Below are 72,089 nucleotides of genomic sequence, written 5' to 3'. Positions count from 1 at the left end.
TAGTAATCATTAGTACTAATAGTAGTTCAATCTACAACTGTGGTCTAGACTTATCAATTTTTAAATATTATTTTATACTATAATATTTTGAGTTGTTTTAAATATTTAGAAGCATATTTCACTGAGTATTTTGGAATTAGTTAGGTATAATGTAAATTTCCATTTATTTTGGAACAAGACATATATATAAATTCAATGATTAGGCAATCCATGAGTTAAGTATAAATATAAATATAATTATTATTTGTTATTTAACCTTATTTCAAACCATAAAGCCCTTTTTTTAACATAATGTATTTTTTTTTACACTTAAAATAATTCTGAATAATCTACATTTCCTAATACATAGATTCTATTTCTAAAACTAATATAATCTTATTTCATATTTAAGTAAAATGTAACACTGTAATAATAGTTACAATTCCTGCCGGATACAAGTTCAATATGTTATAATGTTATAATGTTATGAACATTAAGGGGCCTCACTACGGTAATTATTTAAGGGACATCATTTAAGCAATTCATAATCTCGTCTTAGCCGCCCGAGATCTATGTGTAAGTTGTAAATGATTATTAGTGTGAGTGAAATGCGATGCGGGTACCGGCTGGAGTACGCGCATGCACATGTCAATTACTCGATAACAATAAAAATTCACTATGCGAATTTTACGACAACTTACTTATTGATTTGAAAAAATTAAAGTTAGTTAACGTTGTCTTAATTTTTAAAAAAATATTTAAACTCAGTAGAAAAATGTCTGTAGATCGTACGAAACTTACCGGTTTTAATTTAAATTTTAAATTTAGTAATATGATTTAAAAAAATCCATATTTTCAAGTTTTTATTACCACTTCATTAGAATTTAATATTTAATTTTTACAAAGTATTCCGTACGATCTATAGACAATTTTTTGCCGAGTTCAGAATTTTATTCAGAATCAAGATCGGACATCTTAAACTAACTTTAATTTTGTCAAAACATTACGTCTTTTGAGCTCAAACTGGCGGCAGCAGCGAGGCCCCTTAAATAAAATAGTTTTAACATAGCTCAGTTATACATATAATATACAAATAATAAAATTAAGTAAAGAATAAATAAATTAATTAATTAAATAATAAAATATTATTTATAATTCCTTGGTGTGTTGATGATATTTCAATTTGTTCATAATAAATACATCTTTAAATACTTAATATCATTTTAAAACTATTTATATTCATTATCATATTCATAGACAATATATAAATTGTTGGTGCATAAATATGTTCTATTCTACAATTATTTGATGCAATAAAACCGGGCCCTAGTCACAAATAAATCCCTACTTATTTTTATTTTATATTTTTAATGACCACTATAAAATGTTAATATCATATTAAAGTCCAAAATTATGAAAAATTTATTCTGACTCTAGTAATAATAAATATTAAATTGGCTATGTAAATTTAATAGTAACAACGTATTCATAATTAGCAATAAATAGGCAACAATATCAATTATTTACAAACAAAAATGTCAATATTTTGCATACCTATTACTAAGTTGGATGTTTTTACAATATTTAAAAGTTATTAATGCTAGACTTGGGAACTTAAAAGCTTTAAACACAGACAAATACAAATAAAAATATGAGCAAATACAAAAATATATGACATATGTATACTAGAACAAGACAATTTTGACTGTTTATTATTATTTATTTGTATTATCAATTTTTTCTTTTTTTAAATAATTGTACCTATTGCTCTAATATCAATGACATTGATTAAACAAAAAGCTGATAGGTCAAAAAAAATTACTCTAATAAGTATATAAATTAAAGCTAAAATTATAGGGCCACATAAACTGTGGCCCACATAAGATGTTTAAGCTTAAACAGCTTACCTCTCCGCTGAAGCCACTCTATTGCTTATTAGTGCGACCCCTGCTTGAATATTGTTCAAAAAATCATTTTTTTGCTTATTTACAATTAATTTGTAAAATACTTGTACAGTTTTTGAATCGGTTAGATCATGTTGCTTCTCGGAAATGTATGAATTATGTTTTTATTTTTATCGATTTAAAATGTATTATATTAATTTATGCCTGTCTGATTACAGATAAAACAAGATTATCGTTTAAACGTGACTGTGCCTATATTTTACTACCTTTTTAAATGTAAATATTTTTTTTTATTTTACCAACTTAAAGGGCGTGGAAACATTTTTAATATTGTAACTTTCGCTACTGCCGCCAGTTTGAGCTCAAAAGACGTAAAGTTTTGACAAAATTAAAGTTAGTTTAAGATGTTTGATTTTGATTCTGAAAAAAATTCTGAACTCGGCAGAAAATTGTCTATAGATCGTACGGAATACTTTGTAAAAATTAAATCTTATATTCCAATGAAATGGTAATAAAAACTTGAAAATATGGATTTTTTCAAAACATATTATTAAATTTAAAATTTAAATTAAAACTGGAATGTTTCGTACGATCTACAGACATTTTTCTACTGAATTTAAACATTTTTTGCAGAATTAAGATCAGACAACTTTAACTAACTTTAATTTTGTCAAATCAATAAGTAAGTTGTCGTAAAATTCGTATAGTGAATTTTTATTGTTATCGAATTATTGACATATGCATGCGCGTACTCCAGCCGGTACCCGCATTGCATTTCACTTTCACTTATAAATTATAATCATTTACAACTAAAAAATAGATGTTGGGCGGCTAAGACGAGATTATGAATTGCTTAAATATGTCCAATAATTGCGTCAGTAAAAATGATCATAATATATTCTGAGTGGTGAATTATTGTTGTAATTTAGTTAATTTTAGTATATTAAAATAAGTTAGCCAATAAGATATGTATGGTAAACTAAATTTAAAAGCAAATTCATTATTGTAGGCGCCCAATAATAGGGACTACACGGAGTGTTGATGTGTGATACCCGAACAACAAATTACTTTTACCTGGTCAATGCCTACACTATCGCCGACTGTCTATAGACTCTAGAGGTAAATCACTAATTATGTTTACTCCTTATATCTGTTGGGTATGCAATTTAAAATACACGACGACACCAAGGAACGGGAAAGATCTATTTTGGGAATTAGGATGGTACAAGTTAATTATGGGGAGGGAGTCTTTATGGTCGATCCGATCTGATGCAATGATCACAGAGCTCACAGAAGGGACAATAATTAAAATTAACTTAAAACTACTGAAGGTCGGTGATGGTGATGGTGAAGACGATAAAGACCTGGACGACCTGGCTCTCTCACACAACGTAAGTTGCTGGTGGACTTACGCGGCAACACCCTTTTGGTGACGCTGTGGATTTCGAGGACAGCGACACACAGTAGTTAGGAGACGATAGCCATGTTTATTGGACGTAATGAGGTGATATGGTATAGTAATAACTTACGGCGAGACGGGTATGGATTATAGATGTATTTATTATACCCTCACAATAAAGAGGTACTAAGTATAATATTATATGTGTATGAGTGGTAAGAATCACTGATTTATAATAATAATAATTTCACAACGATATGCGCACAATGCGACTTCAATAAAAAGTATAAAAAACAAACCGCTGCAATAGCGCGAACAAAGATTTTCGAACGTATGACAATAATAATAAATAAAGGCGTTGACCGCAGAACAACAACAAAAACATAAGGATAATATAAAAATGAGGCAAAAGGCCGATCAATAATTGATTATACAAAATAAGAACAAAGAGAATAAATATACATAGCTATATTATAATAATTAAACAATTAAACAAAAAGGACTGAGTGATGTACGGTGGAGACGGGTGAGGAGATTAGGAAAGGTGCCGTCATTAGATGACAACGATAGTGCATCATTGACGCTGCGCCAACAATTATTTTTGAAAGACTATCGATTTTAAAACTCATAATTTAATTTTAATGATTGTGAAAATATTTTAAATATGTAAAATTTTGATATCAAGACAAATTATTGTTGTCATTTAGTATGTTTTAGTAAAAAATAAGCGACCCATCAAGATTTGAGTGGTTAAATGAATTTACTAAAGTAAACTACTAGTTTGCTATATTTATTACACTATTAAATGTGACCAGTATTTGAACAGATTACATGTTTAAGTATTGCAGAAATTTAAGAAATCACGTTTAAGTATTCATATGAATAAAATAGTTAAAAATAGTTGCTTTTGTGTGAATAACCTTATAAAATTTAAGTGCTACCTAGTCTTTAAAAAGTTATATCATTATAAGTACTAATTGTTTACAAAACTCGGAATATTTAAATTTATTAGCTACAAGTAATATTACCTATATTATATTTATGTTTAACATGATTGACTAATTTTAGTTCACGCCAGCGGTTAATAATTTAATATCTAGTGAAATCGAATAATAAATCATAATATACGTATTTACTATTTTGCTATATTTATTGCATTATTAAATACGACAATGTTTAAACAAATTTATAGAAAATAACTATACCTAACTTACTATTGATAAGCTTAATATGGTAGCTTTTTTATGAATAATTTTATAAAATATAACTGCAAGATTTTAAAAGTTATAAATTCTATAATTTTATTTAAAAAAACCAACAAAAAACTATATTAATATTTATTAAGTAAATTTTTGAATTCTATAAAATATTATTACTCGTGAGTTAAGAATTTCAGTAAAATAATGTTAAATACATTAGAAAATCTAAATATTTAGGTGCTGAAATTTGCTGAATTGTATCAATTTTCATTAAAATAAAAAAGTATCATCAAATATAACAATATCAATAAGAAGAATATAATTTAATGAACAAAATTATGTCACATTTGCAGTCTTATGCACCTAAAATGACTTTTAGAGTAATTAAACATTTGCTTTATTCTAATTAGTTTCCATACATTTCAATAAGCTTTTGACTTAAACTGATTAAAAATGAAACTGGATCATATCCAATAACAGTTTTAATTTGAATCAATAGGCTAAAATAATTAAATAAATTAAGAATACACATTAAATTATGACGGAAAAGATAATTTCATATTTGAAGTCTTAGATAGGTACAAATGTACAATCAATTTTATACACATAAATATTAATTAATGATGATGATGAACAAAAATATAATTTTTCTATGATCCGAAAAAGAAATGTAAAGTACCTTCTAAGTATAAATAGTTAAACGTACTACATTATAGAAATTACGTCTTCTGCAAAAATCATGATGTCTGATAAAACAAATAATGATAAACAAATTGGGTCCTCGAATTTATAGAAGTCTTAAATGTAAATTGAGAGTAGGCTGTAAACAATAAATGCTGTAATGTAAATAAAACTATTGATTATTTTGCTAATCAAAAGGCAAGAAAAAAATATTTTGTAAGTAAATGTTATTTTGTAGAACACATTTTAAATTTTAACTACAAAGGTATAATGTATAATAATTTTATTACTTTATGAATATTATTTAATTTATATTTTACTTATATGTTCATATATTTTATAGTGATGTGAGTTAAATTTACAAAAAAAAATTTAGGATTTACATTTTTTTTACCGTTTAAAAAGTTGAATGACTATTTGTATTTTTTTTTTTTTAAAGATATATTCGGATTATAATAAAAAGGATTTTAATAAAATGATAATGACCGATAAGATGTTTTTTTATTTATAATACTTTATTAATTATTTCTACTTATACAAAGAATAGAAAACTATAATATTATTAATTGTTATTTTGATTAAACAATAATACTTTATTTTATAATTTTATTTCCTTTTTTATATAATATTGTGAACAAATTCAATAGGTAAACTATAAATTCAATTTTAATTTATCGTAAATTTTTTTTAAAATCCACATCAATAATATTTTATAATAAAAAATAAAATAATATAAGATATTATTATTATTATTATATTATGTTTGAATTCAATTTTTGAATTACTTGACTGGGTCTAATAGTGTACCTAATGAATTAGGACCATATGAATAATGTAAATAAACTAATTGTACATATACTCGTTTATAGTATTCAAATCACAAGGTAACAAAAACAAGTTCAGTTATAAAGACTGATTCCTAGGAGGCAGAAGTCATATAGTATGTAGAAACAATTTACAATAGTGTAAACAAAGCTTTTATATATGAATATATATATTATACATTATATTATAATATTATATATTATACAGTACAGCAGGGGCCCCATAACAATTTTCGCACCAGGGCACTACAAAACCCAGTTGCGGCACTGGTCTTGCTGTGTTATATAGATTTAAATTTTATATTTCTTCATTGACCATCAGGTTACCGTTACAATGCATGTATAAAATGTAGTGATTAATCATCGCGCACAAAAAACGTATCAGTATACGGTATGGCAACATTTATTCACCATCTTACTATTAGTAGTGACACGGTAGTTGAACTATTTTTTTTCAAATACAACAAATATAAAATATATTATATACAATTTATCATTATTATTATTAAGTTAATAATGATATACTTTATAACATGTAAGTAATTACCGATGGATCTTATAGACAGGCACGGATACAGGATATATAATTGATGTATAGGTGGCATCAAATATCAATACCGATCATCATTTGGCATTATACCTATACACAAATGTACTAATGTACAGAAAAGTACATTTATCTATTCTGTGAAAGTACTAGAGCACTGGCTCAGATTACTTCTCCAATATTATAATATAGGTGAAGTGCGAAATCAGAGATGCGTATACGCACGCAACTCGGAAATTTTGTCAACCAGCAAATGCCTCACGCCTGAAGAATTGCTGGCTACTGCAATCATTACTCATCACTTAAATAATTTTAGATTTCGCTTATGTTTCAACTGTCTGCAATACTTATATAGAGGTAAATAAATCATTTTTCCGGTAAGTTAGGTTAGGTAACCTAACGACTTTAATATAAATAAATACTTAACACATAAATTTAGATTTATATTCTGCAAGCATTTCTAAGTATAAGTTCATAAATAAAGCACATATTAATGTACTCATTTAATAGTTAATATAATATATAAATATAGAACATAAACGTCGTACCATTAAGACAACAGACGACAGTTGAAAAAAATAGGCTACGTACGCTGAAGTTCGACCATATTATTATCGTATTAAATGTGTCCATTATAATTACACTGTTGTTACAATATGGGTAGGTAGTGGTAAGTGCCCACCGAACCATATACTTAATGTATAATAAATGAAGGCATTTCCGCTTCACATAAAATGGAAATCTAATGTACATTTTATTTTTCACCATTTAAGGGCATGCGATTTTAAGATACTACTATTCCTTGGTGTTTCTCGCAAGACGTGATTTTTAATAATTGTATAAAATGTCTGTCCTAACTGTGATTTCGTTTCTATGGCTGTGGTAGTGTCGCCAATAGGTATGTAATTCAATTATCACAGTGGCCATTTATTGTCTAAACGCATTACAAATAATCAAAACGTATCAATTGATAGTATTATATTATTATAAATCCATTATTGATTATATATTTGACCGGAAAATACATTAGAACATACCTTTCTACTTATTATTTTTATATAAATTGTAATAATAATAATAATATGTCTATTGGTGTCTATATAGAATGTTAACAAAAACGTCGTCTCTGCGACGCCATTGCAGACAATACCTACATCGATCCGGCCGTTAGCTTGACATTTTTTCTTAAAAATATATGTTTTTTTCACGTGTAGAAAAAATACACTGTTTTATTATACGGAATCAATACAGATATATGCTGGACGTATATTAAACATTTAAACACGCTATCGGTTTTTCGTTTAATTTAAAATCATATAAACTGTTAATCACAGAATAGAAAAAAAAATAAAAAGTATATTATATTTTGTATGTTCCAAAGGTCTGCAAAAATGGTTATTAATGTTATTATATAAAATACATGTATAACTGTATAAGTTTTAAAGTATATAGCCTATAGTACAATTGGGTATAATTCAATACATATCAATATTCAATATGTGTATATTATAGTACATGTTTGAATGTTTTGTGAGCACGATAGTCGATAATAAGTAACACCAGACTTGTTTTCCAAATCCTTAAAATTGTTTTGATATTAACCGGGCTAAAGGCGAGAGTGATGAGCTTAATTCTCTACGAGATCTGAACAATTTCAAACATATGTAGGTTAAACGTGCACCATCATACAAAAAGCTTGCACATATTATTTTATTCTACAATCTGATGTATACAACAATAACCATCATATATTTATTTCGAAAATTGTCTGTTTTGATAGTATTACACTATTGAATTTATGCAGGTTAGGTTGGGTTAGTGACTTATCTAAGTGTCAGAAACTGCTCAAAGTTTTCTCTATACCTATTATTAATATTACGTAAATATATTTTATATAGGTACCTAGTTTTTATCAAACCAAGCGGAGTAGTGGACAAATATTTTGCGGGGTAACCCCGTACCACTCCACTCCACGAATCTAAACTTTAAATACTTATAACTCATAAACTACTCAGCACTCGCCCTAAATTCGATTTTTATGTATCAAAATACTCAAAACATTATTCTGCTTTGGAATATGAAATTAAAAATATGTTTTCATTCAAAAAAGTAAAAAACTTAAAAAAATATTTAAAAATATAATTTTTTCATAAAAACGTAGTTTTTTTAACAACTTGAAACAATTTAAAAAATATTTTCAAAAACATGAATACTCTTTGAAATAATGAGTGTTTTATAGTAAAAGAATCACCTTGTATATATATTATATTATAAATAATATTATTAAAAATAAGCTGTATAGATAAATTTATTTTTTATGAGCGTTTGAAGATTAAATTATGACGAAATTAGATACACGAACGAAAACAACGATTTATCATCATACAATTATTGTTATTTTCTCGTAATTCAAAAAATATTTCTGAGGAAACTTAAAGTATTCTATTAAATATTACTTATTATACGTACTTAAATTTTTATTTTATATGAACAATGGCATTTCTTCATTTCAAACTTATAAGTGTTGATAAAAATATGTATGCTAAATTAAAAATTTTGTAAATATAACCTAACCTCGGTAGTAGATCTTATAATACTTCAATAATATTAAAAATGTATTTGCATAAATTTTATTGAATAGACATTGCAATATATATTTGAAATTTAAAAAAAAATAAATGATTTAAATGAAATAACTTAAATTGTTATACTTCAAAATAAAATATCATTCATAGGAACTCGAACCTTTTCGCCAATATGCACTTACATTTATCATTATTTTTATAATACTATACCTATATAAATAATATTTTTAAAAAAATATTTAAATTAGTTTTTAGCGTTCTATATCACGAATCTATTCACACTGTACGTTTCGCTATACTCGTATAACACGCCGGTTTTGACTAAAAGTTAATAATAGTGGCAGTTTACCGTGTTATCGAAGAGCTGACTGTTTTTTTATCAACGTTATTCTGAATAGGTACCATTGGTACCAATGAATATATGTTATAAATTATAATATTATGTATATATATTATATTAATATCTTTTAATGTACTTTATTGGGTGAAAAACAACTTATAATGGTTTTAATAATATAATATATATTTTATCATCCTCGTGTCTAATCGATATGTTTATAATTTGTAACGTGTCTAGATGAAAGATGGTTATTGTAAAATGAATGCATACCTATAGAGTATAGGAAGGTATAAATAAATTTTAAACTAGTAAGCTATCACATCATAGGTTTAACACTTTTTTTGTTGTTTATATATTCTTAAATTAACAGCTTGCAATAATAATAGGATTTTTAACGTTGTACTTGTGCACGAATAATATTGTAGATATACATGCCAAATAGAAAAAATTGTGTTTTTCAATTTTATGTTAAATACACAAAAAGGACAGATAAGGTTAGTATGATTTTAATTATTAATAATTGTAGGTATATTACCTGCAATTTATTCTGTTCATTTTAAAATAATAACACTTGTATTTTATGTACATATTTTTAACCCATAATATAACAAGATTTGCTTACATTAACGTTTATTGGTATACATTAATTGTTTTAAAGTACTTATTACCTTAGATGTTTAAAAAATATATTTTTCATACGTGTAATGTTTTAGGTACTTTTTACTGTGATTAAATTCCAAAATGTATATGCGTATATTATATTTTAAAATATTAAAACAAAATACTCAAATCAAAAGTGGGTACGATAGCCGTTATAAAATAACACATAAGACATAAATGCATGTTATTATATTATATCAAACCTTATCAGTTATCATTTACCTGTTTAAACGTTTTTATCACTCGAAACGATCAATTCGTTTTTTGATTCAATACCGGAATGTCTGTACCTAAACTTATTAGGTATAATAATTAAAAATACTAAATTGAAATAGGTACTCGAAAAAAGGTAGACACCTGCTATAGAACGACGTGTACCAAAAATGCGTGTTATCATATGGCATGTCGTATTCATATACCTTTTAAAACGTGGTTAAGTGGTGATTCCAAAACGATCAATTCGTTTTAACGGCTTCTCTATATAATAAATACGGATTGCGAGCAGTATACGTACTTACACAGACCGGCCGTGTTTGCCTGTTGAAAAAAAAGCCAGTTATCATTCAGTACAAAATGCATTATTATATAATTTATAATATTTAAATAATATATTGTTTAGACATTAGAGGTTTAAACGTCGCCGTCAATAGCACTTCCACCACTACCGCCACCATCACCACCACCGACCACCTCCGCATAGTAGTGACCAATCGGCAGATGATTGCACAATACATTTAAAGATGATAATAATATTATATAGATTATCATTACAATAATAATATAAATAATTTAATGTATGTATTAGATAGGAATCGTTCGTTGCGAGTTGGGGGAGGAAGACAGCAGTCAGTTGCTTATTGTTCACACTCATATTAACAATCCCGGACGCCCGACGCATTTGCATAACTATAATACGGGGACCCGACCAGACGACGATGGTACAACAACAACGACACAATATTCTTTAGTTCATTACGGTCCTCGTATGAAGACGTCGTTGATGTTGTGAGTTTCGTTTGTTGGTAAACATAAACGTTTTATAAAATATAATAATATGGACATAGAATTACAAATACTACCGAGACACGGTGATTCACCGGCGTCGGAACGCGACTCATCGACTGGATCGGAACGAGGTGGTGCACCGCAATCGTCGGAATTCGGAAGCTCGTCTTCGCGACCGAAAAATGGAAGTTCGCAACGATCGGAATCCAACGCATCCGAACGGGATGATATGCAGAAACCGCAACTCAAATACGGTTCTCGGCTGCCCGAGTGCCCGTCTTCGGACGCGAAAGTGTCGCAGTGGATCCCGGAGGCCGAACGGGAGGTCAGACGTCTGACCGTCACCGAACGGTCGAAGACATGCGAGGCGGAACAGTTGAAATGCGACACGCAATCTCTACGGCCGGCCATCGTCGTCGGGCGGTCTGCGCGCCGACATCGCGGCTGCAGCTTCCGGTTGCCGACGTCTGAACTGATTACAATACCGACGATTCCATACGACCCGTTGGACCTGCGGTGGATGCACCAAGAGCATAGGCGCCAATGCAGCCGCGTCAAGAAGAAGGAAGAGAAAACGATGCGTGCGTTAGCCAAGACAGGCTTCGACGTGCAAATGTCGGATGACGCGGACGACTACGATTCCGACGACGACGTGTACAACCAGAATGGCCAGGTGCAGTGTTCCATTTTCAGCAGACCACCGGAAACAGAAGATGAAGAGCTCGAGGTCGCGATGGATGTGACTCCGCACGGCGAGTCGGCGACGATGCGGTCGCCACCATCATCGCTACGGATACGACGAGCATAATCACCAGCTCTACCACCGCTGGGGGGGAGGGCGAAAACAGATAATCAAAAGACCGACATCAACTTCTTTTACGAGGTACGTACTATGTTCTCTGTTCGGACTCCGGACTCACATATTAATATATACATTTAACATCGAACAATTCAACAAATTTTTTTAATTTTTGATTATTATTATTCTTTTCTTTTTATGATAACTTAATACCATAGAACATAATAGATGCAACAGTCAAACAGCTGATCGATTTATTTTCATTTTGCCGGAGGCTTGCATGATGTTGGCAGCGCAGATTCGGCATCATCATAGAACATGTTTTAATACGGGTTTATCATGTCGAGACTGCGCGCGCGGCCTATATGCCGAGTATATAGCAAAATGAAATGAAATATATTTATCACTGAATAATGGGATTTTGATAGCTGTTGCTTCTATTGTGTTCTATGTTAAAACTAGATGATTTAAAAAAGAGCTCTACTTAGATCAACCTAATTGAAATCATCAATCGTGTACATGGTATATTTATATGTATACTAATATAGAAATATAGTTAATCTCCTACATAAAGACATAAAATTAACTCCTACATTTAATTGTGTTAATAACTAAAAGAAATAATGCTAACTCATAAACAATACACATCTTTGATAATAAATTCATTTTTAAAAAAAAATAGTCAAAGTACATAAATGATAGCAATATATATAAATAGTAAAACCACTAAAGCATAAAAAAAATTTAAGTCAATAGTATAAACTTTAAACAATAAATTAATTATTTTGAGCATTAACTTTTTTTTTTACTTTTTACTTTATCAAGTTCAACAGACATTAAATTAACTTATAACTGTTTATTCATTAACTTAACTAAGTTAAAAACATTAACTTTCTCAAGCTTGATTAAAGTTTATTTTTTCCACTAAAAGCATAATCTTTTGAGATATTTAAAACCTGTTTCATTGGATAAAGAGTCATCAAAGGAGATTATACTATTATTTTTTTATTTCTAAGTACGAGATTACAATATTTTTTATTTTCAGGTAAAAAGATCATTGACTAGAAATTAACAATAACTGAACCATGAAGAATTGGACCACTACAACTAATTCCACGTCCCATCAATTTATTTGATTATTATTTACCATGGATATTTTTTGCAATTTTATTGACCGTGTTTTGAACATAACTATTTTGTAACGTTTTTTATTTTATTGTCAATATTATTTAGTTTCAAAGTATAATGTATACAGAGACGTATTTTTCTTACCTTTGACTACAAAATACTTAAATATGTTTCTTAAGATATACATTGGTACTTATCAATCTATTTCAATTACATCGAAATATTATCTATAACCGTTTATGTTTTACTAAAATGTATTTAATATTATATTGATAGTATTTTTTTTATTATTATTATTATATCCACAATACCTGTAAATACGGTATTCTTGATTTAAAACAGTCAACCAACATTCTTTTGTCGTATACGTCACGCGATGGTTTACGTATAAAATAGGTATTTCGGTATCCGATTCCCAAACCGTCAAACAAGTAGTATCGACACCTGTGGTGAGCGCTTACTCAACAATCCTTTGGTGACCACGATAACGAGTACTACGCAAAGGACAATTTAATAAGACCTCGCAGGGTTTATACGTTACAACTCTAAGGTTGCTTTACTCTCAAACAACTGACCACGATAACGAGTACTGGATGTTTGAGAGTGAGATCTCTTTAACCTGGACAAAATCGTACTATTTCTCAACTGACCACGATAACGAGTACTGGAAGAGAAATAAGGTATTATAGTGTCTTGCTATTTTCTACTAAAGTGTTTCCTCGCCACAAACGCTTGGGTGCGTACCTCGATATGAGAAAAAAAAAACAAAGTTATATTAATTGAAATAAAATAAACATATAATAACACAACGAAATAATTTAAAGATATTAGAAAAATTAATAAAACAGTTGTCAGCCGTAACACACCACGACTGCCCGATCGCTCCGTTTCCGTCATCGCCGTTGACAATTTAATAATTAATTTTTGTCGAATCGGTATTTGTTGACTCCCGCATCGTATATTCCGTTATATACACAACATTACAACACTTTTAAACAGAGAACTATCGTATTTTCTATTGCACACAACTGGCCACCAATGGACATTGTGCACATTGTGGCCATTGTGCAGACCTCGTATCCTTTTTAATTTTACGAGACGTGACCTCTGTACATTCAATAACAATATCATATTTTACACTGGTCAGGCTGACATTCAAGATTATTGTATCGGTATATTTTGTATGGTATGGTATATATATTGAGAAAAAAAATGAATTTACTTAATATTATTTTCAATAATCTTATATTATAATATGTTCTGATAATAATATCTTATAATAAGTTTAGTCGTTAACTCGTATAATACACGCATTACCTATGTGACTATGTGCAATGGGATCTTTATGGCCTTTGCTATATCGTTTTTCATTTTAAATTGAAATAAGATCTGGTTGTGTGATTGTAAGTTACAATGTACCTATTATTATAATACATTTCTACATTATAATACGCATTCACCAGTTACTTATTGTGCACTTATCGATAATAAACGTGTTGCGGGACTGTGCGGGTTATAGGTACACCCGTCTGGAACGCACTTGGTTAAAATGTATTTTCAATACAGAGGGGAAACTACACACATTGTTATATGTATAATAAATAATAAAATATCAATGCGTATTGTACTGTTACAAGTATACGTGTACAGATAATGGTGACTTATTATTTGGATATTTGCATGTGTATGGGTGTGTGTGTGTGTGTGTGTGTGTGTGTGTGTGTGTGTGTATTTGTGTGTGTGTGGCATGAATTAAAAAATATGAATAAAAATCAACAAAAATTTTGAGCAATGAAAAATGAAATACGACACGTATTAGACCTGCGTGTACTAGTTGGGTCCGCAAGACCCTTATTTAGTCTAGTTAGATTCCGGCGTTTTTCAAGTAGTATACTAGTTAGTTCTCACAATTTTTTCAGGTACTACTCTAGTTAGGTCAGGCGATACCCGTTTGCGTACATGTAACGTTTTTTGCGACTCGTTTGCGTACAAATGTACAACTCAATTGCGCACACAATTGTTTATTATCTGCGATAAATGACCCAACCGTAGGACCACGTTTGCGTACATAAACTATATCTAAAGTCTACTAAAACTCAAAAGAATTTACAAAAATAATGTTTTCTTGCTGTGTAAAATTGTTTTCAAACATTTTCCTTTTCACTTTTACAGGCTTAGACTATATTATACATGTACTATGTACATGGATATTTGATCATCTACGGTACTACACGAAATAAAATGACTAAAGCACTGTTAACTCGTGTCTCGATATCATCACACGTTTAACTAAACAATAGGCATATAGTAATATGATGACACAAAACGTAGCCGAAACATCCGGTGGTCGACAATAACGCACACATTCTACCTAAATTTCCATTAACCGTTTAAAACCACACACTAGTAAACTAAAAACTTTTGGAATTACGTGTATGCCGTATGGTGTATCTTATCGAAATTTTTAAGATAAATTGTATCATTATTAGGCACTGCGAGTTGCAATATAAGTCTATATTGGGAATGAAATTTAATAGTTGTTCGCAAACGAGTCGTCATTTTTCGGATCAAAATTTGTATTAATTGGTTTTCACGTTGTTCGATGTACCATGTACGTAAACGAGCTGTCAGTTTCTAGGTAAATTTTTTTTTTTACTGTGCGCAAACGAGTATCACCGATAGTGACCAGAGTACCATCTCTTCTAAACAGCATAGCGATACCCACTTGCCCACCCTTTTTTTACTCTTTATTTTCCTTGCAAATCATAAAATTAATAATCATATGAATAATTTTAAAAGTAAAAAGTGTTTTTCTAATAAATCTAAACACAACATTACAACAATATTATTATTATGTTATATAAAAAACACGTATTTCTAATTATTATTTTAACACAATAAATGACACAATATTCCATGTAATATGCAATAAAAATCGTGAAAATATTTAAAATATTTACAAAAAGTAAAATTTTAAAATAAGTTACAAGCTCATAATATTTATGTAGAATAACTTGCTTATGAGCAATATGAATATAATATAATCTATATCTATACTATTATATGGAGACAAGTTGTTTTTTGACGTTGTTAGGGGTAATCTTTGGATCTACTGAACCGATTTTGAAAATTCGTTTACAAATAGAAAACCACATTCTTTGTGAGTATCGTTGGTATAAATTTAGACCAATAAAGTTAATTATTAATAATTACAAAATTAATAATTTAAATAAACGTGTAAATTGTATACATGAATACGGCACGGTGGCCTGTGGGTTTCCGTAATAATCTGACCCTTTTTTTATTTAAAAAAAAAAACGACTTCTCTTTATATAATAGTATAGATGATATTTTTATAAATATTCATATGTATAGAATATAGAGAGAATGAATTACTTAAATGTACAATTTAAAAATATTTAGTATATCTCTGTATAAATATTTGGTGTGCGAAATCATACGTTCGATGCATTCCAAAACTACTTAACTGACTTTGATAAAATTATGATCAATGTGTGTAATTTTGTCTCCGTAATAAGAGTTTTTATCCGGATTTAATGACCTCAATATATTACCTCTTTATGGCTATGTTTATAGGGCTATGCGATTAATCGATTATTTTTAACGAATGATACATAATCGATTGATAAAATGCAATGCTGGGCGGGACAGTCATGTAAAGTTGATATGTCGGAAATATCATCTATGCACCAAATCAGAAAACCAAAAATAGTTTTTATCCTCACGCTAATTGTTAGCATTAGGCAAGCAAACTTAACACGAACGCACTTTGTACGGGCAACGTAGTGCACAGCTAATAATATAATATGAATCGGTCAGTCGCGAAACGGTGTACTCTGTAACGTTGTATTCTGGAGACGTTTCGAATACGCGTTTTGACCGTTTAAGACGCGAAATATTGAAATATATGTAACAGGGTCGTATATGCAGTGTAGTCATGTTCATGACTGTTGAGCTACGAGTATTGCTACTACGCGCCGACAAAACTGAAGTAGTGAGTAGTGACTAATACATGCGACCCTGGTACTGCGGACACTAATATTGTCTTCCACTACACACAACAGTAGTTTTCCAGTATTTTTTCAATGACACATTAACAGTGCATATACAGTGTACTACTCTGAAATTGATCGGTTTTAGCAAGGGGCTACTATTATTAAGGGGTTATTATTAATTATTATTAAATATTATTATAAGGCGAAAATTCATATTTTCCAGTTATCACTTATATTTTTTTTTTCATTTATAGCCACTATTATTGATTTTCGGTCAAAAAAAATATTGTTTGTGTGTATACGAAATCGTTATTGTGTGATTTGTGAAAAGGCCAAAAATATGGGTAAAAGTTCCAAAAACATAAATGCTTTATGAACTGGCCGAAAGGCGCAATAGTATTGAGGCTGATACTATTTCTGAAGGTTTTTTAAGTAACGTAAGCTTACATGAATTAAAATACAATAAACTGATTGGTAAGAAAATAAGTAATAAGAATAATATATTAAATTTGCAAAAAAAATTTCAATTTGTTTCAATGTATAGGCGATGGTGATAGTAGTGTTACTAAACGTCTACACGTATTACTTCCGTATGGTCCACGTCTACTAGTAGAAAAAATTGAATGTAGAAACCATATTCTACAAAATTATTTTCAACAATTAATGGCACTTACAAGAAATACAACATTATCCTATCCATGTTATATTCGTAAATTTATAATAATTTGAAATACAATTCGATTTCGTACAGTCATTACCAAATCTATCAAATACAGGAAAAATTTAGATCAGTCACTTTATGAAAACATCGAAGGTGAAAATAAATAAAAATATTTAAAATACATTCCTTTTATACAATTCTAAGAAGTATAGTCAAAAATTAAAATATAAAAAAAATCCGAATCTAAAAGTAAAATAAATATAATAACTAGGTCGTATCTATAATGGCCAATGGGTAGAATCATTTCAATTACATTTTAGGATTACGTAAGGACATACTGAATGCACCATCATATTTTTGGTCAACATGCAAAGTGTGAACAATGTTTTTGTCTTGGACCTAAACAATGTGAAACAAATTTAGTCCCGGAGGTAATAAAGTGTGGTTTGATTCATCAAATTGACCATATTCTTCGTCGTGTAGTGGACAACGCCAAGAGTTTACTATTCAATATTGATAATAATTACTGTGAACAATTCCACAGTATAAACACTATAAACAACAAATATATAGCCGGTATAAGGTTTATTTTCAGCCAGAAACAATCATACAACACTAGAGTTCAAGCAGCTGTAGTATCATTCTATTCCGGTGGTGAATGAATTCGTATGATTCACAAAAATATAACAAAACAAAGCCCAGGTAATTATGAAAATTATAATCAATATTTATAAAAATAAATATATTGAATTCATAGCTCATACAAATTACATACAAGTTATTAAGTACCTGTGTACTTAACTATACAATTTACTTATTATTAGAGTATAATGAGAGTTCCAACACATAGTTTAAAATTATCCGTAATTATACGGATTTATATTTTAAAAATACAAAAAATTGTTCTTAAATGTTTAAATTGTAATTAATCAATAGAAAAAACATAAATGATTTAAAATTTAGATACATTATTATATTATAAACAGAATAATTATTCTGTGTTATAAATAAAAATTTTAAATATAAATAAAATTTAAATTTGACTACTTATTTGGTAACTTTTACTACGTGTTATGGACAACTACTAATTTTGACAAATATTCATATTTTTTCTTATTTAATAGAACTAGTTGCCAAACATTTTATCAAATATTCAACTGACAAAAAAAAAAGTTTAAGAAAAATACGAGCCTTTTTCTTATCAAAAGGAAAGTATAAAAACGGGAGATGGTATTTTGCGCCAATTTTATTACCTGTAATTTGCGCCACGAATAGGTAAATTTAAATACATATGTAATTTGCACCAAAATATAAAAATATAACATGTATTTTGCGTCACATATATAAATTAATTTAGGTATTTTGCGCCACGACAGAAAACGAATTGGAATATGTAATTTGCGCCACACTTTCAACTTCAATTGCAGTTGGAATTTACCAGCAGATAAATTTACTGATATCGCATAGGATATTATACAATAATACGTACCGACGCGTGTCCAATATAATATTTTTGTGTTCTACTAATAATAGACTATAGAGATATATCGTCGCTATTACTTATTGGACGTAATCGATCTCCGATTACGTCTAATCTATTGAAAATTATCAATTTATTGTTAAGTAAGACATCAAACAATATTGGACAGCAATGTCGTGAAGCAATATTTACAGTTAGTCCGATATAAATCGCGTGTGCGTTCATGTTATTTTCACATTTCAAAATAATATAAAAGTATAAACAATGGATACAAATACTGGTGAAATTATTAAAAGTGTCAGAGATAAAGACTTATTATTATACATACCCAAATTTTACCTATCGAAAAGTTCATGAATCGCAAAATTGTTCAATACGATGGCGTTTATTATCATATACATTTATTTATAATTATTATAATATGACTGATTTTTATATGTTTATTACTAAACGAAAATTTAGTTATTTAATATACATGGAGTTTGTTTTAATTATATACATTTATTTATAATTATAATATTAGTGGCACTTATTACAATTTTAATAAGGTGTACACTGTACAATGGCGCAAATTACAATTTTAGTAGGTACACGATGGCTCAGATTACATAATGCCTTTTTATTTAGTTTTATTTGACGCAAATTACAAACTTAAAAGTGGTGCAAATTACCAAAATAAATTTTTAGACATGATGCAAATGGCATATATTTTTTTGGGGGGAGTTGTTTTTGGCACAAATTACATACAAAAATTCAACATCAAAAGGCTTGGATAAAAATTATGGACTTGCAGTACCACTCGATGATTGTATGACAGATGAAGAATTCGAAGTTAAAAAAGCACAACATATTTTATCAATTACACTTTATGAGTCACCTAGAAAATCATTGAAAATTTATACTCATAATCAAGCCAATAATCAAAAGTGATTTGAAGAAAGACATAAGCGTTTGACAGCCTCTAATTTTGGAAAAATATGTAAGATGCGACCTTACACATCATGTAAAACAGTGGTGCATAATATAATTTATGGAAATGTGACTACCAACGCAACCAAATATGGTAAAATTACTGAACAAACAGCATTAAAAACCCTCACAGAAATTATTAAAAACCAATAACAAAATGTGGATTGTTTGTCGACAGAGTGGTTCCTTACCTAGCAGTGACTCCAAGTAACAATTTTTATATTTTATTTGATTATTGATTGTCATTATTTGTTCATACTATCAAAAAATTAATAAATTCAACAAAAACTTTTATTTTAGATGGGTTAATCGAAATGAATGCGATTTGTAAAATTCTGTTAAAAATTACGAAAGTTTAAAAAAGGCGGTTTTTGATAAAAAGGTTGTAAAGTATTTAACATGTTGTTGTGTATTCATAGACCTTATACTAATATACTAGTATAAGGTCTATGTCTGTATTATATAATATACTAATAGATATATATTTTTATAATGTCATAATGATTTAGCTACCTTATATGAAACTTGTAAACAATATATACACTTTAAAAGAAGAAAGTCATTATTTTTATCAAATACAAGGGCAATAACATATTACTAGTCGTTAAATATGTATTTTTTTTATTTACACATCAAAATGGACTCATCTTTAAGTTAAAAGGTATGACGATATATTTTTGGATTCAAAAATGAAAGCGCATCTCAAATTGTAAGTATTGCAGTACCTATAATAGTATAATATACAGTATTAACTCTTATTTTATAAGTCTGTCTTACCTGGGATTTTTTTAATTACATAACTAAATTTCAATATTGAGCCAAAATTCTAATAATATATCATTTTATATTCAAGCATTTTTAAGAAAGTACCTAAAATTGCACTAAACTGTGAAATATGTAATTAAACTAGTAAAATAAATTATCAACTCATCAAAAGGTCAAAATATGCACCCTAGGGCACAGCGAGGGGGGGTGCAAGGGATGCACTTGTAAGCCCCTGCTTATTATATATATTATAATATACGATATATAATTTTATGTTGGTTTACTATCAATTTCATTTTTTTTTTTTAGGAAATTTTTCATTCAAATTCCAATTGCTTTTAGTAGTATAAAATATGTTTAGTTCAAATGCAACAAGCTAATGCAAATTTTTACTTTTGGTTACACACAGTCACATAATAAACCTGATAACTTTGTAAGTTACACTGAATGAAATATATTTCTGTATTTTACTTTTATATTTATATAGACAACAGAATCACCACTCGCGCGGTTTCTGAACTAATAATCACGCACGCGGGGTAAAAATTTGCTGAATTATTTTTTTTTTTTTTACTTACATATTGTTTTGTGTCAATAAATAGCAAAAATGTATTGTAGGATATTTTATTATATTATTATACATAATAATTAATACATTTAAGTAGTTTTAGACAAGTTTACTGTAATATAATATATAAAAAAAAACAAAAAAAATGCCTGGAAACACTCAGAAAATGTGTTAAAACTATATTTAGGAAGCTATACAAGATAGCAGTATTCAGTGAATAAAGATAAAAATAATACGACGATAAATATAAGACGTGGGTAATGCGTGGTTACGAAGGTTAAGTATATATTGTATTGATATTTTTTTTGTATAATAAATCAATGTTATAAATAATTTTATGTTTATTATCAATTTTATATATTTTATTAGAAAATTTTTCATTCAAATTTCAATAGCTTTTAGTAGTATCGACTTTTAGTTCAAATGCAATGAAAAAATGCAAATTTTAGTACATTGTTTAAAAAAATTACTATTATGAGTGCATTAAATCGTATTTTTTTAAGACATTTTTCTTGTTTTTTAGAGTATTTTAATCCATTCTCTTATAATTATTATAAATATATAATTATTAATTATAAATGAGAAGTTCCCCTTTAACTAATTCATAAGACAGGACTAAGTTCCCCAGATTGCTTCTTTAAAAAAATTTGTCATACCAGTCGTCTAATGTAGGTGATGTTCTGTTACTTTGAGACTTTGAGAGTTGTCCAATAATTTTATTCCAGTTATTTAACTATGTAATTAAAATAAATTTCTTATTCTACAATTTTTTTTAGTATTAATAGATTGATTTGTAATTATTTATTTATAATGAAAAAAAAACCTTAAGGTGAAAAGCCATCATTAAAATTTATGACAATAAAAATGAAATATTCGTATAGACCTTTTATTATTTCAAGAAGTATGTAAGCTTATATTTTTAAGTAGCTTTAGTCTTAGCTTTAATCCTGAAACCTAGTTACATAAAATATGTGTCTGAATATTTATGAATTTTTTTAAATGCGTAGAGATTGTTAATTTATTTTGTTTTAAAATGCATAAATGTAAAAATGTTATGTGGTTAATTTAATAGTTTATTATAGTCATAATTCTATGTATTATATACTTGTTTTATAATTAATAAGTTATATCACTTCAATCTGATATAGGTACCAATATAAATTATATTAAATAAATTAACAAATTTTACAACACATCTTAAATATATAGATAATATAAAGCATAATAAGTACAAAGTTGTAAGTATAAAGTAATGGTTTTTCCTAATTGATATAATTATTTATGTCCACTTTATACATATTATCTATCGTAACGGAGAAGTGATCATGGGGTGATTTCATATACAAAAGATAAAGACATGGGTGGGCTACACGGGAGCAAGTGTAAGCAATTTATCTTTGTATAATTTACTTTATTATATAGGTACTAATTAGTGTTAATTTAATATATTAACAATCGACACCTTAAAATAAAATACATAATATATATTATATTATAATGTAAAATATATTTACCAAATAATGATTTTTTAGACTTTGAACTTAGGTAGGTAATAAATACATGTATAAAATCATTTTAGGTAATAAAAATGAATCATAGTTATTGTTATAAAAAAAGCAGTTTATTAGGCAATAAAAACTTAGTAGGTAAAACAAAAAGATAAACATAAATATTTTTATTACTAATAGTAACAATGCCAAATATAATGATGTGATAAAAAATAATTACAATTATAATGATACTAATATTTTAATTTAAAATTAATTATAAAATTATAAAAATACAAATTTTATTAAACTAAAAGGAGATAAAAAATATGTATTTATAAAATTATAAAAATTATGATCATAAAACTTATTACTAAAAAAAATCAAAAAATAATTAAAACTAATATTATAATTTATGACAATATTTAAAAAGCTGATAAAAGTTTATGTAATATGCCAACAATGGCTATTTACATTTATGTTAACTTAACCTAACTTAAAAAAAATAAGAGTTTTTTTTAAGTTCTTTTACGATGGTGGCTTTATAAAGCTATTATTTCATAATGTATGAGTTTAATGAGTATATTATTAATATATTGATTGAATGAGTTTGAATTGAGCCGGGCCTGGATAGTGTATTAATCGTGTTTGAGATTTTACTATTACCTATTACTATGTATATTGTTCTTAACTATTGTAAATATAATTTGTAAATGTTTGATCAGATGATCTAATTGAAAAAGTGACGCCCTATATTATTTAAATGCTCAGAAAACAGAATGAATGCTAAAAGCATGATGATTTTCTTATCGGACACGGTTCGGATGCTATTGTTGGTTTTAGGAGGTGGACGACGTTCGTTCTGGCGTGATGTGAATGAAGCTCCTGCAAAAATAAAACAACGTTTATAGTAAAAGGAAACAATTAGTATTTAAAATTGTTGTAAATAATGTTTCTTGTTGAATGAAAATTAAAAATGATGAACCTAAAATGTATGTAAAACAATATGTAAATTGACCACAATGATTCAAGAAACTAAGAAATTGTTGCCAGTTATCGTTAATTATAGTGCAAATACGCCAAATAGTGCCAATTTTCTGTTAACTGTATTGTTAAAATATTATAACCTACAATATTAGTATAATACCTAAATGATTTCCAGTCAACATTTTTTAAAATTAAGGCTGTTGAAAGCGGTTTTTTCGTCGTTTTTCGTGCATTTAGACCAATAAGCGGAAGAAAAATTTACCCAGTAACAAAAGTCCGATATTAATTTTGAAAACATATTTGAATTCCTTTTTCTCTTTTCTAGGTTATGTAGGTTTCTTTCTCTTTTTGGGATTTTCGTGTAAAAACTTTTTTATCGCAAAATTTAGTGACATGCGACTGCGCGTATGTACGTACTGATTTCCAAGAATCTTAGCCGTAGTTTATCATTAATTACATAAAGCCTTCGGGGAACTCACGCACACTAATGATCAGTCACAACACACACAGTTACACATAACTCACGATGGATATCGAATATTGTCTAAACAAAACCCCTTAAAAATGGTTCGCTTTCAACAGCCTTAATACTAACCATTACCACCGGTATGCCTGCCTGTGAGGATAGGCTTCATAGTGGTCGGACTTTGTGCGATCACAGGAACAGGGGGCGCAGCGTACCATGTGCCTCCACTGCTTTCTGCAGCGGGAACAGACGGAGAAATTGGCTGTGGTTTAAGAGGATACCACGAACCGCCAGCGGTATCTTGTGCTGGTTGATCAAATCCCTTGCAAGCACCTGATTTTTATCCCAAACAATTTTAAATGGAGTATTATTGCAATACTGTAATACGCAGAAGTGGATTGAGCACAACAGAACGGAAGGAACAATGTATAATTATTTCCCGAGCGGGAAATTAGGAAATTGTATAAGGAGCCTCGCTACTGCGGTTAATTTGAGCTCAAAAGACGTAAAGTTTTGACAAAATTAAAGTTAGTTTAAGATGTCCGATCTTGATTCTGAATAAAATTCTGAACTCGGCAGAAAATTGTCTATAGATCGTACGGAATACTTTGTAAAAATTAAATATTAAATTCAAATGAAGTGGTAATAAAAACTTGAAAATATGGATTTTTTCAAATCATAATATTAAATTTAAAATTTAAATTAAAACTGGAAAGTTTCGTACGATCTACAGTCATTTTTCTGCTGAATTTAAATATTTTTTCAGAATTTAGATCAGACAACGTTAACTAACTTTAATATTGCCAAATCAATAAATAAGTTTCGTAAAATGTATGTAGTGAATTTTTATTGTTATCGAGTTATTGACATGTGCATGCGCCAACGAGAGTGGCGACCGTCGGTGACTCCAACTGGTACCTGCATTGAATTTCACTTACACTAATAATCATTTACAACTAACACATAGATCTCGGGTGGCTAAGACATGTTAATGAATCGCCTAAATGTTGTCCCTTAAATAATAATCGTAGCGAGGCCCCTTAAGAAAGAATAACGATAGAACCTACACAAATATACAATTTTTAAATCGACAATTAAAATTGCTATGTTTTTGTTGTATTACCTTCTTTGTTAATTTTGGTTCCAACCAACTTCATGCCAGATTGGAATGGGTCCGATCGGCGACTACATAAGGTTCTACTACCAGCTTCCGTCAACAAGAGTGTGGTAGTGGTTTTAGGATTTGCACCTTCGTCGTTAGGTATTATTGTTCCAACAAAACATTCAAACTGGTCTGCTCCGTTGTTGGTCGGATTCATTCGCTTTACGTACATGTATGTCAACATTATTGGTTTCTGAGGAGGGTCCTGGTTGATATGTTGCTGTGGTTCAGTCCATTGGCCGAGGCATTTGTATTCACGTTCTGCACAGAAAACACACAATCGATTAACACAAAATACTAATTTACTATATTCTGTAATTAGGTGATTACAAAATTACGCATTCAAATATTTTCTATTATTTAAATAAAGTATTATTCAAAACACTATTAATTTAATTATGTTGCATAAGTAATCTAAGTGAAACAATAACACGTATTTCTAATGATTAGAATCTAATCCAATAGTATGATTTTCAATTGTACACGTAAGCTCAAATTATGATGATCTTAAATAATTCATAAATTACCATTAAAAATTGTTATTTGGGTTTTAAAACCAACCATCGTTTTATTTAAAAACATTTCATTGAATTAATAGGTTTATGGTGTAATAAACAGTAACGATGTCTGTGTTGGTAAATACATTGTGTATAAAAAAAACACATTTAATGGTGATGGTGTGGACTTGTAGTGCAAGGAGGTGATTTAAAGTTAGATTTACAATCAAACATAAATGCAAAAACCATGCTATGATTGTGAAAATGTGGTGTTGGTAGTGGTGCTTCATGTGATGATTATGGCCGAAACGAGTGGTTCGTCGACAATATTATAGTCCAGCAATTGCAGTATACCTTCATAATATCGGCTTTCAGACTTAGGGCGCAAACGGTACGGATGATTAATAGTGGTCTTGGTAGTCAGCGTTGGCAGGAAGTAGTGATCTGGTGGTTTTTGTGGTCGACGTAAATGGAGTGGCGGTGATGTAGGCATCGAAACAGTGACAGGACCCTGTTCTACATGCAGTGGCGGCAGTGGTACAGGCGGCAGCGACAAGATTCCACCCAGACCTCTATTGTTTTGCGGCTGCCGTTGCTGATACTGCTTTTGTTGTTCTTGCTGTCGTTGTTGCTGTTGTTGATACCACCAGTGCTGTTGTTCCGGTGTCGCCCAACCACCATTATTACTACTACTGACACTGGCAGAGCTGTTCCGATCAACTGGTATTTCTCGGTTGTTATCACCACCACCACCACTGCTTATGTACAGCGGTCGATCACCGTGCACGTTCCAACCACCACCGCTTGGATGTTGTACCATAAATGACGTATTATGAGGCTGTGGCGTTTGTTGCTGGCGATCGTTGTCGTACTGATGGTTGTAGTAATTTTGTTGTTGCTGCCGATAGTAATAATCGCCCGTCCTGTGCGCGCCGCCGTTCGATGTCTGCTGCTGATAACTGTTACCATAGTCTTTAGCGCCATTATCATGTTGTTGAGACGACCAATACAGTTGCGTCTGCGGGTGTTGATGCTGCCACTGTTGTTGCTGTCGCTGGAGATAATAGTAATTATAATCCGTACCGGTGCTGCCGGGCGGTGAGGGGGGATAATGTTGTTGTCGTCCCTGGTTATAGTAATCATTATTGTTGTGATTCGGTTGTGGTTGTGGTTGCTGCCACTGTCGCTGCTGACGGTAATTATAATCAGTAACTGGGTAGTGAGTTGTTGTCGTAGTAACAGTGGACGTCGAAGTAAAAGCATTAGAAGGAGGAAGAGGAGAAGGAGTAGTAGTAGTAGTAGTAGTAGTAGAAGTAGTGGAAATAGACGACGTCAAAAATAATGGTAATTGTCGTTCGGGAGAAGTTGTCTGTTGCGCCGAAGATAGTGGTAAAGTAGACGACGTATCTGTCGAGAAGGCGGTAGCAGTGGTAGTAGTAGTATTAAAATTCGTAGGATCTACAGTAGTGATGTCTACGAAATTTTGGCTGTCTTTACTGCTACTGGGGGTAATAGAGGATGAAGTCGTTGCAGTCGAGGAGGTGGCTGTGGATCCAGTCGAAATGCTGTGACCTGGCAACATTGGCATATTGGACAATGTAGATGTAGTGGCCACAGTTGAGGCAGTAGTCAACGTATCTGCAGGAGCTGAGTGGCGTTTATTCCTCCGCCAGCTTCCACCGACAGCATAAACTCTGGACGCTGTTAATAGTTATCACCATAAATGCGTGTAAATAATACACACATCCAAGTATAACATACACGAAATTTAAAAAAAATATTATTACATCAATACATATATACTCCTAGAAATGCGATAAACTGGTTTAACATGTTATGACAATGAGCTAATACGGAACGATATCGATATGTATGCATGTATGTTTTTTTTATGTGTGTTCAGTGTTTGACGTGACGGCGGCAGTATCTACGACGACCTTCGGTACCAGATACACCCAGAATACCGATGAGCAGTTTTTTAATCGTACACGATCGGAACGACAGAGAGGAATTGAGGAGAATGTATGCTCTGTTATTTGGGTAGATATTTGAAATTACATAGGTACACCTTTAGACGCAGATCCCAATCGCCATGCGTATAAACACATCGGCGACCGAAAGCGCGGCGTGAGGCTTGTTAACTGCCACTTTTGGGGGTTGTAAAAGATGTAGCGAGATGTTGTATCGACGATGCTGGGTGGCTTCGGATTGACGGTGGCGTATGGATTGGCTGACGGACAGAGGCAGGCAGTCGGTAACGTGCAACCAACGCCACTGGCGTCTAACGTCACCTACAGTAATTCGTGAGTCAGTAGATTTTTTTTTTTATAGAATTGATGTTTTGTTTTTGTGTGTATATATTTTGTTTGTTTTTTTCTAATCACACGAATATACATCGGCCTCCGTCGTCCAAAATGTAATGGACACATTTTTGTACGCTCTGTGAGCGGTGGTTCAAATTTTTTTCCAAGTGCGCGTGCGTGCCAATTTCCTGCTACAACTCTACAAATACAGTCAGACAAGATGCATGCTCTTGACCACACCACGTTTGTAAAAAACGCCGTAGTTGGTCACCGCGCTTAGTAATTTTCACGCATCTCGCAAAAAGGCAAGTGCCTAGTCGAAATTTTGTTATTTGTCTTTCGAAATACTCGTATTGGATTAATCAAATTTTAAAAATGATTAAAATATTCTAAATTTAATTTTTTAGCGATCACATTTAATGCCTTATCTTTGTGATCTATTTCGGAAGATTGTGTGAAATGATTGGATTTTCGTTGAAAATAAAATATTTTGGAAAATGATACTTCAAATTATGTTTGAAACGTACTTTCAGGAAAAATGTACACAAGTTTTAATTGATAATTTCATGTATGGAATTCATTATACACTGGGCGCAATACAAAATACTATAGGTAGATACGAATGCATATTAATTGTTAACTAATCTTTTTAAATATGCCAGTCACATAACTAATTACTTCAATCAGATTTTTTTTTTTAAAATTGCACGCGAGTAGTAAACTATACATTTGGGTTACTTAAGAATTGAGTATAAAATCAAATCATATATTTCATTTTCATATGATAATTGCGAGTTTAATTTTTTTGTGAAATGTTCCTAGTTTTTCCGTTATATTTCATATTTATATACCAAAATCAATTTTCAATATGATAAAAATAGTACATATTGTTATTTCATTTATATTATACAAAATAAATAATAATAATAATAAGCTAACCTTCAAAAATTGTTTTTTCTGTAGCCACTATTTGTGGGGAAGTCCCAGTTGAGGAGTCTCGCTCGACGCATTCTGATACAGTATATTTCATCTGGTCAATTGGTCCTGCTTGTCCATTCGTACAGTCATCGGCAGAAGATATTAACCTGACACAAAGTCGCGGTGGTGCGGGCTGTGAGTTATTTTTAATCGTAGAAGGTGGTGGCGGAGCTGGGATTTCACCATAGAACACTGTACCAAGAGGTATGGGACACCCAACAGCCACACGTCTCCCTTCATCGGCTCCTATGGATTTTTAATCATTTAAGAAACAATATTCTTCGGTAAGATTCGTATTATATTAAGTTTATTAACCTTTATTAATAGTAAGTACCTCTAATATTATACTTCAAATTATAATGCATAAAAATTTTAGATTTTTTAAGGTTAGTTAAAAATTAAATAGAATCATGTGACAAACAGAACGAATTTTAAATCTCAGTAAGAATTACATGTAACAATACAATTAGGTACTTATTGCAGTATTTGTAAAGTAAAAGTACATTTAATAACAATTAATGAATCTAATATGATTAAATTTATTAAATTTCTAGTATTCTAACCCAAACCCTTTATCAACATACATATGTCTTTTTAATTCTCCCACTAAATATTAATTAGAGACTTAGAAACTAGCTACTGGTAAGCCCGTTTCTATGACTTGCATTGTCAACAAGTATACTCACGTGTTTCGGTAATCCACGAATGGCGGCGTTGATGAAGCTTTTTCATATTCCTCACATTACTATTTTTGTCAACTGGCCTTTTTTCCGTACAAAGCTGTCGTGCAAAACTCTTTATGTCCTGATTTTTATCAGGCAATCCAGTTCCTGAACAATTTAAAATAACATTTTTATTATTTTTTTTTCAATGATTATTTTATTTGTTTCAATAAAATCTTACCTATAATAGAAAATTCTATAATATTTGGTCCTCTAGGCACTAACCACAAGCACCCATACGACATTTTCGAATCCTCTTTAATGTCAAATAACGCATCTGACTTTGGTTCGTTGCTATAAAACAATATAATAGGCTCCTTTATTATATAATCGTTATAGTTTATAAATTCTTCAGTTTTATAATAGTTTACAATTTTAACTCACTGTTGATGATTGTCATTCTCTGCAGTTTTTTCCATGATACGGCCACCATAAGTAAGAAATTTGGCTCCAACTTCAAGACTATTAAGTTGTTTTTCATCATTATCAACAGGCATGATACAGCGCCATGTGAATTTTGTCGTTGCGCGCTGTTGTTGACTATGCTGTGTAGAACTGCGTCTCATGCGTTTATTTAATTTCAAAGTATTTCTCTGATCATTTATAGAGTTCGACTGAATATTTTGAAATTGACTATCCACCGTAGCTGACTCTAAGGCAGGGCCTAACTGTTTTTCTTCAAACGTAGTACGGCGGGATTGTTGGGATTCTATTCGGTTACCAACTGGCAGATTAAGAGCTCGGTAAAATTTCTGATCGTCAACAGTGCCTTCGGGGTATATAAGATCTCTTTTATATCGAAAACGATTAAGATCTAAGGGAATTTTTAAAGATTGATCTTTTACATTCATGGTTGTACTTTCCGGAGTCTTTTTAGTAGTGGAGTATCCAAACCCAAAAAGATCAGGGGGGGATTCAACTAAGACTGGCAGAAATTCAGCAAAAAGATTTAAAAAAGATTTTTGTTTTTCAGGTAATGCACTACGGCGGTTTCGTCGAAAATTAAATAAATCCAAGTATTTATTCGTAGACATTCTTTTCCTAATACTTCGGTTGTCAGGGCTACGCGTTGTTCCAAAGTATTTTTTAGTTTTGTCAAATAATTCAACCGGATCTCCCGCTGTGGGTGGATTTTCAAAATCCAGGTCCCTATACGGAGCTGTTGTAGTTGTTGCAGAGTTTCCAAAACATCTTTTCTTCCGCGATTTCGTTTCTTCGTTGGCTGGTTCGGATTCGTTCATAATATCTCTTTTATTTCGAACACGATTAAGGTCTAAGGGAATTTTTAAAGGGTTATCGTTCATATCCACGGTTGTATTTACCGGAATCTTTTTAGTAGTGTAGTCTCCATACTTAAATAGATCCGAGGGGGATTCAATTGTCATTGTCAAAAGTTTTGTAAGGATTTCTAAAAAAGATTTTTGTGTTTCAGATAACGCACTACTGTTTTCTCGTAGAAAATTAAATAAATAGTTCTGCATATCGTTTAATAATTGATCTTTTAACCAAAGTGCGTCTTGTGCGTTGTTTTGAATAGCGGTGATCAAGGTTTTTAACATTTTTACACCATTCATATCTGCAATGGATCGTCGGTTTCTGCCACTAATTCCAACAGGATTATATCGTTGTGACCTTTGCATGTATAGTTCACCACCAGAAATGTCTACGTCCTCGTCTTTTCCATAGTCAGTATCTTGTTCGTAATCGATATCGTCTTTCTCATGGAAGGCAGTATCATAGCGTATCAGGCTTCCATCTACTTGTAAGTCTAACCATGACCCTTGTGACCATTCTGGAAACCTAAATAATACAAGGACTTTCACTTTTTTGCATAACTTACTTATAGATTTTACAATATTTAAGTTAATTAACGTTGTCTGATCTTAATTCTGAAAAAATATTTAAATTCAGCAGAAAATGGCTGTAGATTGTACGAAACATTCCGGTTTTAATTTTAATTTTAAAATTAATATTATGATTTGAAAAATTCATATTTTCAAGTTTTTATTACCACTTCCTTAGGATATAAGATTTAATTGTTACAAACTATTCCGTACGATCTATAGACAATTTTCTGCTGAGTTCAGAATTTTTTTCAGAATCAAAATCGTACATCTTAAACTAACTTTAATTTTGTCAAAACTTATCGTTTTTTGAGCTCAAATTGACGGCAGTACCGAAAGTTACAATGTTAATAAAAGTTCCAAATTTAGCGTCATCATCGGTAAATTACCCGATTAAGAAACAATTAATAATAATATGCACTCAAAAAAATTGAAATGATTAAATATTGAACTGCCAAACTGCAGTCTAGAGGGCAGCCAATATTTAAATAGAGCCACAAAATCGGTAATCACCAAACAAGGATTTTAAATGGATAATAATATGATAATAACAATAAAATAATATAGTTTAAAATAAGTTGTTATTGTGAATATAATGTTTGGGAATGTCTAAATTAATAAATACAAAATAGGATACCGCAGCGGAATGTGTCTTTTCATTATTATTATTATTATATATATATAGGCACAGTCACGTTTAAATGATAAATTTGTTTTATCTGTAATCACACAGGCGTAAAATGAATATAATACATTTTAAGTCGATAAAAATAATAATAATATATGAATTCATATCCAAGAAGCAACATGATACAACCGATTCAAAAACTGTACAAATATTTTACAAATTAATTGTAAATAAGTAAAAAAAATTGATTTTTTGAACAATATTCAAGCAGGGGTCGCACTAATAAGTAATAGAGTGTTTTCAGCGGAGAGGTAAGCTTAAACTGTGGCCCTATAATTTTAGCTTTAATTTATATGCATGTAATAGCTTAATAACACGGCTTCACTAGTGTGTTAAACAATCGATTCGTATATAAATTGTTTTATTTTAATTTAATTATTTAAATACTAACCATGTAATATGTAATATTTTTTATAATTTAGCTTAATTTTTGATATTTATAACTGAAATTACAAGCTCATTTGGTAAAACCTTGTGAAAAAAATTGGAAAAATCAAAAAAGTTAAATAGTGTCGTCACAAAATTGGAACATAAAAAGGCCCTAGAATTGTAAAACAATTATCCGTCGTTATCTGTCTATGTTTGGAACACAGAATGTTCAAGTTATCTATAGTTTTTCTTTTGTTTTATTGAGGTTTTTGATAGGGAACCATATTTATTTCGACTTATCTAGGTTCTACTATACATAATTGCTTATATTATTAATTCAATGCATAATTACTAAAACGTTATACAAAACTTAATAGGTAAGTCACGTTCAATAATATAAATGCATCAAGCAACATGTAAATAAACAATTATGCATTTAACACAATTAAAGTAACTATGTATCTGTGAAGTGTTTAGATTATTGGGTTATTATTTTGGTATATGTAAAATATTCAAATGGAATTTATAAAGGGTTTTAATAGGATATAAGTAAAACCGTAATATGGATAATAGTATAGACTATTGCTTATCTGTACATAGTTACGAAAAAAATCTGATACAACTAGAGGTAGGTAGATTCATCTCAATACATAAAATACCCTTCTGTTAAAAATTTGATTACTATTTAAAGAATAAATTAGTAAAAATTGAATAAAAACTAGAAAAGATTACTCTTTTACGGACCACAAACTCTAAATGGAAGGAATTATTAGTGCTATAGACCTAATGAAGTGACAGAAGCACTATCAATATAAAGTAACTATAATAAAATTAATTAGCATATTTTTTTTTTTTAAGGAGTCAGAAAGTGGTTCAATACTGGTGCTAATTTTTGGAATCTCCACTAGAAACAAACAATAAGGGTCCTAGAAAAATCCAAAAACATCCTAGCAAATTCCGAAAACGTTCTAGCAAAATTGGCTGAATTGTACATATTTTTTATTAAATCGGGCATTGTGCACTGTGCAGATGCTAACGCCAAATTTGGAACCTAATATGACATAATATGTTAGCTATGAAGTAGCTATAGATTTATAATATATGAAAATACTAGATAAAAAAATAATTATTGATTATTGGGAGCATAAAACCGCTTTACTAATTACTAGATTCATAACTGAATTCGATGTTTTAATATATTTTTGCGTGGTTACAACGACACAAACCTGTATAAATCGTCTTTTAACGCTGACCGCTTTTTTCTCCAGACATCTGACGAAGAAAAAGGATGTGGCCAATCTTTAGTTAAAAGAAGAGCTACAGATCCATCATGAAAATGTCGCAATCCCTCTGACACTGTATGAACGTCATTTGCCATTATCTCTGACAGACCCTCACACGTACGGTTCGAACTTATTACCAGTTTGATTGTCGGTGGGTCTTCGAGGATCATTGAGTACAACTGTAGTAAGTGAAGAAAAATATATAAATAGATTAACCACCGTAACGTACAATATATATACATATTATATACAAGCACACTGATACCCAATCCCTATCCCCAATCATTAACTTCATTATGTTTAGGACTACAAGTTACAACAATTTGCATTGTAGTATAAGCTTTGGCATTAGTTAAATGGTGAGTGATATAAGTATAATGACAAAGACAAATAATGATCAATTATATGATTTATAGTAATTGGAGTATTTTCATTTTTCACGTTAAATATTTCTTTTTTAAAAGGCTAAATTAATAAGCGAATAATGTTCCCTAAAGATTAGTTGATTATTAGACATCATATATTTAACTTAACGCATACATTTATTAACTATAAAAAAATATATATATTGTGTAATGCAAGCGTTTACTCTCAAATAATATAGTTTGGGTTTGTTTGTTTTATACATCACGAGGGTCTTAATAATTTAATTAGGTGTCTAAATTTATTATAAGTTGAGTAAAATTTAAGGAGGAACATTTTAGGTAGAGTTATTGAAGACTAGTAGTATTTAATTTTACGAATTTACAATGAGAAACAGACGAGCCCATTAGACCTATTTATGGTTTTTAATTTATTTTTTAACGTGAACATTTTGATCTCTGAAAGTGCGAAATGTTTTAGAATTATCAATGTAAACATATATTGTGTATTATCACCAACCATACGCGTACAAATAACGGCGCATGTATAAGAAATCGCGTTGTCGTTTGTATGCATCATTCTACTGACCTAATTTATTAATCGAATCTGTAAGGTATACGTAAACATAATATACTCACACCACATTTGTAGTCTTTCTGCCCGGTCCATTTCGCAGTTCGGTCGTATAATGTAACAAACCACCCTTTAATATGGTTGTCCTCAATGAATGCATGTTTTGATAAACACTCAAACATGTAGTGGTCCATATCTGAAAGTATGAGAACAAAACAAATACATGAGTACAATGAATTTAATAGTACCTATGACTAATATACTTTATTTTCATTGGACTCTTTTTGTAATATTATAGTATTTGGGTATTTCTACTATTATACCAGCATGATTGTATATTGTTATATTATAAAAATGCGCTTGAGAATTGTATATATGTATTATTTGAGGATTTATAAGTCAATTGGTGGTAAAAATGTACCTCGTTACACTAATAATGAGAACGTTTACCTAAACACACACGTGGACATTTTACATACGATATCTATATGTCAAATTTGTATTTTGTGTAGGAACTACATGGAACCCATTAATCCATTCCATTTTGAGAACAAAGAACCAAATAGAGAAAAAATTCCTGAACTAATGTAGAGGAAATTTCGAACCACATAAAAGCCCTAAAATACCACAAGTCACCCGGTAAAGATGGGATTACCGGAGAACTACTCAAAACGGGAGCAGCTAGTCTATCTAAATATGTACACCGTCTAGTAAGTTTAAAATGGCCAAAAGAGATATCAAGAGCATGAACGACAACCTTAAACCCCATCCCCAAGAAAAGGGGAAAACAAATAAACAACAATTAAAGAGAGATTACGCTGCTTGATGTAACGTATAAGATATTATCTTATTATATACTAGATAGAATCAAACTTTGGACGGAAGGGATTTCAGGAGATTTTTAGGCAGGATTCAGGCAAAACCGTTCTACGATAGATCAAATCTTCATCATAAACAAAGTGTTACAAAAAACTTGGATATATAATAAAATCATAAGTATATTATTCATCGATTACAAAAAATCGTATGATTCAATACACAGTGTCTCTAATTAAGACTTTAGAATAGTTCGGAATGCCACGAAAGCTAATAAACCTCATAGAATGTAGCATAGATCACACTGACATTAAAGGAAAAGTAGGTGACACCCTATCAGAGACAGTACAAGTGAAAACTGTACTAAGGCAGGGTGATACTATGTATCCTATTTTATTCAACAAAGCCTTGGAAAAAGTAGTAAGAGAAGCAACTCTAGATAAGGAAGGTATAAAACTAAGATAAAATAACATCGGAATCTTAACATATGCGGGCGAAATATTCTTGAGGGCAGAAAGTAACGATAAACTCAAACAAATATAAAAAAAAACTTATGAATGTTGCATAATGTATAGATCTTTAGATTAACTCCGAGAGAACTGAATATATGATAGTTCAAAGACACTACCGAATATATCGCCATAATTACTACCTAGAAGTCGAAAACTACAATTTCAGAAGTGTACAACAGTTCAAATATCTTGGCGCACCAATAACACAGAAGAATGAAATAGACATGGAAATAAAAGCGAGAATACAAGCTGGAAATAAATGATGGCCTGACAAAGTTACTAAGATCCAGATTAATTTCCAGAAACCTAAAGTCCCAAATACATCAGACAGTTATCAAGCCTGTTGTAAAACTTGGAACTTAAGCAAAATAGATGAAAATGCTCTATTAGTATTTGAAAGAAAAGTACTGAGGACAATCTATGGGGCATGTAAAGACCAATCTATAAGTTAATGGATAATACATAAATACAACAAAATTCAGGAATTGTATAAAAGCCAAACATTAAAGAAAATATCATCAAAAGAAGATTTAAATGGGCTGGTCTTGGCGAAAAATAGGATCATTGGTAGAAACAGTACAGGTGAACGTACCCCAAGGAAAACGACCACTTAAAAGATCGTGACTACGCTGGAAAGATAGGATCAAAGTCGACATAGAGAAAGTGAGACCAGGGATGGATTGGAAGGATTTAACAATTAATAGAGAAATTTAGAGGCAAATCTGTTAGACCATATGATCTGTAAGTCCGAAATCACGAAAAAAAAAAAACGAAAGTAGGTAAGTGCTTATTTGTATTTTCGGAAACTACTGTCATAACGGACGTGATCATCTATACAAGTTGCGGTGATATTAATAGGTAATTGCGCGTGTATTTCAGTATATAAGAGAGATGCCGACTATATATTTAATAAACACACGTTTTTAGACGGGAAGAGCTTTCTGGAGTCGCGAACGCAGCGCTGGATCCGCCCCTCGCCATTGTACTGTAACAATAAAATAATTCATTATACATACCCGTTTCGTCGCAACTTCCACCACCATTTTGGACATTGCCGAGCCACAAATTAAACGCTGGTATAACATCGTGATGGATTGTTTGCGTGGAGGCACATCCTCCTACCGGCGGCGAATGACTGCCCATCACCTGCACATTAAATCGTTCAGTCGGCAATCCTAACGGTGGACAGAGTTCATCGAATCCATTCATGATATCTATACACACAAGAAGACGAATACCACATTAAATTTAAGAATAATATTATACCGTTTGTATTTACAATATTGTTATTGCACTTGCATACATAGACGTCTAAGCGAGACGATAGTTAGGCTATAGGTATTTATAATGTACTTATAGAGATTATTATGACAGCGGTGAATCGTTGTCATACGGGCGTCGGTCTAATTACGCTAGATTATTTTAATCGAGACTTCCGAAAGGAACCTGGTACAGTGAAGGTTAGATCACGCATTACTTTTCGTCAACATTTTTATTCGACGATTCTGGCGAGTGGCCTCGTCATCGCAGCACTGTTAAAAATATTACCGCGTTACAATACCTGTAGGTTAGGTACTCGATCATACCTACCTTTTTAAACAACAAATTATACTATAATTTTTCTATAACCATTTATACTATAGTTATTGTATTTCACTCCCTATTTTGATTACCGGTAGTTACAATCATATTTCAACCACCGCGGCCGTGATGTTCCCGCCACCGACAAAGATGCTTACGGTTAGACGCAAAGGTTCCGCGAGTGTTCAGGGCTAGTGTTCCCGGACCCGGGCCAGCACTCCTCGCTTCGTAGTTGTAATCAATGCACACCCATTATTTGCACATCTCAGCTGAACCGACAGCCCTAAATCATCATATTGTTACCGGACGTCGGTGCTTGCATGTCAACTGTACAGTATATCGTATTTTGCTATACATAGCGGTATCGTTTAGTACAGACAACAGGTTTGGAGTATCTATATTTATTTTATTTTAAATGACCATTTATAAATTACTAAGTACTAAGTACTCTGACATAACGATTTTTACTCCTCAGACACACTGCCCAGCTGCGTACAACGATTTACTACTTCGTGATATTAATAAATTTACGATGTACATTTAAATTAATAATTCAATCAACTCGTTCCACACACTTAAGAATAATTGGGCAACAAAAATAGCCATTCAAATCTAGTCAAGTTTTTAGTCGCAAATATCTTGATTGAGTATCATGTTTTTATTCACACTGCACTACACAAAACATTGGCTATCGCAATAAATAATAATATCATATTTATCTACCTGCTGCGTAATTTAACGTAAATAAAGTTCGTGAAAACGAGTGAAAGCAAAAACATTGAAATTACAACACAACTATAATTAATTCGCCGAGATCCTCCGTCAAAATTCACCTGTCCGCGACTTAAACTATTTTATATTCGTAGTGAATGGTAGTGCGACACGAAATGTAGCCGAACACAAGATTTTTGATCGCAATCACTACAATAAAATGCGACACTGTATAAATTGACCTCAAGTCCTCAATGCCTCATAATAAATCAACAGGTTGTAAGTATTAAGTAGGTGGGTCGCAGCCGGTCAGTGATTGAGGTGGTAGAAAACGGTGAGTGTTCGTCCGTCGTGCAGTCCTAGTCTCTCGGCCAATTTACTATATATGCTGATGTACTGCTGTACACGGAAACATAGCTTGAGCCAAAAAGATAAATTTTTCTAATGTGCTAGTGCAAAATATTATATTTTTTTTTTAATAATTAATATAATGATACCATAATGTAAATACATTTTCATTATCGTTTACATATTCTAGAAAATTGAATTTGAGGCTCTTACTTCAACTTTTTCATGAGAGTCAATATTTTCGGAAATAGATTTCATCAAAACTACTTAAGAAACCGACTAACGGATGAATGCAGTTCCGCATGTACATCTTTAAAATTAACGAATTATAAACCAAATATAAAAGAATTAAATGAATACTTAAGTGTAATTTTAAATACTAGTATTACTTATATTAAATATCTTATTTGTTTACTAATAAAATAGAATAAACACATTTAAATTAACACAATTTTTAAAATGTTTTCTTATTTATATATTTATATAATATTTTTATAATTTAATATGGCACGCAAGAATCAAAAATATTTTTTTTGTCATACTATTATGTTAGAAAAATTTACCACCCCTGTTTTAGTATAATTTGTGTTTTCTCCTAATATTTAGACTATAGAGCAGTGTTTCCCTACTAGTGTTTCCTGGAACCTAAGGGCTCCGTCAGCTGGTGCCAAGATAAGAAATTTGGTAAAATATAAATTAATTAATAATATTTTTGTTTTGAATTATGATTCTAACATAGACTAGCTCCAAAAATTATATGGAGGTTCCGCAAAACGTTCAAGCTCCTGCAAAGGTTCCGCGAGTAAAATAAGTTGGAAAACACTGCTATAAAGTATAGAGTATACAATAACTTAAGAATTTATAAATACTTAAACTAGAAATCAATGCGAATGTCCTAAAGGCTATACGTTTATGTAATACAATAAAAAAATAGTTAAATATTTACATGCACCTGATTAAAAATGGTCATATAAAAATATAAAATATTTATAAAACATTTTATATTTTTTGAAATTATAATATTTCTATAACATAAACTAGTTCGTAATTTACTTAACAAAAATATTGACATTTAAAAAAATTGTAAAAATCAACCACTTGATTGTCTTGATTTAAATAAATGTTTTTACCATCTAAATTTTTCTAAATTGGCTATTTTGAATATTTTAGAATTTGTTTTTATCAATTTTTAAGTTTTTTATTTTTGGTGTTAAAAAATAAAAAATGTAGCGCAAGTTTCTATGAATTATATTTAAAAGAAATTTTTAAAAATATTGATTAGAACAAAAGTTATTTAATTATTTCATTTGACAGATCTCCGCGGGACATCCTATATATCCGTATTGTTTAGTCCTTGCTCTGTTTGTGTGCAAGGTAATATCAATCTTATATAAATTAATTAATTCGTAGTAATATATTCATAGGGTAGGTATTTTTATTAATGTGCTGAGAGTAGACAGTTGTCTGGAAATAGTTAATATTACGAATGTAAAACGAATATAATAATATTAAAAATAAGTCGTTTATTAGAATCGACGTATTAACTATAAGTACATCTATCTATATAATAATATAAAATATATTCATTTAACAGTAAAATTAACAATAATAGGCACTTCGCCAGTGCCGGATTTAGCAGTGGTGCATCGGGTCCTAGCTCGAAGAATGAGTTTTTATGAGTGGCCTCATATGATAATAATTATTAAGAATTTTCAATGATATAGTGAGAGAAAAAAATCATTTAAAGAAATTACTTTAATACTTTTCTGTTAAATTTGTCAAGAGTTGTGACATGCAATCTTCCGAGACCTAGATATCCGGCACTGGCCTTCACAAATATTAGATAATAAATTCGTGTGTAACTATAGGTGTAAGTGCTATACAATCGTTGACAAAAGAAAAACTCACTCGAGAAACGAACGAAAAAAAAAATAATAATATTTTTAAAATACGAAATAGACTTAATTCCTATAAGTAAATATACGCGTATATACGACTTAAACTAGTGTAAGACAATAGACAATATTTAAATAATAATAATAATTAAAATACGTAAATAGAAAATACAATCATTATAAATAATATAAACGGCGTTTGTACGATCGACATCACAGCTGCAGCTGACGATCGGCCATAAAAAGCAAAAATACGACGTAAATGAATTGGGCGAATCTACTCACGCGCGGACGTCTCCGCTCTTGGCGCACCGCGCCGGGCGCACGTGAGTGCTCTGACCGCGTGGTGCTAATCGGCTGCTGTTCTTCCGCCCGGAACGTCACGTTACCGAGCAGCCGGCGCGTCGGCTTGACGCCAAGTCTCTGAAGTCTGGACATGTCGTCTAAAATTGAACACTATAGTAATACGGCCGCACAGACATCGCAATGCAGTACGGTGAACGGCGAGGGTTAGTGTTAGATAGACGGCTGTGAAACCCATGATGGGGTGGTGGGTAGGAGAGAATACACGCAGCAAACTGTTCGACCGCCAAAGACATTAACCGCTCGCGACGATATTATACAAAGTACGTCACGTCATCACCTCGATACGAATAAATTATTACTTTGGATAATACCTATTACATTATCATACAACAACGTGTTTGATTAAAATATCTGGAAAGTCGACCTACTGATCGCGTATATATGTATTTTATAAAAGGTATCTCATCGCAGGCGAGTACAACTGTACAAGGTTACCGTAATAAATGTGTAAGATTTGAATTCAAGTCAGAAGTCAGTGTATTACGGCCCAAAAGTCAATTTGCGGTATAATTCAGTTCTGATGTAGGTATTGGTAAAGTTAATGACGAGTCTGGATTAATTTTATAGAAAAAAAGCACATAATAATTAATACAGACGTCGTCATTACCTTGACCCCGACCGCGTTGGACTTTGAGCGTTTTTTAATGTATGTATTATATGAGATTCTTAAATAATCATTGGGGTTTATGAACTATAGTTCAGTTAGTTTAGTTTGGTATAGCGAAAAAAAACACAAACAATTGTAAAATATTAATGAAAAAATGTTAAATTTGAAAAAAATTATTCAAAATTACGAAAAAATAAAAAAAATAAATGTCAATATAGTGTACAACAAATTTACTAAAATCAATAAATAGATTTCGGAATATTAGTGCGATTAGATTAAATAATGCGTATCGCACCGTTGTCGACTGCAATGACAATAAATACCTACATAAAATAATATTGAGTTTTATATTCATTATTTCAAATGCATAGATTAAGAGGGGAAAAAAAAATTTTTAGAAAATATTAAATATGCTTATTATATTATGTGTACAAAAATCAGTGAAATATACATTTTTTCCATACAATTGACAAAATATGAATTTTAAATTTTCGATTTTTAAACTTATACCATCGTATAGTTCAAATTGTAAAAAAAGCTTGGTCTGCTATAAATCAAGAGTATATAGACTATAGAGCAATATGTGCATTGTATTTTGTATAACTCCTACAACTACCGAGTCCTAGTGACAATTTATAAGTTTTAATAGCAGAAAAATAATGTTACAGTTAGGTCTATATGAGTTGTTCATCAAAACATTCGAATGTCCGTGACGCACAATATAGCTTGATATACAAATAAGCCTGAGCTTTTTCGGACACGGTACACACAATTGATTATAAAAGTAAAAGTATTGTACTTGTTGTATTGTAGGTATATGTTTCAACTATTCAAGTTTAATTTGGATTTCTGCAATGAAGTACCGACGTCCAACATATTACTATTATGACGGCGAAGAGCGCGCGCGCACACACGACGCGTCATAGTAATACGACAGCGGTGAAATGGTTAAAATGAATAATACGATAATAATAAAACCAATATTTGACTGTTAGAATATTATTATGTTCGCTTTTCACGCAATGATATTGACAATAATGCAATAATAGTATAAAAATATAATTTAGTTAGGTATGATATGTAATACACGTACCTATGCGCTTTCGTACGCATGCGCACGAATTCAGATGACTATGGTACGGACTCGGCGGCGGCGTTAATTACATTATCTACACGGCCGATATTAATCCGCGATAACAACACTAGGCAACGCGGCAAAACCGGAACCGTATTTCCGGCGTCGGCGCTTTGTTTTTTATTCACGAATACACACATTTCGTAAATCCTATATACGAATTGTATATGACATATAGATATTAATGTACGAAATTAATAAAATATAGTACGCACGTATGCAAAACTCATATTATTATATTATTACGAAAACCGAAACCGTCAACAGCGGCGATGGGTCTAGGTCAGCTACCTCATCTGCGGCTGTGTGTGCGCGTCCGTAGTGATACGCGTATCTACTATTCTACCACGCTACGTATATTGTCAGAACGTATTAACGTATAGGTAATACCTATCTACACGTTTTTCGTTTGCTAGTCACTGCCGGCCGGAAAAAGAACTTGGAAATTACATTTTTAACAACGTAAAATCGTGTGTCTACGGGTCTATGGGGTTTTGTGGGACTATAAATACGTAGGTCGCTATTTTAACGAACCGAGAACAATTATAGGCCTTTATAATACGAAATAGATGAGCAAATCAATAAAGTAATAGCACAGAATTTATTTTGTGGTAATACAATGAATTATCCAAAATAATGATTCGGCACTCTCTTTGAAATAAAGAATCGAAATTAAATTTCGAGTTTACCTATCTTAATTCTCAGGTGTCAATGGTGGAACACATCAATTGATTGCATAGAATAATTATTTGCAGTACATAGACAGTCGCGATGATTTATGTTTTTATAAGTTCAGTGATCTCAAAAAACTAAAATTATTATTAGATTTTGATCATGCAATATGCGAGGAAATGTCGCGTAAAACGTTTAGTTCGACGAAATTAAATTTATAAACTTATGTGGAAAATTTATAAAAATATATTTAATAGCCAATAGGTAAACGAACTTCGTACGCAAATCATATCGAACAAAAATATGAGATTAAAATAAAATCCATTTATTGTTATTGGATGGCGTGTACCGTGGTGATAGTCGTAACCTTTATTTTGTATAAATAGAAAGATGTAGAAAGCCAGTGTAAGGCTGTGAATTCAATGTATTTAACTATTAAAAACCTAAAATTTCACTAAAAATTCCAAAAAACTTAATCAATTCCCTAAAAAGTAAGAAAAAATTCACTATACCGGAGTATAGTAAAGAATAATATAATTCAAAAAAATATACAAGTCTATCGAGCGTAAAATATTTTAAATTGTTTATCTTAACACTAGCAATTCACAGCCCTAGTAATTAGTAATATATAAATATACACTTCAGTTATAAGTGTTATAAGTTTATAACATTTGTAAATTGTAATAAGTAATAATAATAAAACAACTGCAGATGATATACCTAATTTACTATAGCGCACCTACGTATACACGTTGTTACAACGTTACACAAACAGCGGCGTCATATTATTATTGTTGTACTGAAAATAATATGTACCGGAAACGGCGGAAACACTACCGTCGGTGGACCTTAACGCCGTTGTCTCCGACCCGTCTACCCCTTTGACCGTGTTACACGGCGATTATTACTATGTACTGTATTATAATAGTATGTATATGTACGACCTAGGGAGATTTTTTTTTTTTATTAAATTTTTCTAAATACCATCACGCACTGCAGACGAACAACACGAGCAAACCATGAGAACGTACATTATTTGTGTGCACACGCATACACACGCACAGAAACTCATGCACGCGCGTGCGCGTACGTGATTACCTATACATGTGTGTGTGTAATTATTATTGTTATGTGTATACAATAATAATAATAATAATAATAATATGATGTACGGTATAGCGAGCGTACAGCGTTCGTTCGAATCATTCGCCCGCCGCCGCAGTGGCAGTCACCCGAAACGAGAGAGTCTGAATGTGTAAAAGAGAGTAAGAGATGTAAAAAAAAAAAACACCGCCCTCCGTCGAGACTCGTCATCGTCCGGTGTTGCTGGACAACAACAATAATCATTGTTATTTATGTCAGTTCTGAAAATCGGACACGAAAGAACGAGAGAGAACGACGTCTGTCGTCTGCAAACAGCTGAAGGAAATTCTGTAGGTAGGTACATATAAGGCGCATACGATCACACGAAAACGGCATCGCGACAACTGTACACGGAGTGTGATGAAAATACATTTCCATGATAATAAACATACGCGTAGAAAACGAATATTTTGTAATCGCGCGTTAAGAGGACGTCACACCCGCATGTATTGTCTCTGTCTTATACAAGTACGTAACATATCAAATTTACGCTCAGCAGATCACTTTTAGCTCCATCAGTTTAAAAATTAGAATGAATCGACCTATTATGAAACTTGATGGTAAGACAATTATCTGTGTTTGTATGTTGGTTTTTTACGATAGTTCAATTTTTTTAGTAAGTTATGCGTATATGACATCGCGTAAATTAAAAATGCTCAAAACTCACTTAAAAACTTAATAGTCGTAAAAAACCAACATACAAACACAGATAATGTCCTTACCATCGAGTTTCACAATAGGTCGATTCACTCTAATTTTTAAACTAACAGAGCTAAAAGTGATCTGCTGAGCATAAATTTACTATGTTACGTACTTGTAAGACGGAAACAACACATGCGGGTGTTGCGGTCTCTTAAACGAAATGTTTACAGGTATCTCGCGGATATTATGAAAAGAGAGAGAAACTGCAGAGAGGGTTAGCAAACGAACGCGATGTTTGTTTTTGTTTTGATCGTGTGCGTGTGATGGCATTGGCGACGGTTGTAAATTCATTGATGATGAAGAGGAATGCGCGCGAAAGGGGGGTGTCACGGGTGGTTGGTTCATTAATGATTGTTCACACACACACACACGCACACACACACACACACACACACACACACACACACACACACACGTTCATCTATACAAACGAGCTCACGAACACACACACGCGCACGTGATGTATAAATATAATAGTAGTGTATATAAACAAGGAAAGAGAGAACGATTCTCTCACCGCGACCTTGACGGTTGCCGCCGCGCCACATACCAAACACACCGGACACCGCAAGTACACCAGCCGCGTTCTCCGACGGTATGTAGTAACACGCCGCCGTCTTTCTCTCAATGGACTCCCTCCCCATCTCCTCTCGCGCACGCTTAAACGTAACTGCACCGCACAACGATAATAATGTTGTGAGCAACAATGATAATAACATTACAATATAACTATATTATAAGATCGTGCGGGTGGTTGCGCCATGGGCACGACGAGGTAGACGACGTGGTGAAAAAAAAAGTAACGAAAATAGTAAACATTTTATGTAATGGTAGGTATATATTACTATCATATATTTTCGCGGGCGCCACTCGTACGTATATAATACGCGATATACTGCACGAGCGGTATAGTTCGAGCGTTTTTTTTAAAACCGGACGGCGATCGCGGAAACCGACATTTGCCGACATTGGTCCGAGGACAGATGCTTAAATGAATTTATCCGAAACGTTTATATTATATAAGAACCTATATATTATTATGAGAGGCGATAAACACGAATTTACAATAATAACTGGGCGGACAAGGATCTCGCCCGAGTAAAAAATGTAGGCACTGCGTGTATGTCATTCGAGAATAAGTATAATCGACGTATTGATAATAAATGCAAAGAGCCAAAGAAATATATAATAGGCAAGCGCGTCTAAATTATAGGTAAGTAGGTATTGTTTCACGAATTGCACGTGGTGGCTATTGAGATTCGAATTGTAAAGGCGGGTACACACCGGAGCATTTAGGTGTATGTAACGCCGTAATGTAACTGTAATGCTCAAGTGTGTACGGTGTTACTGTATCATTCGTGTGTACTCGGCTCGCGAAGTCGTCGATCCACCCGAGCGTCGGTATTTTGACGAACATCAAAGGGATATTAAACACCAGCCGCATCGTTAGCGAACCATCGGTACATAATATCATTACCATTATTGTTTATTATACCATTACGACAGGATCTAACGATGACATTAATAAAATTATAATTTTAGTTCAGAAATCACCAAGTTTTTTATCCGTTATTAAACGCAGTGAAGTGTCGAATTACATATCAATGGTCTTTTTTATTAATTTTCACGTGGATAATGTATTTAGGACGTAGGTAGGTCAGGTAGGTGTATATCTATATATACAATACATATTATTACTACGATATGGAACGGTTATTGGCATAGCGGTCGTACTGCTTGCGTGTGTATTTGTTACGGGACATACATAATATTAAATGTTTATGTAATATTATTATTCTAAGTAGTATTATATTATAGGTAGTATAGATAATTATTGCTAATTAATTTTTACTGCGGTAGAATTTCGATATCGCATATATCTAACAATATAATATAAGTTATTCGGATACATAAAGATTATTAACATATGTATATAAATAATAATAATTACACCTACACGCATGATGTCAATAGTCGTGAGTCCGTATATTATGTATAATAGGCCATAGACGAATAAAAGATACGATATTATATTGTATACATATTTTGTACGATACTATTTTGTAGGTTGTGTATAGGTAGGTATTTACCGCAATTTATATTATTATATTGTTTAAATGCTACTGTCGTATCGATATTCTACCGCTGTATTTTCTATGAAAAAATAATAAAGATAATATAATATAATGAAATACTTACTTCCTGTTTTATGGTCATCAACATTGCTTTGACTAAATTTATACATATAATAATATAATGTCATCAAATGCCGTACGCAAACGCATTATATATAGAGTAAATATTGCAAAATGAGTTTTAAGTTCACTCGTTAAAATAATTCACATCAAGTCACAAATCGTATATTTTGATTTATGCGCATTCAAATAGACATTATTTTGATAAAATTAAAAATGTCTATTTGATTTGCAATAGGTAAAATTGATAAAATGTTACGTATTACAATATAATAAACATTAAATAAAACATTCTAACCTTACGCGATATTTTTCCTCTAAAAAATAAAAGGCCAAATCCATTTCCACGCGAATTTGAAAACATTGCTTTACTGTATTTACGTAAATAATTAATATAGTATAATGATCAATGTCAAATAGTTGTCTGTTGTTTTAATATGTGGTACAATTACAAATTACAAAACAGAAATATAGCAGTGATATGAAAATCATTATACCTATATAATATATAATTTTATAAAATACTATTGGGCAATAATTTTTCTGATTTTGTATTATAAGTAAAAGAAAAAAAGAATATACTGCACAAAAATAAAAAAAGTTATGTAAATTATATCAATTAAAATAATCAATTATACTTATGATGGATTTAATTATTATAATTATACAAAAGTATATAACTAGTATTATTATATTGCTGGTATATATAATATAATTGCATTTAATCATTTTGCGATACATTACCTATACCTAGATCTACCGGAAAAATTTGTTTATACATTATGATTTAGGAAGTGTGATGTAAAATGTTAAGTAAGTTTCTTTTTTTAATAATATAGGTAATTAGAGGAACGATAAATGAAATGGAATAACTTTTATTTCTCGGAGGAAAAATTCACGAACAAAATAAAACACGTTTCATTGGTCACGGCGTGATTATCCAGTTTTCTTTTTGGTCGAAAAACAAATGTACCTAAGCAATAAGCATAAGTTGTATATAATAATTAATAAGCTGAAGGGTATACCCACGTGATATTATTAATCCATCACGCGTATAGAAACGTCTTAGCTTACAAATCAATAAAACGACAATATAATATATGGATTAAAAATTTAAATCTGCATGTAAAAACTGTAAATATCAAAAGCAATTGTGGAGGAATATACATGTACCTATACAAAATAACTGTAAATAGATCATGTATAATTTTTTTCTGATACATATTGCACCATAATGATTATAATTTATAACGCTAATGTATACGCGGTAATGATAATCATAATTAATGTGCTTAATCCTATATTAATATAAAAATGTTTTATCGATTTTTCAAACGCGGCTATATAACCAAAACGTCCAAAACATAGACGATGACCGATATAATACCAACATTATTCAAACACGTAAAACGACGACGAATAGCTAGTCATCATTTTATGAGATACGTGCCGTATGTGCACGTCATCCGCGATGAATTTAATACTATAATAACCAGTTGTTATGATTTTAATTTGTTTTGTAGGCATATTTTTCTAAAAATGTAATATGTTTTAATTTAGTATAATCTGTTGTATTTTTTGAAGATTTTTTCCGTTATTTTCAGCTCTTATTTTATAAGTTTTGTACGAGGTGACCACATTTGAACATTACGCAGTCTCAGCGTAAGCAAAAATACAAGATATTATTATCAAGAAAAAAAGTAATTTATAATAAAATATATATTTATAATAATAAAAAAAACCTTATTAAATGAACGATAATATTACGCGCTGTGATTATTAAGAAATGAAGACTGTTCCGCGTACAACTGATATTATCTATATCAGTGTGTATAAATGTATAATAATAATATATTATTATTATATACGAGTATTATAATATTATATTACATTAGACTAGGTCAGAAATTTGAATACGAAACGAGTGAAATAAAATGTTTTTTATCGAATTTATTATTAACATAATTTATTTTTATTAAGTGATATAAAAAATACGACAATATTAGATAGATCGATGTAAAAACGATATGTATTTGCGCGCTAAAGTGTTAATAAAAATAAATAAACATTTACGCATTTTATATTTAAGAGGATGTTAGCGCAATATTTGTTTTCTGTCAGAGTAAATAATCACCTATTACAAAAATTATAAAAGACATAATATTTTTGAGGGAACGTCATATACGTCATTTTATATTTTATTGTTATTTAATTTTGTATACTCGACTTTTTCTTAATAAAAAAATAATGTTGTACATGTAAATGAGGTTTTTAAAACAATATTTAAACAAATTGATATGTCATACCCTCCAAAATATATTATTTTCCATCATTTTTGTAATGGGTGATTATACTATAAGATTACTCAAAAACATAAAAAAAAAAAAAAGATTCTGCGTTAATGCGTTTTGTTTATGGTGCTCACGGGCCAGAAAGAGAAAAGAAACAGTGCTAACATCCTCTTAAGCGAGATCGGTTATTATTTTTTTTTAAGGTTTTTTTTATTATTTTAATAAATTCAAAGTACCGACACATATGATAACAATATTTTGAAAATGTATAAATTATACACATAAATATACCTATATAAAATAATATCTCAGCATTTCAAAAATAATATAAGCTTACAATTAAATCACCATCAAGTCTATATAAAAGCTATATAATATCCTATATGCATATATATATATAATTGTATTACCAATTTACCATTATTATTATTTTTTATTATTATTGGAGTAAAATTGTGAAACATTATAGATTGTATAAAGTGATTATGTAGTACCTATTTATAACAATCACAGTAAAAAAACAATTTAAAAATTAAAAGCAAATAATAAAATTTAAAAAAAAATTGAAATGTTTTAAAATAATAAATCAAAATTAAATAATAACATTGGTAATGGAAAAATAAAGTAATAAGTCTTAACAATAAATAAAAATATGCATGCACAAAAAATAATATCTATAAATATTTTATAACGATAAAGATTATAATTGTTTACCTTCAAGATTAGGGAGCTGATGCTGAGCCTCTGCTGTTTTCGTCTGCGGAAATGTGTCGGGTACATCGTAAGTCGGCTTCGCCGCTTGGATATGGATAGTCATCGCAAGTATCATAAATAAACTTGCCATGGACGCCATCATGTTTTAGGCTTGGTGCGGAACTAATGTAATGCAAACCATAAAATGGACTTAGTAAAAGCCCGGAATAAAAAAAAGAATTAAAGTATTTCGCGATGAGTAAGACAGATAATTAATATATCACGAGAAAAAAAATAATAATTGAAAATCGCGGTGTACTCGTAAAAATGAAACTAGAAGAAAAAGGTGACTGTAGAGACTGAAATGGTGTTCGGCGCTCCTGCGCGCCCCTATTTATGTGTTTCGGCGGCGGCGGCAGCTTCTTCGGCGTCGGAGTGGTGGCGGAGATGGTTCCCACCACCGGTTGCGCGTCGAAGGCCCACACCGGACGAACGGCAATTCTATTGGGCGAACTGCCCTTCGACCTTCCTGCTCGCCCATCGGTCTGCCAGCCCATCCAACCACCCACCCACCCACCCGCCGATCAGTACGCGGCATTGCGAACAAATACGGACATGCGCACACGGTCAAACACTCACACTAACACACATACTTCTGCACGGCCGAGTTTTGGCGGCGGCGCGCGACGGCGTTGTATGCCCGAAACTGGATGTCTGGACGACAAACGTCAAATGTACCTATACTAAATATGACAATATATACGATGTATTCGAAAAGATATTTAAAATATATGACTATTTCAATAACATTTCGAAAAACGGAACGCGTAAATGTACCTATACTTCTTCTCAACGCGTGATTGTATATATAACGTTCACACGAATTTTCTAATATATATTATATATATATTATTTATTATATAAAAGGATCGTGTTATATTATTATCACACCTGAAATATGGGCCGAAATTGCAAGACTCCGCGATGTAAATTCATCATATTATAGTATATGTATATATTGGCCAAATATTGTAAGTACCTACGCCACTGACACGCGATTACTATGTGTATATTATATAGTATACCTATTAGCATATAAATAGCCAATAGAGGTACATTGAAAGATCGTGGAATAATATAATAAGACACTTTATTATATCCACCACTTATTCTATTATATAGTCATATATATACAGACGCGATAAATATATCGAAAAAGATCATATTATATATTATGTATATTATACAGTTCGTTTATATAATAGGTATAATATTGCGTTGTCGCTCGCGAAAACGATGATTTTTCGCAGTGCCGCACGCGGTTGCATTCATATTAAAATATATTGAGTAGGTATATACTTACTATAATACTTATTTTACTTACTACTATATCTACGCGTCTATTGACACCCATATTTTTTCCGTGTTTTATTGGCCTGCCGTATAGGTAATTTACCAGTACGCCAATTATAATAATATTATGTAAATACGTATATAATAATGTGCACGACAATACTATGTCCAATCATCCGGATAAAGTTTTATTTTTTGTTGGTATACAAAATTACCAATGTATAATGTAATATATATATATATATTATAATAAAATAACATCCCACGAGAAAATACTCGACGGCCTGCGTTGAAAACACATTCTACGAAAAGCTTGAATATGATATATGTATACCTTTAGTACCTACCTAATAAATTCAACAATAATATGATTCTGTTTGGTCTAAATAAGACAGCAGCTATTTTCAGGAGTTGACTTTTTTTTAATTTATAGCATGTTATTATAGATCAATTATATGGAGGTATTGGTTGTGTGTTAAATATATTATATTTTTAAATCCATACCCAAATCCTAAGTCAAAAGATGAAAAATGTTAATAATCTTAATTTTTTTAAATATTAAATATATATAGGTATAGATACAATATACCCCCCTTCAACCCCATATACGAATAAAGTATATGTGTGATGTGCCTATTTTTTTTTATAATTACCTACATCATAGATTAAATATATTAATTTTACTAATATACTATATAGTATTATACTAGATTAAAATCTATGCATAACTATATTAACCACCATAAAGAAGTGGCCCATATGATGGTAAAAGCAATAAGTCTGTTTACATTTTGGTATCACTATTAAAATACTCAAGTGGTACCACTATCCACGAATAGTATATATGATTAAACTGCAATTAAACAATATTTTCGTGTACACGATTTTATAGTCATCTGCAATAATATATCTAATATAAATATCGTACACCACTGCACTAGTGTGAAATCATTGGTGTTTTACGATACGTATCATAATTCATAATACTTTAATCATTAGTCATCAGTTCATCACTATTCACAATACTTATATATTATTGTAATATTAAACCACTGTCACACACGTACGAATGTCTACAAATACCCAAAACCTGAATATTCTATAACACAATTAATACTACTACTTCTACTAGTGTCAGACTAGTGCAAGATATCGGAAAGTTTTTAGTCCGAAAACTATTTATACAAATGATAATTAAAAACATTCCTAATCGTGTCTGTAGGAAAAAAGTATTTAATAATATTAATGTTGTTGGCAATATTGACATAGTTATAAAAATAAAAGTGATTAATTGGATGACAAAAAAATGAAAGAAAACTGTACACATTTTTCAAAATTTAATATTATATTCTCTTTTTATCAAATGCGATATATTAGTTGTTTTGTTTAGTAATTATTTATTTGATAGCAACTTGCTCTAAAAAAACTTCAAAACATAGGTGCATTATAGTATTTATACTATAAAAAATTACCAACTATGTCCAAGGCTAAATACATTTGAGGGACAAATTGTTTTCATAGTCCGCCTCTGCCAATACTTTATAATAAATATTAAAATATATAATCGAACGAAAGATAGAAAACACTATAAACACTGTGGCAAAAAAAATTAACATTATACAATCTGTGACAAAACCGATAAGATATATTATACAAATTGTGGAAATTTATTATATATATATATAATAAATATTTATTCCATGTTGAATAACCTTTTATTTTTAAATTATATTTAAATTTAAAATTTAAATTGTTTAGTAGGTACTATTAATTGTTTGCCGTTTTAGCTAAACGTTTTTGTAAGTTCCATATTAAATAAAATATTAAATGACACAGCACTAAGTAGAAATATCACTTGCCGATTATGTAGAAATGGATTTTCAATGTTTTGTATTGTTTAATTACTATAGTAATAAATGATTTATATTTATATATTATGTATAATTTTTTTTTCAAAATTCACCTTACTTCAGTGTTACTAAAAAAGAAAAATTTTAATCCATTTCCTACATAACCTAGAAAAGAGAATAAGGAATTGAATTATGTTTTTAAAATTAAAATCGGACTTTTGGTATTGGGTGAATTTTTCTTTCGCTTATTGGTCTAAAGCGCACGAAAAAATGACGAAAAAACGGACCAGCCTTCAATAGCCGATGACGATATATTTACATAATAACACATTAGTATATAATATGATGCATTCTTATTATTTTTATAGTTGTTCAATAGTTTCAAAAAATATTCCCATAAAAACTAGCTTAACTTGAGTTAAAACTTTTTCCAATGTAAAATAAGTATTTTAATGGGTTCTGAGATGAGACAGTGGCGAAAACAAAATAAAACTTTAAAAACACAATTAGAAACTGAATTTAAAATATTAACAGTTTCCTTGAAAAATGTCAAAAATTGAGTTATATACGATTATCTTCGCTGCGGGTATCGATATAATATATAATATCGGTTTGTAGTATGAATACAAATACATTCTACATAGTTTCTATATATATATAATAAATTGCCGCAGTTTATATAATGTACCTTATCGGTATTGTCGCAGTTTGTATAGATGTTAATAATGTTAATTTTTTTTGCCGCAGTTTACAGATATCAATTTATATGTACCATAATATCGTACTTCATTACCTTCCTACCGGAGGCATTTTAAGACAATCAAATCATTCAAATTAAAAATAATCTAATGCGTAGCGTATTATTATGATGAAAGTATACAATATTATGATATCAAGCTCATAAGACGATGTTTTAATTCGCCGTTGTCAATACAGTATCTATATTATAGGCTATAGCGTATTCGCACGTCATTATAATATTATTATGTCGACGTGTAATAAGTGGTATTTCGTGATGATCGCGGCGCTGTAATATAGTACTATAGATATTTTAATTTTTTAAACGAGGATATAATAATTAATAATATAATATCCGATATCGCATCGAACAATTTATATGATTTATTTGGTTATACATAATATAATATTATATTGGGTCAAGAGGCTCCAACGATTATAGTGGTCGGCCTCTGTGACTACACCATCGAGAATAAATACGACAAACCAAATTATATTATATAATAAAATAATAAAATTAGCCAGGTATGAGCAGATAGGTGTGTCAGATATAAGATTTAATTGTTACAAAGTATTACGTACGATCTATAGACAATTTTCTGCCGAGTTCAGAATCAAAATCGGACATCTTAACTCACTTTAATTTTGTCAAAACTTAACGTCTTTTGAGTTCAAATTGACGGCAGTAGCGAGGCACCTTAAACTTGGGAACCATAATGTAAATAAAATGTAGCGTGTGTTATATGATGTAAAATAAAATACACGGTAATTTATGTAGAATAAAATAACAGCCGTAAATCGTAATATAATACAATAATTAATAAATAAATAAATATAAATGTGATGTAAATGCACAATAATAATAACAACAACAACTATCACGGTCGTATTATACTCGTTTGGCGCACAAGTGTATGGTTTACCGCGGTTGCGGTGCAAGTCTTATCAACCGGACCAATACACTTGCCGCCTAAATATCGTCGTCGATCGGACTCCGTGAACGGAAGGTTTTGGAGGCTATATAGACAGGCGTGGAGGTAAAATAAATTGAACACGCATTTTCGTGTCGGACGCGATGTGCGTCGAAAGTATAGTTTTATTGTCGATGACATTAAGCGGTTACAACAATAAAAAGCGCTTGTGACTAGGCGTACAACGATTACCTTTTCGTCGGGGCGCACGCGAGTTCGTATTGTAATTCGTGAGCGGTTGCGCGAGGGCGCGAAAGCCGTCGAGTTCGGGTCGCGAGACCGGAAACGTCGTTGGCGTGTTCGTCGACGAGACGAGAGCGTGTCGAAGTCTGCAGGTTCGACTAAAAGTGCTCGTTCGTCGCGGAATCGCGAGGTGTAACGGGACCGTGCGCGTCGTAGCGCGTGCCAGACAAGTCGTGTCGGGGGGTCATTTATACATCTCGAAGTTGCGATCGTCGATGCGCGTGGTTGTGGGCCCTTGCCTGCGGGTAAAATGGCGGCGCGGAACGTCGGGTTTCGGGTCGGTGGTTAAAAGTGCGGTCGGACTGTCGCGGTTGTGGCTCGGTCGAACGTCGTGAGCAAAGAGATCGAACTTTACGTCGCGATCGGCGTCGTAGCCTTTCGCGGGACGATTTGGCGCGTACGGCGCGGAGTGGGGGCGCGATCGCTGCGTCGCGTTGATAAAAACATATATAAAATTCTCAATAGTCGCATAAAGATAAAAATATAAAAACGAATATAATGTAAAATAAGTATAATTCACGTATCGAAAATGGTAACGTCGGTCTGGCGGGTCGACCAGTAAAGTGGTGACAATCGGTGTCGCCACGCACTCGTATTGATATCACTTAATGATAAGTAAACTATAATAACAGTAAGCCCTACACGGTTGATAATATATTAATATGTAATAATAATACCGGTCACAAAATGATATAATATTTACGTGATTTCACGGCGACGAGACGACCTAGGCTATTGACGAACAATCAGGAGGCCAGGCCGCCGCAACTGAAGACGACAATGATAAACTAATAATACCCGTGCGGGTATATATCAATAATAAATACGTTATAACAATATTATGATACGAACTCAATCAGAGCCGGACGTATTTTATTGTAATAAGAAAATCAATGTATTATGGAATAGAAAATCCAAAATATGTAAATATTGAAAAAATGTATAAGCATTAAACATTACAAAAATATAAATATTTTATAAATATAAATAAAAGTAATACAAATGATGTAGTAAACTCTTTTAAATAATAATTCGATTTCGATTTCACAAGTTTGACTTTTGAACATTAAAAAGTTAGAAATAAGACTGTGACTACGTTGTGAATGCGACTAATACGAATATTACCAAAAACGATTGTCGAGTCCACTTTCTTAGTTAATATATTTATTGTCCGGCAATATCAAAATCGACAATAGTGTATACATGCAGTATCTACATAATGCGATAACTGAACTATAGTCATTCAACTATGTACCGGAAATAAGTACGTAAATGCCATTTAGATAACGTAGAATATTAAGTATTCGTCAAAAATTACTTGTCAATTATCTTGTTGTTTTAGACAAAGCAGATGATATTAAAAATTAAACGTCGTCAAAAATCAATGAAAAAGTTAAAAGTTACTAAAATATGTACAAAATAAATACTTATTTACCAAATATGTAAAAATATGTAATTATAATTATATTATATATATCCCCTCTTTTTTTTCGATACTAATGTTATACTTAAACATTATAATTATATTATTATTATATTATATTATAATAATTATTATAATTATATAATTTATATATAATTATTCTGTATATATATATATATCTAAATATGTAAAAATATGTAAAATAAATTTGGGTTTACTTTAATTAGAATGATCTAAATCGTACACATTTTTTAAAATACGTATCTCATTCCAATAAAAATATGTGTTTACAATAAAATCCGTTCCCTAGTTATGAGTAACGTCGACGGATATGTAGCATACACAAGGTAGAAAACGGATATAAGTGGCACGATCACGGGAATCCGTTGTATGAGAACACAAGACACAACCGCAACACGTGTTTCGTTTGCACCAAGTCGTACTTACCGACTATCGTACCGAAAGGTAGCAGAGATACGTATAAACAGATAAAGATGGCGCACGGATACATTATACAAACTACAATGCACGACGACATAGTGTATAAGAAACAATAAAAGGTCGCGAACAAAGGCGACAAACACGCAGAGTCGTGTTTCGACAGAGGTCGTGCGGGTAACTTGTGTGCCAAATCGCCGTTGGCATAGAGGACTAGAGAGTTGGACACTGGATAAAAGTGACATTTGGCACCAACGCGGGCATGGGCGTAACACGGATTTAATAGTTACAGGGCCTAGAGTCCTAGAAAACCAAATAAGTTAAAACTAATTTGAAGGCTAATTTAGGTTAAAGAGTAAAACCTTATAGGGGGGCTAAATACAAATACAGGGGGGCTAAGCTCTCCCTAGTTACGCCGATGAACGCGAGCGAAGAAGGGACACGAAGTAGACTGTATATCGTTACACTAACAGCAATATCTCGTATCTGCAAATTTGTCAAAAATCGGGTTTTTGTATCATATAAATTGTGATCTCTTTGCGATAATTTTATTTTCATGTGTTTGTTTTGATATTATTGATAATTTAATTTAACAATATTCCTAGTGATTAGGTTCTAGACTGACAGATTGTCTTAGTAAACAATAGTTTTCGTATACATAGTTAAATCATTGAATTTATATTTAACACTATCATTACGGTGACTCACTCGAAAAATAGAATATTTATAATATAATTAAACAATTCAAATTAAAATGTAAGTGTTTGCCAGATAATTTATTTATAAAAATTAAAATATTCTACTATTTATTAATTTTTATTTTATACTTTATATTAGTTTGAAAATTGAAATAGATTAAAATTATTCAAATGCACATATCATTTATTAGATATTTTAAAGTAAAAAACGCACTTCAACGGTTAAAAATATATTCTATATGGTATACAATTAAGTTAAGAACACACGTACTCCACAAGCCCTAAAAAAAATTATAAACTGTCATTTTAATATGATATTTGTGTATGATTTAAACTTAAATCAAGTATGGAATATGAACAAAATATACACACACGCTTTTAAAAATGTTTTTGTTATTACGCTACTTGTGGAGAGTCAACGTGTTTTGTTAATGTGAATATGGTTATGATAATAACAGTCATACGTAATTATGAGTGTCAATTTAAAAGGATGATGATCATTATAAAAGTAACAAAAAACAAATTTCATAAATTGTGCTACAAAGTTCAATAAATAAAATTTATAAATAAATATGTTTATATATATTTAATATAATATATGAATGTGTGTTCGGCATTTAATAACTTGCACGAGCAATATATAATAATCAATAATATGTATTTGTTATAATACATTTATTATTTATCCATATACGTACACCGCTGGTACTCGTTAAATTAGTATAATTACAAATAAATATATAACACAATATAAATTTATAAGTGAATTTACACATTTTTTTACTTTAACAAAATACCCAAACACTATATTAAATTATATGTATGTTCGCAATGTTCGTCAAAATAACCATATTATATTAAAAGATTGTCTAGGACACGACTTAGTTTAATTTGATTGGAAATAACACGATTGTTTTAAAAAAGTTTTGATTTTGTCGATAAACAGTTTTGTTTTGACATCGTCGTCGTCTCATTACTCATTAAGCAAATTTTGTGTGGCATTAAAACATAATATTATTATAATGGGTTAGTATAGTTTACTTAATAGTTAATAGTTTTATTATTAGTATTGTTACCTTATAATAAGTACGCGTACAATTTTAATAACTTATAATTGCATGTACTATAATATTACACCAGCTCAAGTCATTAATTATATACCACGACCACGACCAAAATGCATCATTAATTTAAATCGCAAGCGACTTATGTGTTAGGTACATATTGTACGTACATAATACATAATACATATTACATATTATAAGTACGTTATAATAATATAGTATTAGTACCTTATAGATGAAACTGCAACAGCAGGCATGTGCGAATAATATATTATTATAATAATACGTTATTCATTGTTCCACCGAACTATATATACTGTCAGAAACGTCCAATCGCCGTACCTAATCTTATACTGCAGACATTATTATTATTATTATTAATTATGTTATAACCGTGCGGATGACGTGTATAGCCACTGCCAGTCTACACGTCGCATTATAGTATTTATATTATATATATAATAAATAGACACCCACGTGAACGCGGTAATAAGGCAGTAACAAGTGGCGTTTATTATTATAATTTATTCATAATATAAGCGGACCGTGGTTCGCCGGCCCATAGGCCATAATATTGTTGTGTACATAGTGCGTATTATGCCATTGGTACGCGCGTGTAGAGCACATAGTAATAATGATAATAATATAATAACAATAACATTATTCTTCATTCTTCTTCGATACAACGCATATAAAAACTTCGGCGCCGGTGACCGCCGCGGTTGATCTATTATATACCGATATAATAAAGCACGCGTGCGCGCGCTGGCGGTCCGACTGTGCACGTCAGTAATAATAGTAGTAGCACATTATGTATATTATAATAAATAGCCATATAAATATTACACGCCGCTCCATTAGTTTATACTATTGAAACACGAAAAATGATTTTCAACTATCGTAATTTAACGGATTTACATTTGATAACGTGTATAATAACCGACTGCAGCAGGTAATCTAACGCCGTACAATTATTATGTTTAATAATAGGTAGATACGTTTAAAATATTATTAAAAGTTAAGTAGTCGATGGTTATAGGTATATACGACATACGTGCAAGGGCGTTTACAAGTGCGACGGTGGTATTTTATTTCTGATCGTATCATATATTTATGGGGCCCATCGTATATATTATACTTATATACGTATACGCATAAGTATATATATAATATAATTATAATAACGCGTGTGAGTATTATTATTTATTAGATCTGTCTATTAAAGATTATACCGTCTAATGTGTTAGTAAAAAGTCGGTGAATGGGCTATAGCTAGTTTCTACAAACTGATGTACATATAATTTGGATCATTTAACAATAACGCATGGAAGAAATGTGAACAGAAGTGTGATAAATATAAAATAGATGAGATAATTAAATACGGAATGCATTAGAAAAGCATATATGTATATTTAATTTAATATATAATAACTTATTAATATAATATAATGCATCATATATTATAGTATGTATATTTAAAATTTATACAGGAGCATATTTAAATATTTTGCATTTTGACTATTTTTCATTAATAAATGCAAAAGTACATATTTGTCATTTGACAATTATTTTTATATAGGTGTAAGTTTTATAATTTTATAAAAAAAAACTTAATTTTAAAAAGATTTTCTGGACCTAAGATATTAGTACGATAGTTTTATTCATATAAAATTAATATTTAATATTTTAAAATTAGTGTGTGTTTATCTCGCCGATCACTTGCATTGTTATTGGTACACTGCAAGCGTGATTAAAAAAAAAAAATCGGAAAATAAAAATAATAATAAACAATTTATAATTTTAGCGATTTTGCAAATATTATCTATAGGTATTAAAATAAAAGACTTTTATTCAATACTGATTTTTATTTTTTTTAATGTATAAATAGCATATTTAGTGGTTCTTTAGCGTATAAATGCATGCATATTTCAAGGTTTTTAGGACATGAAGTCCTTATAGCCTTATAGTAATAATCAAAATACTAATTTGTATTAAAAAAAAAAGTTTGCTTTTTAATTTGTATACTAACTTGAATAAATATTAAACATTAAACATTAATTAGACACATTTAAAGTGTAAAGTGTTCTTATATATTAAATAATCATATTTTTTACAATAAAATGTTATTTTATGATCCAATTACTCATTTATAAGCAGCTAATTATACACATAACATTAATTTAAAAATATATTTTGACATCGAAGACAATAGAAATAAACAATTTGATGCCCAAAATTGTAAATTTTAGTAATTATACTGCACCCATTAATTGGTCAATCAGGCACTGTTAGTATATATATATATATATATATATATATATAATCGTATAAATAGATACTTGTATATACCTGTCTATTATTATTTATTTTGGTACTTACCTTTACTATTTTCTTCAATACTATTATTTTAATAATTTATTTATAATTATACTTTATACTTAATCTATTAATAATCATAATAAATATTAATTAATAGATGATTAGATTAAATTGTCTTACCTTTTTCTTACTTTTCAGCTGTTCCTATAGGTTTCAGACATTCCAAACAACATACAACCAAGATGAGTATTATAGGCCCCTATTCATATATTCATTTGAGGTAATATCCAAAATATATACGTAGTAGTTTTGAACTTTGGCTACTAATCTTTCGGTTGAATACATGTTTGTGTAAAAAAAAAATTTTAACATATAAGAACCTATAAATTGTTTTACAAACTATTAATTAAAAAAATAATGACAACCGGTAAGCGCTCAGCGCTTTCAGACCGATTTCTGACGGTTAGGAGAATCGATCTAGTCCTGTCGCGTCCAAGTCACGACAATACGGTTTGTATGTTAATTATTATAGATGTGGTGTCGGGATTATCGGTCGCCGACAAAACGCTAGTCTGATCGAGCACTTATAATAGCCAGGTAGGTTAAAAATCATCGATATAGATTATACACACATATATATACATATATAGATTATAGTTGGTTGAAGCGTGATATAATAAAGTAAAATACGGTGATCTCTTGTATAGTATAATAGTGCAGAATAGGTCAGTATAGGTGTGAGTGTGTGGTAGACGAAGACAGCGTACGTCAAACAGTATTAAACAGATTTTATTTTTTTTTTAATGGAAATTTTAAAATCTAATATAATATAATAAGAAACATGAAAATTGCGTATGAAAGTTTTTTATGCACAAATATTATGATTTCTTAATTATTAATATTATTATAACTGTACTAGTTTTTGGGAAAATAAAATAGAATTTGAAGATTTTTTAAAAGCTATAGCTCAAAATATTAATCTAACGCTAAAAGCTTAAAGTTTTATCTAAAATATTTCAATATGTATTTTTTTTCCTCCGAGACTTTTTCCTTGAGACTTTTTTTCTGTTCCCCCGATGGTCAGCTGCGGACCCAGTTGACGACAATTTGAACATAATGTCATTTGTACAATAGCCAATAGGTAATTTATGGCGTTTATGCGCACAGGCGATCGTTTGCAAAATTCTGATCAATGATCGGCCTCATAATAATATAATCACACCAAAAACACATTGTACGGGCCGGGAGCGTAATATAATAATACGCGCGCCCGGTTACCTAACTACTTCGCGTAACTGCACGCACACACCGACCGACCTGTGTAAAGGTGTGTATGTATGTATAGCGACTCAAAGGAAGTGAACGGGGTCGCCGAGCAAGACCAAAGAGTGCTAGTATGTGGGTGGTGTGTGTATGTGTGTATATTTGTTTGTGTGTGTAAACTTAAATGCTAAACGGATATAGGTAACTCTATAGTAAAAAATGGTAACGCAAATTGTAGTTATGGTAAAAAATATATAATATAATAAAAATGTACGGCCCTTTTGGCCCAACAATTTAAAAGGTATGAAAATATGATATAAGGTTGCCAGTTCGGCACAACCAATAAAAATATAATATTATACAGCTAAGTAACTGAATATATCAGTATAATCGGTGTAGATACCGTCGGCGTAAAGGGTATAATAATTCAATGGTACGTAATAATTCAAAATAATAATAAAAATTCACAATTTGTGGAGCACTGCTGGCCAGCCGCTACCTATACCGCTATATTAATAATTACACACACAACAATAAATAAAACAAACAATAAAATTACGGCGATTAGCGCCAATAAAATAATATATAAAAAAGTGGCGATTCGCACCCACGACAATAATATAAAAAATGGCGATTAGCACCCACAACAACAGTATATTTGGTCCGCGTAACAATACGAAGGTAAGATCGAAACTGGTGAAAATTACGGCGGCCGTGTTAAACTGCGCGCATCGGCGAACCGGTACGGCGGCAGATAACACACCGTCGTAATTTACGTAATACAATATTATATAGTTCACACGACAGTAATACAAAAATAAAAACAATAATTATAAACTTAATACAAATTGTTGTGTGCGCGTGTGCGCGTGTGTGTGTGTGTATCGGCCGGCGGTGGCTATTGCAACCGGAACGCGTATATATACAATATAATATAAAATTATGCCGATACTATTCGGCGTCAACACACATCGTTATTGTTCCGTGTAAAAAAAGCTTAGTTAAAAAAATTCCTGTAGTGACATAATTACATTTAATAGGAAATTATTTAAAAAATTAAAAGACGTGATATAATATGGAAACTAAGTGAAATGACACTTTTTAATATTACTAATACCTATATGACGAGTGACGACAAATAATATGAATTGTGAGTTAAATACTTGGTCAACATAATATTATTTATGAAATTTATTACCGATGTATACAATGAATATAGCGGCTCACGTAACACGCGAATGTATTCAGTGGCATTGACAGCGCCTGAGTACTACACAATATAATACATTATAAATATATATATATATGTATTGTATTATAATAATATAGTTACGACCGCTCATCGTTGACGTGTGAATGATCACAATATTAAATTAAGTAATAGTTAGGACGGCCGTCTCGATGATACGTGTACAGGTGTTCACTGGTGTTCTTTATTAAATGGTTGTTATGATCTGTATATAGTAATAGTTGTAATGTATCCATTTAAACTGTAAATAATAATAATGGCAATGTATTTTTATGTATTATACTGGCAACTAAATACCCATAGACATTTAGTAAATTAATAATGGATTATTGAAGTTTTTTAAAAATTTAATATTTCTGTATAATATATAAATATATAATACAATAATGTTCTGTATTCGACATTTCGACATATAAGATGGAAAGTAGACAGTAAGTGTATGCGTTTAATAAAAAAAAAAATTCGGTAAGCAGAAATATTAACGCAAATCTAGTTTTTTATTAAATTAATTTATTATTATTTTTTTTTTTTTGTAACTCAAAAATGAATGTTGTCGAGACTTAAAATTAAATATTTACTAAGTATTAAAATTATCTATAAACAAAAAAAAAAATTGAAATTTGCATACTATAAAACATAGTCGGAAACATATTATCCAATCCAACGGGACTCGATAAGACGATAACCCAATGACAATGAATCTGCTTGTCTTTGAATTTTGTCGACACTTCCTTTGCAAAGTTTTCGCTACTGTATTCTTTTGTTATTTAAATTATATATTTAATTAATTAATTAATTTACGTTATATTATGTTGTAGTTAATAATAATATCTTCTAGTTGGCTAACTATACCCTATAATAATCGCACACGCTACCGACTTCTTTATATACACACGTACGATGCTATAGTACAGATCTAGTTTCCTATATTTTTATTATTTATTCGCATAGAAAAAAAGTAGCCAGTTGACACGCGATGAGTGTTAAAAAATATAAAAATATATCGTTTCAAAAAATTGGTCACATACTATTTGTAATTTGTATTTCCTAAAAAGTCCGTATTTGTGTGGACAAAAATTGTGTGATGTACGTGAGACGTATATATAGCTCATAATATAGACTACTATACTTTTATTATTTTTAATTAAATTATTTATTTTAAAATTCAACCTGTACAATGTATTTGTATGAAAATAATAAATCATTATTGAGTATTATGATTAGTGGTGGTAAAATGATTTTGTCATAAGTATACACTATACATATTAAATAATAAATATATGAGATTACAATTCCACCAATAAAAAAATTGAAACACCAAAAATATTAACTAAAATTGTATATTTATTATTTATTTACCTATCTATATTAATTAAAATTGAATTTGTATTTGTTATTCGATTTAATGTGAAATGTAAAACATTTTAGACCAACATGCATTAAGGCCGCGTCTTGTACGTGCCGTACCTATTTCAATTTTCATTGATCAAAATTCGATTTTTGTTGATTTTTATTAATATAATCCAAGCCACACACGACACAACACACTCACACGCACACACACACACACACACACACACACACACACACACATGCATATATAGTATATACCCAAATAATAAGTCACCGTTATCTATACACACAACATACATATATAGACTTGTAACATAAGAGACTTGTAACAGCTGTGTAATACGCATTGATATATTATTATACACATATAACAATAATGTCGACCTGTCTTTTATATCCTGAAAAATACAATAAAGTACACTGCACAGTGCAGATGCGAACTATTGTGATACAGTTTGTGGTGGTCTTATTACACGTGTCATTTCCAACGCAGCAGAATTTTGGAAATCTTTTTGAACTCTCGAAACAATAAATGTATAGTTTCCTCTCTGTATTTAAAATACATAAAATACATTTTAAAAAAGTGCGTTCCGGACGGGCGTACGTATATCCCGCACAGTCCCGCAACAACATTATTATCGATGACTGATAAGTGCATAATAAGTAACTGGTGAATACATATTATAATGTAGAAATGTATAATAATAGATACATTGTGACTTATACACTGCGCACAGTACCTACATTGGTGATGATTCATATATATATATAGTATACACTTCTATAACGTCGCACAGCCAGACTCTATTTCAATTTAAAATGAAAAACGATGTGTCAAAGGCCATATAGGTAATGTATATTATACGAGTCAGCGACTAAACAATAATAAGTATACCCTGTGTTTTGGCCGGTGGGCTGCGCATATTGTAAAACAGAATAACATACATAAATCAACCACCACAATAATATAACTATCAATGACATATATCTACTTGAAATTGTATGTACTTACAATGAAGCAATATACAACAATAAGGTAAGTGTGCTATAATAGTCACAATATAATACACACACACACACACATAATAATAAATATGTACACGTGTTGGTAGGGTCCAATTCAACCGTGTGTCTGCTATACGATTTCAGAACAAATAATAAAGGAGCCTCGCTACTGCCGTCAATTTGAGCTCAAAAGACGTAAAATTTTTACAAAAATAAAGTTAGTTTAAGATGTCCGATTTTGATTGTGAAAAAAATTCTGACCTCGGCAGAAAATTGTTTATAGATCGTACGGAATACTTTGTAACAATTAAATCTTATATTCTAATGGAGTGGTAATAAAAACTTGAAAATATGAATTTTTTAAATCATGATATTAAATTTAAAATTAAAATTAAAACCGGTAAGTTTCGTACGATCTACAGACATTTTTCTACTGAATTTAAATATTTTTTTAAAAATTAAGACAACGTTAACAACTTCAATTTTTTCAAATCAATAAGTAAGTTGTCGTAAAATTTATATAGTGAATTTAAATAATCTTGAACTTCGACCGAGGTCAGTGTCACGTCTAGCATAGGACTTCTGTTAAAATTCAAAAAGATACGAGGCCTGCACAATTTATGTAAGTCCGTTGGTGGCCAGCTGTATTCAGTATAAAACATGATATAGTTCCTTGTACAAAATAATGTAGGTTGAGAGTATTAAATCAAGAATATCGTACTTAAAAGTATTATGGATATAATTATCAAAAACAAAAAAACAACAATAAAATAATATTAAATACATAAAGAAAAAAAACATAAATTGTTATAGATAATATTTAGGTACATACAATTGAAACAGATATAGATAAGTATTAATGTACCTATATCTTCAGATTTTTGATTTTAAGTATTTTGTAATCAAAGATAAGAAAAAAATCTAATTAACTCCCTAACACGTCTCTGTACCTATACAGTATACTTAAAAACTAAATAATATTAACAATAAAAAAAAAATCGTTATAAAATAGGAGTGCTTAAAACACAGTCAATAAAATGGCAAAAAAAAAAATATCCATGGTAAATAATAATTAAATAGATTGATGGGACGTGGAATTAGTTGTCGTGTTCCAGTTCTCCGTGGTTCGGTTAAATTTTAAACGCCAACTTTTAGACAAAAACCTTTTTACCTGAAAATAAAAGATAGTATATAATCTCGTACCTAATAAAAAAAAATAACAGTATAATTTCCTTTGATGACTTTTATACCCTATAAGACAAGTTTTAAATGTCTCAAAAGGCTTGGCTTTTAGCGAAAAAAAATATAATTCTAATCAAGCTTGGGAAAGTTTATGTTTTTTGACTTAGTGAAGTTAATGAGTAAACAGTTCAAAGTTAATTTAATGTCAGTTTAACTTGATAATATAAAAAAAACGCTTGCCAAGTCAGAGATCGGCATGTAAACTTTCTTGATTTTCAATTTTTAGAAATTTATTAATTGTATGCAATATGTATGTATAATGTATTTTATTTTCATTTTCATTTAGTGAGATAGATCTCCGAAACCGGAGAGCGGTTTAAAATCAAGAAAGTAAAAGTAAATGCTCAAAATTATTTATTTATTGTTAAAAGTTTGAACTTTTGGCTTAAATTGTTTAATGTTTTTGTCTTTTCGCTATTTATAGATATTGCAATGATTTATGTATTTAGACAAATTTTTTTAAATGTGTATTATATATGAGTTAGTACTATTTCTTGTGGGTATTATTATACCCACAAGCTTATGGGTAACAGTATTAAATGTGGATAAACGTCATTTGGACGCACGACAATTGGACGACATTTCGACATTTCGCCGCCCGTCTTTCTGACGCATACTACCTGTAGTCGCGCGTCAATTCGTCGCTTATCGATGTTGATGATAATTATTTGGCTATATAGTTGTACAAAGTTAAGTAATGTATTAACAATTTAATATAAAAATCAATATTTAATAATTAGTAATAATTAGGGCTGGAATTTGTATGTAAATACATATTTTTACTAAAACATGATAAATTAAGTACTTATTTGTAATGATAAATTCATTTCACGTGATTTGTGATAAGATAAAACATATTTTATTTTACATTTTTTTACATATTTCGTAAATTTTGATAATTTTGGTGGTTTAGTGGTATTTAGTATTATATATTTATACTTTTATAATAGTACTCGTAAAAATTGTAAGTGTATGCTGTATGCATATGAGAAATAAGTATTAGTTAAATAATAATAAATTGATTATAATTAATATTATTTGTTTCTGTTCGATAACCATATATTAATGATTTTAGATTATACTTAAATAATATAAAAAATAAATAAATAAATAAATAATAATAAAAAAATAAAAAAAAAATAAAAATATATTATTATATATTATTATTATTATTATTATTATTATTATTATTTTTTTTTATTATTATATTTTTTTTTTTTTCATTTTTTTTTATATATTTATTATTTTTAATAATATATATATATATTATTTTACTTATATTCAACAATTATTAGACAAAATATATTTACGAATTTTCAACAGTGTCAGTACTTAAGTTCGCATGGTTGTGAAAATATCTTAATATTTTATATTTTTTAAATTAAATTTATTAGAAACTAAAAACAATTCATAAGATATTATTCAAAAATTATTTAGAATTTTTTTTTAATTTTACACGTTAACATAATTTTAAATTTTTCTTATTACATATTTTATATTTTATACTACATATTTTGGCCATTTTAACTACATATATATGTACATATTTTTAGTTTTTTATTACATATTAATCCCAGCCCTAGTAATTATTAGTTTTTTTAACATTTAAATTGTTATTATTGCTGCCCCCCCCCCCCAAAAAAAAGTATAAGGATTTATCAAATAGATGACTCTTGGAAGTATGTTCAAATGTTGATAATCATCCAATAAATTAAATTTTATTAGATATTTTACCTATAGTAATTAATTTTTTTTAAATAATAAGTTTCGTTTTTTCCTATATTTTATTTTAATTTTACTTTACTTTTTTATAAATAATTAATGTTTTAATTGTAACATGCAGGACGCAGGTACTCGTTATATGTATATTAAATTAAAATAATTTCAGTACTAATTATTACTAATTATTAAATATTGAATTTTATATTAAATTGTTAATACATTACTTAACCTTATACAACTATATAGCCAAATAATTATCACTATAACCAACATCGATAAATGACGAATCGACGCGCGACCAAATGTAGTATTCGCCAAAATGACGTGCGGCGAAATGTCGTACACTCGTACGCGTCCAATTGTCATGCGTCAAAATGACCGCGACCAATTGATGCGCAACCAAATTACCGCGACCAAATTACGGTACACTATTAAGGATTACATATAAACATATTACCACGTACACTACTAATGATTTCAGATAGGTCGATCTAAGTAGAGCTCTTTTTTAAACCATTTAGTATTATTAGTATTAAAGGACATCACAACACTAATTTAATTATTTTTTTAAATTTTAAGTTTATTGGTGTATTATTGTAGTCAAAAACGTTTTGGTAAAAATCCGAATTTAAAAAAATGATAATAATTCAACGAGATAATGAGTTAACGAATAGCCGCGTGACGTCATAGAGCTGACGATAATAATAGCAATCATAAATAAACGAATGTGTCGAATTGTTATATATTGATATATATATATATATTAATACGCGAGTCCGTAGTCCGAAAAGAGAACATAGTATTTACGTACCTCATATAAGAAGTTGATGCCGGTCTTTTGAATATCTGTTTTGTTCCCCGCAGAGCTGGTAATCATTGTCATCGTATCCGTAACAATGATGGTGGCGGCCGTGTCGTCACCGCGCGGAGTCACATCCATCCCGATCTCGAGCTCCTCGTCTTTCGGTTTCTGTGGTCTGTCGCAAATGGGACACTGCAGCTTGCCATTCTTGTCGTATACGTCCTCGTCCGAATCGTAGTCGTCCGAAATCTGCACGTCGAAGCCGACCTCGACCAGCGCGCGCACCGATTTTCTGCCTTTTTTCGAGACCTTCTTCTTAATGAGTCCGCATTTGCGCCTTTGGTCTTGGTGCATCCACCGCAGGCTCAACGGGTCGTATGGGAGTCTTGGTATGGCAATCGGTTTGGACGTCGGCAACCGGTAGCTGCAGCCTCGGTGGCGGGGCGCAGACCGGCTGACGACGACGGCCGGCTGGGGAGACTGCACTTCGCTTTCCAACTGATCCGCCTCTTCCCGTTTGGCGGCGTTCACACGTCTGTCCTCTCGTTCTGCCTCCAGGATCCACTGCGACACTTCCGCGTCCGATTTCGGGCACATGGGCGGAAAACAACCATAATAATTGGGTTGTGTTTTCTGCGAACAGGGCTGTTCGGATCGTTTCGAACCGTCGGATTCCGAACGCCGCGAATTACCGTTTTCCGGTCGCAATGACGAGATTTCTTGTTTTGACGATTCCGGTGCGCCACCTCGTCTCGATCCAGTCGATGCGTCACGTTCCGGTGCAGGTAAACCGCCGTGTCTCGGTAGTGTTTGTAATTCAAAAACGTCCATATTTTTTATAGAGGGTCGGCCGGGTGATCGTAGCGGGTCGAGAGATAAATGTTTACTAACAAACAAAACACACAACGTCAACGACGTCTTTATATGAGGACCGTAACGAATATTGTGTCGTTGTCGTACCGTAGTCGTCTGATCGGACCCCCGTATTACAGTGATGCAAATGCGTCGGACGTCTGGGATTGTATGTGCGAGTGTGAACAAGCAACAACTGACTGCTGTCTCTCTCCCCCAACTCGCAACGGACGATTCCTATCTAACACATACGCTTTATTATTATTGTATTGATAATCTATATAATATCATAATGATTGTTAAACGTTAAATGTGTTGCGCATTCATCTGCCGATTGGTCGCTACTATTAGGTGGTGGTCGGTGCGGTAGTGGTGGTATGGCAGTGGTGGTAACGGCAGTGGTGGCAACGGCAGTGGTGGCAGTGCCACTTACGGCGGCTATACAATATATATACTATGTAAATATTATTATAAATTATGCGATTATGAATTTCATACTGAACGATAATTGGCTTTTCGTCGACCGACAGACACGCCCGGTCTGTGTACGTATAATAAATATACTGTTCTTAAACCACATTTATTATATAGAGAAGCCGTTAAAAT

At 30.7% G+C, this 72,089-nt stretch overlaps 1 protein-coding gene across 3 annotated transcripts; it reads right to left on the bottom strand.

Annotated features, from left to right (window-relative positions):
• Window positions 1-23,211: 23,211 nt before the first annotated feature.
• Window positions 23,212-51,268, bottom strand: LOC132925898 (uncharacterized). Of its 3 annotated transcripts, none has more exons than XM_060990255.1 (12): window positions 50,920-51,268; window positions 37,576-37,773; window positions 35,297-35,427; window positions 34,239-34,474; window positions 30,496-31,911; window positions 30,293-30,405; window positions 30,076-30,219; window positions 29,351-29,635; window positions 26,463-27,809; window positions 25,573-25,872; window positions 24,665-24,782; window positions 23,212-23,881 (listed from the first exon to the last, which is right to left on the bottom strand). In XM_060990255.1, the coding sequence occupies exons 1-12, from the start codon at window positions 51,059-51,061 to the stop codon at window positions 23,836-23,838; spliced, it is 4,476 nt and encodes a 1,491-aa protein (XP_060846238.1). In that variant the 5' UTR covers window positions 51,062-51,268; the 3' UTR covers window positions 23,212-23,835. The 3 variants fall into 3 exon arrangements, with proteins under 3 accessions (XP_060846238.1, XP_060846237.1, XP_060846239.1); XM_060990254.1 differs by having other exon boundaries at window positions 23,213-23,881; window positions 24,579-24,782; XM_060990256.1 differs by lacking the exon at window positions 24,665-24,782 and having other exon boundaries at window positions 23,214-23,881.
• Between the last annotated feature and the right edge of the window lie 20,821 nt (window positions 51,269-72,089).

The sequence above is a fragment of the Rhopalosiphum padi genome, chromosome 3, assembly GCF_020882245.1.
Source record: "Rhopalosiphum padi isolate XX-2018 chromosome 3, ASM2088224v1, whole genome shotgun sequence".
Classification (NCBI taxonomy): Eukaryota; Metazoa; Arthropoda; class Insecta; order Hemiptera; family Aphididae; genus Rhopalosiphum; species Rhopalosiphum padi.
Note: the sequence above shows the minus strand (reverse complement) of the source record. Positions and strands in the feature narration are given on the sequence as shown.

Coding starts and splice junctions, on each gene's coding strand:
- LOC132925898 (XM_060990254.1), bottom strand. CDS start 51,061: ATGATGGCGTCCATGGCAAGTTTATTTATGATACTTGCGATGACTATC. Junction 35,428..37,575: donor TGGAAGTTGCGACGAAACGG/GTATGTATAATG, acceptor TCATACTTTCAG/ATATGGACCACTACATGTTT. Junction 30,220..30,292: donor TATAGAATTTTCTATTATAG/GTAAGATTTTAT, acceptor TAAATTGTTCAG/GAACTGGATTGCCTGATAAA.